The sequence below is a fragment of the Nelumbo nucifera genome, chromosome 4 (genome assembly GCF_055504915.1).
Source record: "Nelumbo nucifera cultivar China Antique chromosome 4, China Antique-T2T, whole genome shotgun sequence".
Classification (NCBI taxonomy): domain Eukaryota; kingdom Viridiplantae; phylum Streptophyta; class Magnoliopsida; order Proteales; family Nelumbonaceae; genus Nelumbo; species Nelumbo nucifera.
In genome coordinates this window covers 90,047,930-90,114,346 of record NC_142652.1, presented here as the reverse complement: position 1 = coordinate 90,114,346, position 66,417 = coordinate 90,047,930, and the positions used below count along the sequence as shown (strand labels likewise).

The 66,417-nt window shown below is 40.2% G+C and overlaps 3 protein-coding genes across 3 annotated transcripts; 1 reads left to right on the top strand and 2 right to left on the bottom strand.

Moving 5' to 3' along the window:
• Positions 1-15,354: 15,354 nt before the first annotated feature.
• Positions 15,355-21,784, bottom strand: LOC104611948 (ent-copalyl diphosphate synthase 1-like). Its single transcript, XM_010279256.3, has 15 exons — positions 21,550-21,784; positions 20,888-20,977; positions 20,640-20,725; positions 20,248-20,551; positions 19,961-20,144; positions 19,517-19,731; positions 19,267-19,387; positions 19,054-19,166; positions 18,710-18,936; positions 18,472-18,587; positions 18,280-18,378; positions 17,895-18,161; positions 17,329-17,452; positions 16,900-17,121; positions 15,355-15,690 (listed from the first exon to the last, which is right to left on the bottom strand). Exons 1-15 carry the CDS (start codon positions 21,638-21,640, stop codon positions 15,460-15,462), a joined length of 2,490 nt encoding a protein of 829 aa, XP_010277558.1. The 5' UTR covers positions 21,641-21,784; the 3' UTR covers positions 15,355-15,459.
• A 5,932-nt stretch (positions 21,785-27,716) lies between these two features.
• LOC104586702 (uncharacterized) lies at positions 27,717-28,886 on the top strand. The gene has a single exon (XM_010244016.1). It carries the CDS (start codon positions 27,717-27,719, stop codon positions 28,884-28,886), a length of 1,170 nt encoding a protein of 389 aa, XP_010242318.1.
• Positions 28,887-56,195: 27,309 nt separating this feature from the next.
• Positions 56,196-56,795, bottom strand: LOC148800828 (uncharacterized). The gene has a single exon (XM_088903850.1). It carries the CDS (start codon positions 56,793-56,795, stop codon positions 56,196-56,198), a length of 600 nt encoding a protein of 199 aa, XP_088759976.1.
• Between the last annotated feature and the right edge of the window lie 9,622 nt (positions 56,796-66,417).

Genomic DNA, 66,417 nt, shown 5'->3' with positions numbered 1-66,417 from the left:
TTTGGTTCTTAACTCTTAAGAGAGGAATATATAGATAGTCTTCATACAGACAATGGAGAGAGAGTATTTACGGTCAGGGTTGGGTTGAAAAATATTGCCCAGTAGAAAGCATTCAGATCTCGTGCAGGAACTTGAGGATGCTGGGCCAATCATGAGAGTAAAGATCTGTTCCTCAAAGAGTGCGCTTCACACTGACCTTACAGCACATTTAGCCATGCATCTGGAACATCTCCTTACTTGAAAATATTTATTCATAGGAAGATGTTTTCAATGCACTGTTGAAACATGCTGTGAAATCAGTAAGCAGATCTGAATTCCAATCATGATTGATTCCCCAGCATTCATAATGTGTTGGACGTGGACCCATGTGTTGCATTATGGTGGGTCCAGTATTACATTGACATCCCACCATGTATGGGGAACATCCTTTGTATTATTATTCATGGGAGATATTCCAATGCATGCAGGGTGAGATATTCCAATTCATGGGAGGTAGGCTCTGTATGGAGCAAATCCCAATTTGTAGAAATCAACCCGAATCCAGACTGTTGAAATTAGTCCCCCTGTTCCAGCCCCAAGGGAAGAGGATGAAGGGAGGGTTATAGAGTAGGTAGTTAAGAACTGAACCCTAACTACCTATCACAGCCCCGTTTATGTTGCTTTCAGGAGGTTTTTAATTGAAGGTGATTCACGTCACGATTACCAGTCATCAGTGCCCTAGAATCTAATCCGTCCAAATCATAGGTGAAATATTCACCAATATTTACTTGCTGTGGACCCGACCCACCCGAAATGACTACAGAGTACAACTAACATCACCCGCAAGAAAACTAATTGCTTGCTCATGGGGTGTTTGCCGACATAAACTTAAGAAAAATCTCTTCTTTCTCCGACGTATGATTTTGATGGGGCCATTAGGGATATATTTAAGCTGAGCCCCACAGTTGAATATCTGATTCTTTGAATTTGATTGGTAAAAAAAAAAAAAAAATTAAGATCCACTTCTTTCCATATCCAAATTCACTTCACAAATTCATTATTGAAGGTTTTGATACCTGTAACTGTAAGATCCCACTTCTTTCCATCATTCACTTTCTTTTGGTGATCTATCTCTTTCCATATCCAATCAAATTTTTGGTTTGCTGGGTGGTCTGGTTTTCAGGGCATCTCCACCCAGAATTGAAGGAAAAAGAAGAAACTATGGAAATACCAACAGCTCCAACTTCTGATACTTAGCTTTCAGAATCATTTAAAAATTGATGGTTGCATTGAATAAATTCTGACTGGATGAAATGGGATCAACGTGTTCTGTTGCTTTCCTCTTCAGATTCATTGTTGTAGAATAAAGGGAATCTTTCTCTGGCTGCCACCACAATGAAAGAATTCTGCACAATTGGGCGACGACTAACGTCAACGTGGCCCATCCACAGCGTCACGTATCCGACTGGATTAAGATACATAGATTAGACTGATGAGATCAATCTCAACTCCGAACTTTAGTTAGCACGTCCGATTGGTTTCCGTTCAGAGTCGAAATTAAGCTTAAGGGATAAGTTGACTGCACTCAATCTGCAGACCTAAATAATTCAAAATTATAAATACGTACCCTCACCTATAACACCTATACTGAATTGGTTTCAATTATAAGCTGGCACTAAGGGTATCCATGAAAAACCGAAAAATAGAGTCGAACCGAGAAAACTAAATCGCAAAATGCGGTTAACTGAACTGAAGGACTAGTTTGGTTTTCAGTTAACCTATAAAAAAATTGATAGTTAATTGAACCAACCGGTATATATATTTATATGTATATTTAATATATCACTTATTTTCTATGTATTTTTATAAATATATATTCATTATATATAAATATATACTTATATTATATTTATAATGATCTATTTACAAATATATTATATATTTTTAAAATATATATAATATATTATATATCATTTATTATTTATAATATAATATTATACATATATTTATATAATATATATTATAAATATAAAAAATCAAAAAACCAAAGAACCAAATCGGTCAAAAACCGAAACCGGCAGACCGATTAATCGGTGGTACCGGTTCAATTTCGGTTTAGCGAAATGAAAAAACCGATACCACCAGTTTGATTTATAAAAAGGGGCCATGGTTCAGTTAACCAAACCGTGAACACCCCTTACTGGCACCTACCCAATTGTACATATAAAAACCCCTACGCTTAATTAGCGTCGGTGACAATGATGGATGGTGAACATATCATTCATTATAGAATTAGCTGATGTTGATGTGTCTTTTCGTGCGTTTTTTAGTTTTCGGGAATCTCAGACACCAAAAAATGGTCATTTTTTTTTCATTTGGTATTGCATAAACTAAAAGACTCAAAAGAGTGTATAGAAATATAAAAAAAAGTAAAAAATCGGGAAGTTAAATTTCAAATAAAGCTTTTAGTCTTTCTGTGCTGAAAATAGCTTTTCTAACTGTTTTTAACAACCCGGTACACCACAATGTAAACCAAACAGTCTTGATTTTTAAAGGCAAGACTCGAAAAGTTCAATACATTTTTAAAGGAAAGACTTGCTAGGCAATACCTTACAAATTTTTTTGAGAAGATCTTTTGATAGTTCTGACAGGCAAAAAACGTATTGAACTTTTGCATTAACATCTGAGAGGCCTAAAGCTCGTTTAATTAAGATATGTTTTTCTATGTATCTTTCCACGTGAAAATGAATGAAAAAAAAAACGCAAAAATTCCATTTAAAGCTTTCTGAAAATTGCTCGTTTTGAGCTTCTCGAGTCTTTTCAGCACGTTGGCTAGATTTACTGCGAATCAAATGGAAAACTATCAAATCACAGTCTGACGAACTTGTAAATAACCAATAGATCGCACCACCAAACGGGGTTACACTTCCAACTGCTGTGAATGAGGAGAAAACAATTGGTTATTATGATAGCATTGTTACAAATGGTTATCACCGGTTACCAAAATCCAGGGTTGAAGGCTATTTGCTTGGTTTTTGATGGTGCGCAATTCGGCTGGTCCTAGTTGTCAATGACCTTGCCTCCGAACGGAGCTACAGGGAGCCTGAAACAGAGAAGATGAGAGAGCTCCGGGGGGAACCCGATATGAATGCTCCGAAGCTCAAGTTAGAATTCTCTCAAAGGCAAGATAAAACCAGATGGCGCAAAGTTCACATACCTTGTTCTTGGGGGGTAGGGAGCCTTTTATAACCACATCGTGCACTCACTTCTAAGCTTCTGTCAGGTCGGGTATGATTACCTCTGGGCTCCTGCCAGTTCGGGTGTCATCCCCTCTACTGGACAGAACCGCCACTGCTCTTTTTGTCGGAACCGTCTCTGCAACTGGCGATGACGGTGGCAGGTGGCCATTGAAGTGCGGCTGTCAAGCGTCAGATCCCAAGTCACTCAGGTGCGCCACCCTTGGATACGGACCTCCTCGGTGTCAGGTATGGTACGTTTGTTCAGTTCGGCGTCCTGGAGGCGAAGTGCTGGAGTGGTGAGCGAGGTGGTCTTGAGTTCGGATAGGGGAGTGTCCCGAACTGCCATGAGGCGGGCCAGTTCGGGTCATTGCCTTGTGTGAGGCTCGGGGCCTAAGGGAGAGTTCGGGCTCCTTGTAGGGAGTTTGGACTGCTGGTAGGGAGTTCGGACTGCTGGTTCCTCCCTTTGGTGCTCGCGCCCTGGGCGCGCTGTTGTGCCGAGCTGTTTGCCTTTGCCACGTGTTGAGTGATTATGAAGTCGAGACAAATCTTCCTTCATCAATTGCCCCCCACTCCTCGTGCTAAGGGTCTTGCCTTGGTGCGGGGAGTTCGCAAGGTGGCAGGTGGATTTGTCCTGTACTTTGAATCTCGGTTGACTGATAGCGCGAGGTGCGTTGTCAGGGTTCTTTGGGTTTCTTCGAGCGCCCAAAAGGCGGGAAACGCGCCGACTTGCCTACAAATGCCAACAGACGTGACAACGCGCGCTTTATTTCAAAAATTCAAAAAGCGCGCCGCTGGGAGACGTGATAGCAGGCGTCTTTTCAAAATTTGAAAATGTGCCGCTGCCGCCTTTAATGTAAGGAGACGTGCGCTGGTGTTCTGTCAGTTTCAGAAAGACGTGCGCCAACGCTCTGTCAGTTTCAGAAAGACGTGCGTCGGCGCTCTGTCAGTTTCAGAAAGACGTGCGCCAATCACGTCTCGGTCTTAGGGGACGTGCGGTCAGCGCGACTGCGGGCCGTCGGATTGGCTTTGATCTGTGCTGTTGCTTCTCGGTCACTGTGGGTATAAATAGTGTGGAACCCCAGTCGCTTTGTCACTTCTGTGCTTTGCCTCTTGAGCTCGCGTCCAGGCTTTTAGCTCGCGTTCAAGGTTTTTTGCTAGTTCAAGTTCCCGTAGTCTTGTTCAAGATTTTTTCCGGGTGAGTACCTTCCTGGAATCCACCTTCTTTCCTCGATGTCTAGCTCGGATAGCTCAGACGGTTCCTCAAGTGGGTCAGATGCAGGTTCCACGAACCGAGTTGCATCCCCTGATAGTCCTAGCGAGCCAGAGGTAGAGCTCGAGGAGGAGTTCAAACCCGTAGGTCGAGTCACCTCGGGTAGTTTAGCGTCCACCTCTCGTCAGGGTCGGACGTTAGACAAGTTTGGCCCCTCGACCATGACGCCTGAGGGGCTCCAATCCCTTATTACCTGTTACAATTTGCTTGGGGAGTACGCTTATTTCATACCTTCGGGTAGTTTTCCTTGGGAACACGGTCCTGATGAGATCGCAATATTCTGGGAGCAGCTCGCTGCGGGGCTGCGATTGCCTTTCTATCCCCTCCTTGTCGAGGTCTTGAATCACTTCGGCGTTACGGTTGGCCAGCTTCACTTGAACTCCATTCGTAATTTGGTGGGGACAATCTCCCTATTTTGCGAACAGGGCTTTCCTTTAGATTTGGAGATTTTCTCTTCCATCTTAATGCTTAAGAAGCAAGCGGGTCTCCTCCCCGGGCGTAGGCATGCGTATTACTTATCTCCTCGCTCGGGTTTTAAGCTTTTACATGAACTTCCTAACAAGGTCCCGGCGTGGAAGCGGGACTACTTCGGGGTGCGAAGTGTGCTGGGGTGGCCGTTTCAGACCGGGTGGGGGATGGCCGCCCCTGACTCCAGTGTTACGCTTGACAAAGAGACGGTGAAGGGCCTCTGGCAATGGGCACGGCTTGGGCTAAAGTGCCAACAGTATTTGACAGAGGCCAAGCTCATTACGGCCGGCCTGAGTTTGGGTAGGTTCCTTACTTAGAGGTTTTATTTTGCTCTGTCTCTTGCTTTTTTCTGATGCCGAACTCTTTTTTTTGCAGGTGTGATGGACTCAGGAAGGACTCGTGGTGGGCACTTGTTTCAAGGCATGAAGAGGAGGAAGCGAGTCGCCAAGCGAACTCGCACCGAGCTGCCCCAGGATGCGGAGCCCGAGGTACCGGACTACCCATCAGAGGATTCGCCCAGGGAGCCCGAGATGGCTCCTCCAATGCAAGAAGCGGCAGGGGCCCCGTATGCTGAGACTACTTACACGGGGGCTCCCACTTACTCTGGTGCTCTTGCTTACTCTGGGTCTGCTCATACGCGAGCTCCAGGAGAATTTAGGAGTGTGCTGTCGTCGACCTACGCTCTTTAGAAGAGTAAGGAGGCCATTTTCCCCGAGGAGGTCGCGGCGTGGACTGATCTCCCTCTGCACCAGGTGGCCTGTCGTGCTGTTACTCATGCCATGGTGGTAAGTCAGACTTTTTATCGAGCTCTTTTGCTTTTATCCTCCTTGCTGTCGTTCTTTCTTTTTGGTAGGTGAACTCTTCTATCCATGCCTTGGCGGCCCAGGTGGAAAGGAGCTCGAGGCAGGCGTGAGCTACTGAAGAGGCTCTTCGTGCTGCCGAGACGACTTCCCGAGCTGCTGAGGCGGCTGCTCGTGCTGCAGGGGCCTGGCAGGCGAGGTCTCAGAGAGATGCCAAGGCCATGGGAGTCGTAGTGAAGCACATGGCGGACTTGAGGCTGGATTTGCAGCATCAGGTAGAATACCTTCAGGAGGACATTAGGGAGAGGACGCAGATCTTTTCTCAAGGTATTGAAGATGCCAAAAAGAAGGTTGTTGATGAGTACATCGCCTCGCCGAGCTTTGACGACCTAATGGTGGACTCGTACTGAAGGGGTTTCAAGCTAAGCCGGTGGATGATCCGGAATACGTACCCCGAGCTCGATATGAGTGCCATATCCACTTCATGCATAACTCAGGAGATGGCCAATGCTGCTGATGGTGAGCCAGATTCCGAGGGCGAGGCAAGGCCCTTCGGGTATCGTTGAAGTGCATTCCGATAATGAAGAAGTAGCTCCGGGCCTGTGAAATTTTTTTTTCGAAATGTACTCCCTTATTTTGAAATGGAATGACTTTTCTTTTGGTTAAGTGTTGGTTGTTTTTTCTCCCAAACTGAATGTATGGTGTTCTGTCTCTAAGATGCCGATGTCCCTATTAGTTCGTTGTCTCCGTTTCGCCTTTAGCTTTCTTTGCTTGCCTATGCCGAGGTTCCTTCGTTAGCTCGGCATCCTAACCCTTAGGCTTTAGTGGCAATCTTATCCACTTCGCTTGGTGGTCTATAGGTAGTATCGCCTTAAGTTGACGATGTTCCATGCTCGGGGTACTTGCTTACCCTCTAAGGTTTCGAGCTCGTATGCCCCCCCGAGTGCTTTCTTTACTCTGTAGGGTCCTTCTCAATTTGGTCCGAGTTTTCCCACGCCGGGATCGGGTACCATGATCTTACGGAGAACCAGGTTGCCGACGCTGAAGCTCCGCTTCTTTACTCTGGCGTTGTAGTACCGAGCTACTTTTTGCTGGTAGGCCGCTGTTTGCGCGAGGTCTCTTACCTCATCCAGTAGGTCGAGGTTGGTGCGTAACTCGTCTCCGTTTGTTTGATCGTCATATGCTTCTAGTCGCAGTGTAGGTATTTCGATTTCCGCCGGGATTACCGCTTCGGTGCCGTAGGTGAGGTTAAAGGGGGTCTCTCCCGTGGCGGTTTTTTCTGTAGTTTGGTGAGCCCATAGAACACTTGGTAGCTCGTCCGCCCACAACCCTTTAACTCGGCCTAGTCATGCTTTCAGTCCGCGGAGGATGGCTCTGTTCATTACTTCTGTCTGACCGTTTGCCTGCGGGTGTGCGACCGATGTGAAGTTCTGACGAATTCCCATATCTTGGCACCATTCTTGGAACTTGATATCCTCGAACTGTTTGCCGTTGTCAGAGATCAGTACCCGAGGTAGCCTGAAGCGACATACTATGTTCTTCCAAAAGAAGTTCTGTATGTTTCGGGCTGTGACTGTTGCCAGAGGTTCAGCTTCTACAACCACCACTAGGAACTTTCTCCCACCTGTTGCTGGTGGGAATGGCCCTAGGAGGTCAATGCCCCATTGTGCAAAGGGCCATGGACTGGTGAGGTACTTGAGGTCGGCAACAGGCTGATGGTGGATATTGGCATTCTTCTGACACTTGTCGCATTTTCTGACGAGCTCGACGGTTTCTGCCTTCATCGTTGGCCAGTAGTATCCTTGTCGAAGTGCCTTTTGGGCGAGAGCTCTGCCCCCTAGGTGTCTGCCGCACAGACCTTCATGAGTGTCACGGAGTACGAGCTCGACTTCGGCAGGTCGCAAGCAACGCAGGTAGGGGAGCGTGTAGGATCGTTGGTACAACCGTTCGATTATGACGTATTTGGCTGCTGGCGCTGCACCCTCTTGGCTGCATTGCAATCCGCAAGGAGGGTTCCATCTAGCAAGAAGCTTGCGGGTGGGTCGATCCAGCTCGACTCTGCTTCAAGGACGGGAGCGACCTCCTCTACCCCACCGAGAATGCTGGGCCGAGGTAAGTCCTCTATGTACACGGTTCTCATGGTGTTGTGACTCGTGCTGGCTAACCTGGACAAGGCGTTGGCCCCAGTGTTCTTTGACCTCGGGATTTGCCTGATGAAGTGTGAATGGAAGTTGAGCAGAGCCTCCATTACTTTTGCCAAGTATGCAATCATAGTGAGCTCGCGTGCTTCGTATTCGCCCGTAACCTGGTTGACCACGAGCTGGGAATCACTGCAGATAACTACGTGCTTTGCTCTTACCTTGTGCTCTAGGTTCAGCCCGGCTATCAGTGCCTCAAACTCCGCCTCGTTGTTGGATGCCACGAACTCAAAGCGTAGTGCGTATTCCAATTTCGGGCCGCTTGGGCCGCGTAGCACTATTCCAGTCCCGCTGCCCTACTGGTTCGAGGAGCCATCTACGTGAAGGATCCAGGGCTCCTCATCCCAATTCGCGTTTGGCCTAACCAGGAGAGATGCTACACTGGGTGCTACTTCACGGGGTTCAGACTCTATTGGCTTGGGAGCTCCGGGCTCGCCCGAACTGGGGATCTCGGGCTCAACCGGCCCAAGTGCTTCGAGGCTAAATGTGCACTCGGCGATAAAATCTGCCAAGGCTTTGGCCTTAATAGCAGTTCATGGCTTGTACTGGAGGTCGTACTCGTTGAGTTCGATGGCCCATTTCGTCAGTCGACTGGAAACCTCGGGCTTGAGTAAAACTTGCCTCAGAGGTTTGTTAGTCAGGACGATGACAGTGTGAGCCTGGAAGTATGGGTGGAGTTTCCGAGCTGCTATCACCAGTGCGTATGCTAGCTTTTCTATCTGCGGGTACCTTGTCTCTGCTCCCTGCAAAATTTTACTAACATAATAGATGGGTCGTTGGACCGATCTACTTCTTTTATTAGTACCGAACTGACCACCTCGTCGCTTACCGAGAGGTACAGTTCTAAGACCTCGCCCTCCTCGGGCCGGGCTAAGGTTGGCACACTAGCGAGGTAGCTTTTTAGCTCATCGAACGCAAGCTGGCAGTCTCGGGTCCACTCGAACCCTTTGCCTTTGATTGCTTTGAAGAAAGGCAAGCAGCGGTCTGCTGATTTGGACATGAAGCAGCTCAGAGCGGCTATGCGGCCGTTTAGCCTCTGAACTTCTTTTACTTTCCGGGGTGGTCTCATATCTAGGATGGCCTTTATCTTGTCCGGGTTGGCCTCAATACTGCGCCGGTTGACAATGTACCCTAGGAACTTGCCCGAGGTGACACCAAAGACACAATTGTTAGGGTTCAGTTTCATGCTAAATTGATGCAGGATTTGGAAGACAGAAGCTAAGTCTTGTATTAATTCCTGTGAAAACTGTGTCTTGACGACCATGTCTTCTACATAACATTCTATTTTCGTGCCAATTAAGGGCCGAAACAGCCTATTTACAAGTCTTTGGAAGGTCACCCCGACATTTTTTAATCCGAAGGGCATGACCTTGTAGCAGTACAGGCCGAACTCGGTTATGAAGCTGGTTTTTTCCTCATCGGACGGGTCCATCCTGATTTGGTTGTAGCCCGAGTAAGCGTCCAGGAAGCTTAGCAACTCATGTCCCGAGGTCACGTCCACTAGGCGGTCAATTCTAGGGAGGGGGAAGCAATCTTTCGGGCAAGCTCGGTTCAGGTCGGTGTAGTCGACGCACATGCACCACTTGCCATTTGCCTTTTTCACTAGCACTGGGTTGGCTACCCAGCTCGGGTAATGAACTTCCCTTATGAAATCTGCTGCGAGGAGCTTTTCGACCTCGTCGTCGACCGCCCTCCAGCGCTCTGGGGCTAAGTTGCGTTTCTTCTGTCTAACAGGTCTAACTATAGGGTCAGTATTAAGTTTGTGAGTTATAAGGCTAGGGTCAATACCGGGCATGTTGGCCGCGGACCAGGCAAAAATATCTAAATTTTGAAGTAAAAAACTTACCAGTTCGGTTCGTAGTGGTTCCTCGACGGAAGCACCGATCTGTAGTGTGCGATCTGGGTCTGTAGCCGAAGTCGGGACTGCGACCGTTTCCTTTGTGGGCGAAGCTCATTCCTCGCCTTGCTCCATGGGCCGCTCCAGTTCAAGGTCGTCGGCCGCCTTGGTTTTTCCCTTCAAGGTGGCAACCTAACACTTGCGGGACTCAAGCTGGTCGCCCCGCGCTACCCCCACACCGAAGTCTATAGGGAACTTCATTGCCAAATAGTATGTGGAGACCACTGCCCGCAGGATATGCGTAATTGGCCGTTCTATTATGGCATTGTATGGGGAAGGGGTCGCGACCACCAAGAAAACATGGTTGAGTCTGATCGCACAAGGCCATGTGCCGACTTCCACAGGTACTGTTATTTTTCCGAGAGGCCTGACTTCCTCTCCGCTGAAACCCACCAGAGGAGTGTTCGCGGGCTTTATCTCGCTCTTCTACAACTGTAGCTGGTCAAATGTTGACTTGAAGAGGATGTCCGCCGAGCTGCCCGAATACATGAGTACGCGCCTGACGTCGAAGTCGCTGATCCTCAGTTTTATGACAAGCGCGTCATCGTGGGGGTAGTGGACCCTTGCGCATCGTCTTCCGTGAAGAAGATCGGCTCTTCAGTCTTCGGTCTCTTTGGGGGGTTCTGTTCCCCTTGGGCTGCTTCGCGAACTGATGTCAAGGCCACTGCCGAAGTACACCCTGCTACCACCGAACCTCCCACTATTACATGGATGGTTCCCTGAACTGGCCTCTCTTTCGGAGGCTGTCATTGCAACGGTTCGGCTGGTCTGCTGCTAGATTCGGGGGCATCCTTTCCGTGCTCCCCTTGCCGACCTGCCTTATTGTTATTATTATTATCATGCTGTACAAAATTCCTCAAGTATCCGCAACGGATGAGTCCCTCTATCTCGTCCCGGAGATTATTACACTGTTCGGTACTATGACCGTGGTCTCTATGGAAACTACAGTACAAATTTTTATTTCTCTCGTTTGGATTCCCCTTTAGGTGAGGTGGCCACTTTACGTATGGGGTGTCCTTGATCGTCATCAAGATCTCGGTCTGCCTCATGTTTAACGGCATGTAATCCGTTCGAACTGCTAAGGGAGCTCGGAACGACTGGTTCGGCTTTGGCTCCCAGGCCGGGTTTTTTCTGTTGACTGGGTTGGAGGGCTCGCCTTCCCTCTTTCTTTTCTCGTTCCCGCTTTTGGTCCGTTGGTTGATTTCTTCTTCTGTTCTCATGAACTTATCCACGAGCTTGAGGAATTCGGCCACGGTTGCGGGCTGGTTAGCTACCATGTGCCATTTGAACTCTTTGTGCGTTACTCCTATCTTAGCCGCCGTGAGCTGCACCGCGAGGTCTAATCGCGGTATCTGCAAGCACGCTTCATTAAACCGCTTGATGTAGCCTCGAATGGATTCTCCTTCTCTCTGGACTACTCCGAGGATGCGTTCCTCTGTTTTGGGGCACCGCTTGCTGGTGACAAAGTGTGCGGTGAAGACCTGCACGAACTAGGCCCAGCATCTTATCGACCCGGGGGCCAGGTTCTTGTACCAAGTGCGGGCTACCCCCCTGAAGGTGGTGGTGAAGGCCACGCACATGCACGATTCATTGGCCCTGGCGAGGTGCATTTGGGACTGGAAAGCATCAACATGGTCGTTGGGGTCGAAGGACCCATCATACTTGTCCAAAGGTGGGAGCTTGAAATCTCTGGGCATGGGGACTGCCAGGAGTTCTAATGCGAGGGGGGAGAGAACTGAGAGAATCGGGGCAGCTTTTACCTCGTCCAAACTCGTCTCTTCCTTATCTCTGAGCTCGGGCAGGACTCGGGTGGCAGTTCGGCGACTTCGCCGGCGCCTTTGTTGTTGAGTGGGCATGGTACTGGCGCTGCTGGCCTCTGTGTTGCCGAGCTCGATGGGCCCAGAATGCTGGTAGTCTGCTACCAGGGCGCTGAATCGGTTCTCCGTGAGCGGGAACTCGGGCCTGGAGCGCCGAGGTGCTGACCTTGCGGGCGAGGTTCCTGACCCGCCTGCGAGCTGTGAGGCGGGGGTGATTTTTCTTTCCCTTCGGCCTGGGGATGAGGCCTGGCTGTTAGGGGGGTTCTGGGGCTAGGAGGCTTTTCCCTAGTGGGGGCGTCCACCCTGAGGGGAGGCCGTAACCGGCTTCAGAGCAGGGTGCCGAGGTGGAAGTAGTACTTGGGGCTGCTGGAGCTGATGTTGCTGGAATTGTTGCATTTGGGATTGCATTGCCCGCATGCATTGCATTAGGTTGTCCAACTGGTTCTGGCTGGTTGCCAGGGGGACAACAGTTGGTTCAGTAAAGGTTGTTTCGATAGGGAGAGGAATGGGGATGCTCATCGCAGGAAGGTTTACAGACGCCACTGCTTGTGGCGCATTCAAGCTAGGGATCCCATCCACCGAAAGGGGGATGGTGAACTGTCCGACGCACACCACGGGGACTTGAAGTTGTTCTCCGGTGGTGTTTGTCTTCGTGCCATGTCCGACGTTGTTGGAAGAAGCCATGAGTGTTGGGGGTTTTGGAGAAAGGAGGTTATGAGAGTTTAGAGGGAGGCTTTTAGAAGTGTTTCCCACAGACGACGCCAATTGATGGTGCGCAATCCGGCTGGTCCTATCTGTCAACGACTTTGCCTCCGAACGGAGCTAAAGGGAGCCTGAAACAGAGAAGATGAGGAAGCTCCGGGGGGGGGGGTATGAATGCTTCGAAGCTCAAGTTAGAATTCTCTTAAAGGCAAGATAAAACCAGATGGCGCAAAGTTCACATACCTTGTTCTTGGGGGGTAGGGAGCCTTTTATAACCACCTCGTGCACTCACTTCTAAGCTTCTGTCAGGTCGGGTATGATTACCTCTGGGCTTCTGCCAGTTCGGGTGTCATCCCCTCTGCTGGACAGAACCGCCACTGCTCTTTTTGTCAGAGTCGTCTCTGCGACTGGCGATGACGGTGGCAGATGGTGGTGGCAGGTGGCCGTTGAAGTGTGGCTGTCAAGCGTCAGATCCCAAGTCACTCAGGTGCGCCGCCCTTGGATACGGACCTCCTCGGTGTCAGGTATGGTACATTTGTTCAGTTCGGCATCCTGTAGGCGAAGTGCTGGAGTGGTGAGCGAGGTGGTCTTGAGTTCGGATAGGGGAGTGTCCCGAACTGCCATGAGGCGGGCCAGTTCAGGTCATTGCCTTGTGTGAGGCTCGGGGCCTAAGGGAGAGTTCGGGCTCCTTGTAGGGAGTTCGGGCTCCTTGTAGGGAGTTTGGACTGGTGGTAGGGAGTTCGGACTGTTGGTTCCTCCCTTTGGTGCTCACGCCCTGAGCGTGCTGTTGTGCCGAGCTGTTTGCCTTTGCCACGTGTTGAGTGATTACGAGGTCGGGCCAAATCTTCTTTCATCAATTTCAAATCCCCATGAAGATCCCAAAAAGTTGGTTATGGAGAATTGAGCTGGGAATTCATTTCTTGTTGTTACAACAAAATTTAAAATTTTAATGATGAGTTCATTTTCAGGAACTGGGGATTCATCCATAAAATCACATTTGGGGTGTCAATTGGACCGGATTTGGTCTAACTCGATCTCAATCCAGTATGAACCCATTACAGAGGGATCGGGTTCAATCCAATCCGATGAATACTTTGGACCATTTTGGATTAATCCAATTCAATGTCTGAACCATTTGATCTGTTCAAATTGGTTTTAGTTTAGATTGGTCTCAATTCAAAACTGGTCCATTGACACCTGTATTCTTATCTTCTTTCGATGGACTGAATAATGATTCAATCCGAATGAAGTCCAACCCAATCCAATTTAATAAATATTTTGGACCATTAAGCTTGAATTAATTTCCTTCCAATCCGTACAAATTGATTTTGATATGGATGAGATCTAACCCAAAATCGGTTCATTGACACCCCTAACCATATCCAATTGATCATATCGGTTGGTTTAATGCTTATTGTTTGAACCTCTCATCTCTTTTCTGCTTTGCTGTTCATTCAAATAAAGAGAGACCGTAAGTAAATATTGTTTGAACCTCCCACTCGTGTCCTCCTACATCTGGCATAAGTCTGACCTAAAAAATAAAACAAGCGAGGTATCGATGGCTTTGTGTGCCATCACCATTGGAAAGAAGCGAATGAGAAAAAATATCAAGGTTGTTTCTGTCAATCCCAAAAAGATCAAGTTGCTACTCTCATCTCTTCCCCTTAGTTGTTGGGCACTAACATGCAAAAATAGTTGAAGTGGGTCATCTTGTATTAAGCATTAGTCCTTGTCTTTGTCTCTGTAATATCTAAATAGGCGAGTATCTCCACTTCTCTTCTTTTCTTTTCTTTTCTTTTCTTTATTTCACCTTATTCATGGTAATAATAGAAAGAAAGCAAAATATTTGCAATGTAGTCTTGTGCAGGGTATCTTGTCTGCCATTTCCAAACGTAAGGGCAGTTACAGTATAATTCCATCACTAAGGTTGTGACTGGAGCAGTGGCATTGCATTTCTTTTGCTTTTTGAGTTCATCATCAATACAATTTTGTGAGAAATATGTGTTGTCGGATAAGTCTATGATGCGGGAAAGATATGATATGAAAAGAGTTTTGACCAATCAAAATTCACCCATGAATTTTGATAAATAACACCTTATTTGCTATCACATTTATGATTCTACTTTATTGATCAGTTGTTTTCCAGATATCTTATCTTTTTCATATCATAGTTGCACCCATGTGTTGTCATATCATATACGCATGAATGTGTTTCAACAAAAAGAAATGCATATGTAATTAATCATTATAATTGATGGTTGAATCGTCAAATTTGACATTTTAGGTAGAAATAACAATTTATATTAATAAAATCAAATAACAAGGGAGAGGTTGAGAAGGATACCAGCTAAAGAATTAGAATAGGATGGGCAAAATGGAGCAGAGTGTTGGGCAATCAAGAAATAATATGTTTAGAAAATAAATGTGGCAAAAATGCAAATGAATAGAAAAACTAGAAAGGATAGGATATTAGGAATAAAGTTATCTCTAGAAACCTAAAAGTAATTACTCCAATAAGTGATAAAAATGAGAGAAAATAAACTAAAATGGCTTAGACATGTGCATAGAAGACCACCAATCATGTCAATTAGAAGAAGTGATTTGTTACACATTCAAGGAGTTAGAAGAGCTCGGGGTAGACTAAAATGGTCATGGGTAGTAATTAGAAATCATTTTAAACACCAATAATTAATTTGATGGTAGATATGACTTTAAATAGAATGGATAGGCAAAACATTATTTATGAGCCCACCCCATATAGTTGAGATAAGGCATGAATGACGACGACAGCAACGATGACATTGATCAAATCAAAACGTTTAAAAAAAAACTCTCACAAATTTATATTACACAACAGTCACTAACACAATACTACCATACCAAACACCCCCAAAAAGTTTTTAAAATCCCATGCATCTACAAACGTTTTTGTATGATTGAGATTTTAGCATAGTAAACAGTTGTTGTACTCAGAATCAGAAGTATTTTGGATTGAATTGAATCGATTTTGAGAATAATTATTTTTCAGGGATTTACACAAATACAACTGTATCTGTATGTAGGAAATTCAAGTTACACAACAAAAAAAATCAGTGTACACTCTCAAAGAGAACTTTGGCTATGTGGAGGTTGATCATGGCTGGCGGACAATGGGCGGTGTAGTAATAACTCTTGGCAACGGCAAGGAATGTTTGCTTGATCGCAGGATCGATGCCATCAGAGCTCCGGAGCACACATTGGACCAGCTCTTGCATGTCTGATTCGATTTCACAGGTGGTGATGCTGCTTGTATTTGGATCATCGCTGCTCCTTTCGTTTACCTGATTTAATACACCAAAAAAAATATATACATATATCTATCAAAATGGTAGTAAACAACATATAATAATCCCATAATGGATGGATAGAAAGAGAAGAAAAAACATGAGAATTGCTGCTGCATTCTCCACAGGAATTTGCTCCTGTTGGATGCCTCAGATGAAATGATCTATCTCCTTGTAGTTTTCATTTGTTTGTTTGTTTCAGAGCACAAGTTCACTGTCTGCCACAAATGGACCAGCCCCCTCCCCATTGACAATAGAGAGGCATCCATCAATCCTACTTCTCTCATCCATCACTTTTACACGTGTCCATGTCCCATGTAAGGTAGTGCAATTACCAAAACACCCTTGACATGAATATGCATGTAAAAGTGCTCACAATTAATGGGGTTTGTTAGTATTGATGAATTATTACAATGAGGGTTGCTTGAACATGAACTCACTTTGAAATGAATCCATTTAATTTCAATTGAGCAGTGGATGACTAGAAGTGGGTTTGAACTTCAAAGTTCAAATTCCATGAAATGATTCCATTCTTGGTGGCATCCAAAACTTAGCATGTAGAGGTAATTATACCCTGGAGTCCCTGACCCGGAAGTGGCTGACTACTGAACTGACTCCTGACCCTGAAATGAAAGGGCAGAAGCTGTACTGGCCCCTGGGGCAAGAGGGTTTGTGACTTTGTGTCAATGGAAAGAGATCCTTAATTACAAAACTACCTCCACAACTTATGGTTGAAAGTTGAAACACTATTGAAATACCCCCTTCAGAACTTGTATAGTTCTATATTGTGATGGGAGCGAGACACATCAGGTGGAGGGCTCCAGTAGGGAGCCGATAATACATTGGCATCTCTCTCTTTGAAATAACAATTCTACTGGTTCAAGACATGAATGCATCAAACTATCAACTCTTTCTGGTTGTAGTTTCGATGGCAACACAGTCCCACAGTGGGGATTTTGTTTGGTTTTGCTGGTTTTTATTTCTGCCCAACCCATTTCAACCCGACAGCAACAGCGAGTGCTTTTTCATTCTTGCAGAGAATTCGACCAGAGAGAGTAAAATCCAAGATAAAATTCAAACAAAATGACGCCTCACTCGTGCACCCACAGATGAGAAGATGATAGGTAGGGATTCCCAATAAGTGGATTTGTGTTTCTCTCTCTCTCTCTCTCTCTCTCTCTCTCTCTCTCTCTCTCCTGTTCTCACCTTCCATTCTCGGAAACGACGAAGGTGGTGACAGACTCTGTTGGTGAGTTGGACGAGGCGACGATAGTGGGGATGGCACAAGAGCTCCTCCGAGAGGGGACGACCGGCGCAGAGATTTATGGTGCGCACAAGGAGCTCTGCCTCTCTTCCTGTCTGTTGCTTGTCTTCTTCTTCTTCTTCTTCCTCTGCTTCATCAAGCGATATCAGTAGCCACGTGGCCCACTGCATCCATTAGGATTTTTGTTTATTACAAGTTGAAACCATGAAGGTGAAAGAAACGAATCAATTGAAAAACTTGGTTGGAATCATGAGTACTTGGGTAGTTTGTACGATACTTTGTTTTCAGAATTTTTGTTATTCTATTCTATTTCTTGTTTTTATGGATTGGGTGGCGTGGTGGTAACTAGGTTGTATTGTAATTGTACTCACAGCGCGTCGTAAGTGGAGGAGTACGTCTTGGCCGTGCGCCAGCAGTGAGTCCAACGATAGTCGGTTGAGGGTCCCCAGTAGGGCCTCAACGAGTCTCTCCGCTGTCCTCTTCGATCCCCACCTCCTGCATAAAATCAAACAAATATTACTTTTTCCTTCCTCTGTTTCCCGCTACAAATCAAACCCATCTTTGAAAAGTTTACACCAACAAAAAATTGCAATAATATATCTAAATTCTAATGGTCCTTATATACTGCTCTCTCTCTCTCTCTCTTACATCAGAGAATGTACATGTACGTATGTTATGTATGGGTGGGTTTGGCAACTTAGAACAGATGAAGACGGATTCAAAGACAACGAACAAAACAAAACGCCGGCAAACGGCGCCGGGAGGAAAATATTGAATAGAACGCCTTGGAATTTTGTGTAGTCATCATCAGTACATATTCCTACCAGTTACTGTCTACTAGTGTCAAGTATCAACGGTGGATTCTTTGATTCTTTCATAATAAAGAAATACGGTATTCGGTATACCAACCAAACTTGCATAGTATCTCAGTATATACCTCTTATCAAGCTTGTTTTTGTTGTCACTGCTGAAGATGCTGCTGCCGCCAATGTTGCTGAAGAAATCATGGACGAAGGCTCCCCTCTGTGGGTCTTCCTTCTCCAAGTACAAGGAGACCGCCTCGACAAGGACTGCCGTTCGGGCCCATGCTAGCCGCTCAGTCCATCTCTCGGGCTCGAATATGCTCGCTGCTGCTACGTAGTAGGCCTGGAGAAGTGTCCCCCTGTTCACCCCAAACTCTCCAAGGTTGCAGTCTGTGTACCATCTGCATATATAGAATATATAGTACAGTATGTGATAGTTATTAAAGGGATATCGTATCTCATATCTGGGCGTTGGAAGAGGAAGGAGTACAGTTCTGCACTGAATGTTTGGCTACTTACTTTTGAAGATTGACCCATTCATGCTGATGCAATGCTTGGCAATTGTTGAAGTCTAACTTTGCAAGCTCAAGATAGACGTTGTTGTTAACTAAAGGCATCCTGAATGTATAGATGAATAAACCCTTTATATCGAGAGACAGAGCAAAAAAAGAAAGGTCTGATATTGAGTAGAAGAAATATATACAGATGAACCTGTAAAGTGTTTTCCCGATCCATACGTCGTCTTCTCCACCATACTGTTCTAGATAATATCTGGCCTCCAGCCGGGGGAGACTGGCGTACCATGGAATGTCAAGAGCATATCTCACCTAATCAAGTTAAATTGATTGAACCCTTTTTAGTTTTGATTCATTTTTTGAAATGGGTATGTATAGATTTGAAACTTTGATATGATGATCAGTTGAGTTGATTCTTAATTTGATAACTATACCTCCCCAGGCAAGTCCTTGGTTATTATCCATTTATCTAGTAGTTGATTGGAAGCCTGTTTTTCACTTAGAAACCTGGATGAAAATGTCTTTGCTTCTTCAAGGATCTTCTCTCCGGGGAACAATACCTGAGATGCCCTGTAGAGATTGAACATTCCGGTAATTGCCTGGTTTGATTGTCCTGCGAAACAAAAGAATTCGCCACCTTTCTCGAAATGCCGAAATGCATCTGTTACAAACATTAGATCATATATACATTTGCTGTAACTAACTTGGAAAGTAATTTATTTGTTCATCATCAAATAGAAGAATGGTATATAGTTTCTACTATTTTGTCATGAATTACCTGGGGAAACATCGTGGCCATGTAACCTTAGGAGCCTGAAAGCCATAGCTGTGTCATCAATGTCATGTACTGTTGAGTTTCTAGCCCAACAAATTCCATCTTCAGTCCAATACCTGAAATTTTTATCGAGATTTTACTGTTAAATTTTTATATTACCATAAAAAAGGGGTCTGACCAGTAACATAATCTAGACTACTGAACCAACAATGGGACCTGTAGACATAATCGAGACATTCTTTAATTTCTGATTGGAAGTATCGAGAAATGCCAAGGCGTTCCAAGCGATCCACAGCCCAAATGTGTTCGAATAAATCAACAGGGTAGACGTTGGGTACTGTGAACAAACACATTATAAAAAAAAGAAAACTATTTTAAGTTAGTAAAGTTATAAAATAGAAAAAAAAAGGAACTTTTGATTTGAAACAGTTAAAAGTGACAAAAGGTAACTCTACGCTAGATCTACCTCCTCCATTGAATCTTTCAACAACTCTTTTGAGATATTTTAAGCAGTTTTCATCTTTAGTCTGCATGAGGGCAAAGGCTGTGGAGGATGGAGAAAACAGGAAGGACCCATCTGGGCTCTGCAGCTTGAGAAGCTTTTCCCAGTCCAAACCAGGCATTCCTTCCAAGCTATGGAGGAGCGTTGTGGGCACTATGTGCATCATTTCCTTGGGTATCCTGTATCACATATATAATTATTACATAAATCCAACAACACAAAATCCCCTAATAAAGTTCACAAAGCTATTGTGGCAGACCACTACTTCAGTCCTTTTCTAATCTTTCTGAGATATTGTACTAGCCATTACTAGAAATAATTAGATTTCCATTGCCAAAAGTATAGAAAAATAATTGAATTACTATAAGAAAAAGAAAAGAATGACGGAAGATTTTGTTGAGGAATCACCTAGTAAGCTTTAGATTTCTCTTGGCACTTATCATTTGCATGACAGTAGAATCAACAGGAACCTGCAAATGCAGCTTTCGAGCAATTTCGATGAGAGAAGGGAAAGCAACTTCAAAACCTATGGACATGTGCTCTGGGTTTTCGCTTTCGAGCCTACTCATGTTCTCCCGAATAAATACCACTCCTATATTATTAACACACACAAAACAAAACACCCCAAGTCAGCTACTAGTTACCACATTCATTTGAACTGATGAAGCTAGCTAGCTACAGAGCTTTTGTTCTACCTTTATCGCACTTCCTCGGACAGATATTCCATGATTTCAATGCAATCACACAGGCCAAAGTGCTAATGATCCGATCGTGAGCAGAAAATATACGATGATCGCCCCAGGAACCATCAGGGAGTTGATTGTCGACGATCCACAGAAGGCTAGAAGGGAACTGGGGAGCACCACCTCCAAGAATATCTTGAACCAGAGATACCCATGCGGTGTCATAAGCTGAGATGCTAATTTCTCCATCTTCCATAGAACTCAACATAGCTTTAATGGAATCCACCCTCTCTACTATCTCCTTAGAGATGGAAACCTTTGATATCACATCAACAAATAAATTAGCATTTCACGCTAAGAGTTGATATTTGAAAATCAACAGAGAAAAAAAAAGATTTATCAACCTTAGGAGCTTCCCCTTCTCTGTCATTCTTCAGAGTCTCCAGCCATTCTGCCGTTGGTAGGCCATTCTGAAGGATCTCCGTGTAGACTGCACAAACAATCATCCGAACATATCATGTACGTATATATGTATGTGTTTATGTACGTATACGTCTCTATATACGTATATAAGTATATACGTATACGTCTCTATATACGTATATAAGTATATACGTATACGTCTCTGTGTATGTAATGAAATTTGCTATACCGTGAGCAGAAATCCTGGGTATTGCGTTACGTCTGGAGCGCAGAAGACCAAAGCCGGACCTTTTATTTTCAGTCGCAAAAGAACAAACACCTGCAACAGATAAATAGGATTCAATTTTCATGTGGAAAATGACGATGCTGCCACTCATTAAAACTTACTATATTGGGGAAACTTCTCGTTTCACGAGGAGATTTCTCCCACATACCCAGAAAAAGTAACACGCTCTTGGGTGAATTCTGTAAACTTCTGTGTTCTGTCGTCTGTATCACTTTCACTACTCACTGTACAGTACAGTAGTCATTATAGGAAAAACCGAGCTATAAGCAAAGCAACGAGCTGGAACAGCTAAACGTTGATCTCTTTGCTAGAAAGAAGATCATGGAATAAAGAAATGAGGAAATCCAAAACCAAAGGAGACTTTATCAGCAAATAGATTCCTCATGATATATCTCTTGATTCCAACCGTTCAAAACTTCAAACATAGCAATATTTCAGTGGAAATTTACGTTTCTATTTTCCTAAATGGTAATTTTGATCGATCCAAAAGGGAAAAAATTAGAGTCTATAGACTCTATTGCTTTGTGGGTAGCTGCTGGTAGAACTCTATTGCTTTTACCAACTGGGTTAGCTAGTGTGGATTGAAAAAACCAATGGAGACTCACCGGAGAGAACCGCCCCTGGATCTGACGATGGATATGTGCGTGAGACGGGAACCGGCGGAAGGAGGCGGAGGAAAGCGGTGGTGTTAGGCATTTTTTATTTCAGGGTGTGAGAGAGGAAGAGAGCCGAGAGGGAGGGGGTGTTTGGAAAGTGACGCGAAGAGCAGAGAAGGGAAGTAATTTAAAGGGGAGGAGAGGAGGCAGTTGGTTGGAAACTGAAGTGAAAACCGAAAAGCAGAGTGAGTTGTGGAATAATTTAAACTTTTATAGCAGAGAGAGAGAGAGACGATGGAATTGAAAGTCGGCCGGGGGCGTTTACGTCCTTTTACCTTGATTTTATAACCCATGAGAGAGAAGGGATTAGAGTGTAATATGTGATGAATTGCATGTGGTGTCAAGTATATTACTGTAGAGTGTAGAATGAGAATGATTGGACCACGTAATACGGTCTCAGTGTACAGTTGTCAGATGACGTGGAAGAGGGAAAAACTTTGGCTGTTGGGGGCTGTCTGGGCTGTTGGGAATTGGGATGGTTTCAGGCATGACACGTTACAATTGATGTATGGGTAAAAGAGTCATTGCGTTTAATAAAAGGAGTCGGTTTTCAAAACGACCCCTAAAAGTTAAAAAGAAGCTTTTTTGTTCATAAATATAGAATTTATTACAGAATTCAAGGTTGTTTTTGTTGAGTTTCTTGCTGATTGCAAATAGATATATTCATGGGCCAGGCTCGGGTTTGGGTTTTGCCAAATTTTGAATGAAACCCGGCTTGAAGCTCGAGCTCGATACAATGTAAATCAGGCTCAAAACCTGGCTCGTGAGCTCGATACATGTGGCCGATTTACATTCAGGTGCTAGTTTAAGAATAGAACCCAGTAGGCATGTTAAATTTTGATTAGTGGTAGTTTAAGAAAACAGTCCACTAACATACAGAGTGGAATCCATCACCATGCAGAGTTGTAAGAAGTGGGAAGCTTCCACTTTCAATCATTTTCTAAAAAAAAAGTAAGTTGTGCTATTAATTACTATTAACTACTAAATTAATTAATTAATTTCAGCTACTAATTACTAATAATAATTATTATTAACTACTTTTAATGAATTAATTGAAATTATTAATTATTGTTAACTACATCTAATTAATTAATTTCAAATATTAATTACTAATAATAACTACTCACTGATAATAATTAATTATTGAAAACAATTCTTATAATAATATTGCTATAACTTAATTGCTGATAATAATTAATTAGTGATAATATTGCTCATTATTAATTTTAAATGATAATTAAGAAATATTTTCATAATGGTAATTAATAATTCAGAAATAATCTTTTTATATTTATATTAACTCATATTAATTATTTTGAAAATAAATATTTAATGGTAATTATTTATACTATAATTATTATCAGAAATTATAATTCATACATTTATATGGAATAATTAATTATAATATTATAAGTAATTATAATTAATAATATTTTATTAATGAATATAATTATATTATTATTATAATTAATTATTACTAATACTAATGATGATAATTATTACTTCGGAATGTTAATTATGGTAATTAATAAGTATTTTAATAATGTTAATTATTAATTGGGATATAATCATTCTATATAAATATTAATTCATATTAATTATTTTATAAATATATAATTAGTTTTATTTATTTATATTATTATTATTACAAGTAATTATAATTAATACTATTATTATTCTCCAATAAATATTTCATTTAGTGAAAGTTAAATTATAAAACTTTCAAGTATTCAATATTTTTAAATTTAAAGAATTATAAAAGCAAATATTATTTTATGAATTAACTAAAAATTGTAATTATAACAAATTAATTATTTAATAAAAATAAAAATAAAATAACAATAATAGTTGTAATAATAATAATAATAATATACTTATAATTATTATTATTATTGATTTCACAATTATTAATATATTATTAATATGATAATAATACTGATTATTATTAAAAAATGTTAATAGCAAAATTTAATTACTTAAAATTATTTGTTGACTTGAAATTACCCGTTTTAATTCAGAAAAATATTAATGATTAATTTCTTAAAATTATTATTTACAGAATAATTTTAATTACTCTTTCATTAACGACCTTATTTTTGAGTAATTGGTTTTTTATGTTCAATAATTTTTTTTTCTTTTTGAAAAAATCCAAATAACTTTTCATTTACAATGCTAACCATTTTAGTTTTCTCTTATTCAGTTTTCCAAAAGATAAAAAAAATTAAAGATATTTACCTATTTTTATCAAATTATGTATTTATCAAGTTGTTGTCATCGATGATGATGATGATGATGATGATGAGTCAACTTTTTGAAGGAGAGGGGTACTAATAATAATTAATGACTTCTAATTAATTAATTACTAATAATAATAATATCTCACTGATAATAATTAATTACTGATAATAATTTCTTATAATAATTATTGCTAATACTTAACTACTGATATTAACTAATTACTGATAATATTTCTCATTATTGATTCGGAATGATAATTAATAATGATTTTCATAATGGTAATTAATAATTCAGAAATAATAATTTTATATTTATATTAACTCATATTAATTATTTTGAAAATAAATATTGAATGTTAATTATTTATATTTATATGAAATAATTAATTATAGTATTATTATTAATTATAATTAATACTTATATTAATTAGTATAATTATATTATTATTATCATCCACTATTATAATTAATTATTACTAATAATAATGATTTCTGATAAAAAATAACTATTGATTATAATTACTTACTGATAATTAATTCCTTAATTATAAAAATGATAATTATTACTTTGGAATGTTAGTTATTAATGATAATTAATATGTATTTTAATAATGTTAATTATTAATTGGGATATAATCATTTTATATTTATATTAATTCATATTAATTTTTTTATAAATATATAATTAGTGTTAGTTATTTATATTATTATTATAAGTAATTATAATTAATACTTTTATTATTCTCCAATAAATATTTCATTTAGTGAAAGTTAAATTATAAACTTTCAATTATTCATTATTGTTAAACTAAAAGATTTAGAAAAACAATTATTATTTCATGAATTAACTAAAAATCATAATTATAACAAATTAATTACTTCATAATAATAATAATAATAATAATTTTAATATTACTGATTTCAAAATCAATACACACATAATAAGAATATATTATTAGTAAATAATAGTAATAATAGTATACTTATACTAATTTCATAATTATTAATATATTATGAATCTATATTACTCAATAAAGATATGAAAAAAATATATTCAAATTACCACTAAATGAATGAACTAAAAATCTATGAGTATTCTAATTGACTTGAATTTGACACATCAACATGCTCAAAATTATAATTTCAACCTACATTTTCTTTTTCTATCTCTTAATTCCCATAATTCAAACATACCATTAGTTTATGTACATGTTTCCCTATCTTTTCCTAATGATAAATTGTAGCCAGTCTATGTGCATTGTGGGGAGCTTAGACTTAAAATCCATAACCATGATCGACCAAAAGAAGTGTTGCCACCTAACTTGGAGGTGACTTTCATACTTAGGATTGTCTCATTATTCTCATTTTTTTCATGTTTCCTCTATTGGATGGGTTTTGAACTCCTAATTATATTATCAATTGATTGTAGCCATACATAATGATGATTTGATTGTAGTCATATATTTTTCATCTCTTACTTTAGAGGATGGATGCATCTACAAATGTTGTTTGGCATGGATTGTTTTTCTTAGCAGCTCTTTGAATGATTTTCTTCATTCTTTGCCTCTTTGAATGGATATCATAAATGTTGTTTATCCATTCATATGTCCCTAAATATTAAGCAGTATTTGTGATATTGTTGTAAACATCGATCTAAGTTTACTATTTTATAGATAGATTAATGATTTCAAAGTTATTGATACTTTTTTGGGGGTGGGTTGTTCAGCATGACATTGATTTTTTATTGTTAAATAGTAAATTTCAAATTAAATGATATTGTAGTTGCCCCTTAGTATGGGGTCATTGTCTAGATAAAAACATGGTAAGTCTCTTAAATCAAATAAAGAGCCTACCCTAAATGTCTATTATAAATAATTAAAAAAATGAAATAATTCAGATTAAATAAAATAATTACTGAATTAAGTAAATAATAATAACAATCAATTATTTATAGAAGTAATTAAGAATAATAACAATCATCAAGTACTTATTTAAGTAAATAATAAAAAACGAAATAACAATCATCAGTTACCATTAATAGTAATAATAATGGTTAAATTAAAGTAATAAATGTTTCAAGTTGAATTTAATGACCCGTATAATTTTACGGGTTTGACATATAAGGGTCAATTTATGTGGACCCGTAGATTGTACGAGTGTCTTAAAAAATGGTAGTTTATAAACAGTAATAAAAATCATTAATGTTTATTCATATATATATATAACTTCCCAGTACTTAGTACGAGGTCATTCACTAATTGCAAATAATAAGAAACAAAAAAACTCATATCTAATCATCCACAGATTCCAGATATTGATTCAAAGCCTGTTTTTGGTATTGATTAAAAGCCTCGAGAGAAGCTCATGTTTTAACGCTTCATAGGAGTTTGTTCAAGTGGTTTAGTTTGTTTTTCTGCTACCTGGTCTATAGGAGAATACATAGCTTTAGGAGTAAGTTGCATGTTTTTAGGAATTGGTGGTTGCACTTCCTACTTTCAAGCACTTATCCGTTTGGTTTTAGCTCTATAAATAGAACAGTTTCTTGTTGTGAAAATATCAGATTTTGAGAAGACACATGATTTTTTCTTTTTAATTAGGTAGTTTGAGGTTGACTAAGGCTGCATTTAGCATTCCTTATTTTAAGGATTTATTTCCTTTTTGCAATTAAAAACTCAATGTTTATAGGGGCATTTTAACTGCAAAAATGAAATAAGTCCTTAAAATAAGGAATGTCAAGTGCAGCCTAATTGGTTTAATCTTATAATTGCTAAGTGGGTCTAATCTGAAACCCATATTAGAAGCAAGAAAAAAAAGTAGAACACCTATCCAATGAATTAAAGAGAAAATGTTCTTTTCTTTATTTTTTCTGCTCTAAGGTCGTCTAATATAAAGTGAGAGCCTTGACGATTGGATCAATGGAATCATTGAGAACTAAATTGGATCATGATTAATCGGATAGCCATGAAAGCCTGCATGCAGCTTTAGTGGAGAGCTGGTAAATCTGCATCAACAATACATCAATAGACATGAAGCAAATTCTTAGAAGTGTAGAGAAAAAAAGAGGATACGAATTCCAATTGATTTTTCACCCCTTGCATGTATTGATTGATTATGAAAAATGGGATCATAGAAGGATCATATTGGGTTGGTGCTCGTTGCTAGAAGGGTGGATGGGTTGCTAGAAGTGGGGAGGTTGTTATAGTTTTCAGGATTTTCTCCTTTGAAAAGATGGAGAAGAGTAGAAAGGTTGTGTTCAAATGTTTCATTTTGAAGGTTTAAAGAAGAATGATGGATAAAATAGTCTTTTCAATCTTTTCCTTAAAAGATGCTAATGGAAGAGGAGGATTTAGTCAATTGTTAAGGGTATTTTAAGACTATGTAAATAGTAGGGAGTAGATCTAGTCAATTTCCTAAAATTTAGGGGTACTTTATGAAATTTACCCTTTTTCTTTGGGTAGATTGCATATTTGTATTTTATATTCTATGGAGTTTGGATAATATCACTTTAGTATCTGAACTAAAATGTGCAATTGCAATACTTGAACTCCCAAAAACTACCAATTTAGTACCCGCGACCACCATTAGTAGTATGTCAATTATCTATATCACATGACAACAAGTACAGCTTAAATTTTTTAAAAGAAACCAAAGCTACCCTTTTTAATATTTTTGAGACCATTTTACCTTGATTGTCTTTTCCAATAGTGACAAGAATTACTCATCTTCTCCAACAACAATGGTGATATAAACACCCTTTCTTATGAATTGAGTAATTGGAAAGAAAAGGATTACAAAAAAGGGAGAGTATAGCAATAGCTTTCTTCCTGTCTTTTGTATTGCAGAGAGAAAAGTGTGGAAGTGTCGCAAAATTCATCCCGTATGGCTACTGATAACTTCGTTCAACCTGCCATCCCGCGTTTTGATGGTCACTATGACCATTGGAGTATGTTGATGGAGAACTTCTTAAGGTCCAAAGAATATTGGCAGGTCGTCTCCAATGGAATAGCAGAACCAGCAGCAGGCACAGCAGTGACAGATGCACAGAAAACAGAATTAGAAGGACAATGCTTGAAGGATCTCAAAGCGAAAAATTATCTTTTCCAAGCCATTGATCGTTCAATCTTGGAAACCATTCCTTGTAAGGATACGTCCAAACACATCTGGGATTCCATGAAGAAGAAGTATCAAGGTTCGGCAAGGGCAAAGAGGCAGCAGCTTCAAGCACTTCGTTCGAAGTTCGAAACACTACGAATGAATTCAGGAGAGTCGGTCACAGATTACTTTTCACGGACAATGGCAATCGTCAATAAGATGTGGATCCACGACGACAAGACGGAGGACGTCACCATAGTAGAGAAGATCCTTCGGTCCATGAAACCAAAATTTAATTTTGTTGTTTGTTCCATAGAAGAATCTCATGATATTGATGAACTTTCAATTGACGAATTACAAAGTTCTTTGTTGATTCAAGAGCATAAAATCAACCAGCAGGAGAAAGAGGAGCAAGCTTTGAAGGCCTCCACAGAAAATCATCCGGCATCAAGGAGAGATAGAGAACGAGGTAGAGGTAGTGGTAGAGGCAGAGAAAGCAATGATCGTGGAAACCAACAACAACATCAACATCAAGACAACCAAGTTCAAGGAAGAGGAAGAGGAAGAGGAAGAGGAAGAGGAAGAGGAGACCACCACTCGACTACATATAGACCAAGGTTAGCAGACAAGTCCAATGTCGAGTGCTACAGATGTCACAGGTATGGCCAATATAAGTCTGAATGCCGAACTAATTTAAATAGACAACATGGAGAAATGTCTAATCTTGCAGAGAAGGAAGAAGAAGTATCCTTGTTAATGGTTTGTCATGTAAAGGAGGAAACCAACAAGAATTTGTGGTACTTAGACACAGGCTGCAGCAATCATATGTGTAGAGACAAGTCGGCATTCTCTTATTTGGATGAGTCATTTCGTGATAATGTGAAGTTTGGTGACAATTCTATAGTCTCAGTTTGTTATGGTCACACCAACCGGCAGCGCACTGCGGCACAGTCATAGGCACCAACATGCACAGCAGGCCGCACAGCAGCAGGCACCGCCTGGTAGCGCCGCACAGCAGCACGCACCGCCGACAGCACGCAGCACGCACCGCCTGGCAGCACGCAGCACGCACCGCCCAGCAGCGCGCAGCACGCACCACCCGACAGCGCGCAGCACGCACCGCCTGGCAGCACGCAGCACGCACCGCACGGCAGCAACACTAGGCAGCAGCATGCACTGCATGGCAGCAGCATGCGCCTCACGACAGCAGCATGCACCGCACGACAGCAACACCGCGAGGCGCGTGCACCAGCCGGCAGCAGCAGTAGGGCGGGGCCCACATGATAGCTCATTAGGTCGGGCCCACACTTATCTCACCACATCATTTCTGCCCGCCAACTCACCGCCAGCTTACCTTATCCCTTATCTTATTTTATCTTCTTATGTAAGAGTTATGAGTTTTAGTTTAAGTAGGAAATTAGGAGTTTTAGTTTGAGTTGGATTACCCTAGCCTAGCCGAATCCAACAAGGAATTCTCTTCTGTAATCTCCTATTTAAGGAGCCACAAATTGAAATAAAGCATTCAGTTTCCACAGTCAAGAAAGAGAGTGAGGAGATTCGGGTGATCTCTTGGACAAATCACCCCAAGGGAGAGTTCGGGTGGTCTCTTGGACAAATCACCCATTCAGTTTCCACAATAGGGTCTGCACGCAAGGGAAGGCGCAAGGGGAGCAGGGCTTTCGCACCATGGACCGACCCGTGACGGGATCCTACGCGCGGGCCCATAACAATTGGTATCAGAGCCAAATGTCACGGGCGATATGGAGCAACTATCAGTCAAGGTCAACGAACTGGAACATAGGCTAGCAAAAACCAGCATGGAGGTTCGTGAAGTCAGGGAAGACGTCTGGAAGATGCGACGCCTGCTGGAAGCATTCCTCTCCAATAAAGAAATGAGTTCTGAGGGAATCGCCAACACCAACAGACGTCGTCCGGACGGGGCAGAGGCATCCAGCGAACAACAGACCACTACCCCTACAGCTGTAGTTATTTCCAAGGATCAGCGCACAGAGGATGAAACGGTAAAGTCTCCTCCTTTGGCCGGGGACAATGTCACGTACATTATAGTAGAACCTTCAGAATGCGCTCCAAGAGTTATGGTTGCGGCACCACAGTATGGTAACTATGCAGAAATCCAAGAAACAGGAGTGCACAAGAGATGTAAGGTGGAGGGGTAGGATATAGAGGTAACTTTCTCTCAAGCTTATACTGATGGCATGGATTTTGTGTTCATAGACAACCCTATATTTTGCAATATTGAGGAAAATATATATGGGGGAGGCCGAGAGGATATTTTAAAACGCATGGGTCTCTTCGGTAAGGCTGCTCTTGAGGTTCCTTTCTGTAAGGATACCCGGTGCATTTCGGTGATCCACAACATAGCACATCGGGGCCGTGGTCTAGTACGCGATTTTTGTTATGTGGATCTTCCACAAAACTACTTCAAACTATATGACCCAGGAGGTGGGGAACACTTCAATGTCCTTGCGGCTGGCCTGAGTGCAGCAGATCGTGTAGTCACTATAAGCCTTGGTTACGCCTGGGAGTTGGAAACTAAAGAAGGGGGTTGGGGTCTGCATCAAATAATCCAGCTTTATGCACTGAGCTATGGGGCAGTCCCTATTGTTCATGCTGTTGGGGGACTGAGAGATAGTGTGCAGCCATTTGATCCATTGGCAGAGTTCCAAGTCCCGTATTCGGAATTCGAGCTTGAGGGCAAGCTTGTTGTCCAGGAGGGGTGTAATGTTATGGTCAGACCAACCGGCAGCGCACTGCAACGCAGTCATAGGCACCAGCATGCACAGCTGGCAGCACAGCAGCAGGCACCGCCTGGCAGCGCCGCACGGCAACACGCAACACGCACCGCCCGGTAGCGCCACACGGCAGCACGCACTGCCCGACAGCGCGCAGCACGCACCGCCTGGCAGCACGCAGCACGCACCGCACGGCAGCAACACTAGGCAGCAACACGCACCGTGAGGCGCGTGCTCCAGCCGGTAGCAGCAGTAGGGCGGGGCCCACATGACAGCTCATCGGGCCGGGCCCACACTTATCTCACCACATCAGTTCTGCCTGCCAACTCACCGCCAGCTTACCTTATCCCTTATCCCTTATCTTCTCTTATCCTTATCTTATTTTATCTTCTTAAGTAAAAGTTATGAGTTTAAGTTTAAGTAGGAAATTAGGAGTTTTAGTTTGAGTTGGATTACCCTAGCCTAGGCGAATCCAACAAGGAATTTTCTTCTGTAATCTCCTATTTAAGGAGCCACAAATTGAAATAAAGCATTCAGTTTTCGCAGTCAAGAAAGAGAGTGAGGAGAGTTCGGGTGATCTCTTGGACAAATCACCCCAAGGGAGAGTTTGGGTGGTCTCTTGGACAAATCACCCATTCAGTTTCCGCAATAGGGTCTGCACGCAAGGGAAGGTGCAAGGGGAGCAGGGCTTTCGCATCGTGGACCGACCCGTGATGGGATCCTACGCGCGGGCCCATAATACAGTTATGGGAAAAGGAAGGGTGACAATCCAAACCAAGGGGAATTCTACTCAAACAATCTCCAATGTGCTCTTCGTTCCAAACTTGAAGACCAATCTGCTTAGTGTGGGTCAGCTGCAAGAAATGTGATACGAGGTTTCGATCAAAGATGGAGTTTGTCGAATTCAAGATGCAAAGTTAGGCTTAATTGCTCAAGTTAACATGACAGTGAATCGTATGTTTCCGTTTTATCTCCACAACATCACTCATTCATGCTTCTCAGCCAAATTGAAGGATGCAGCATGGCTATGGCATTTTCGCTATGGTCACCTAAACTTTGGTGGACTGAAGGCTCTTACAATAGAAAAATATGGTGACTGGTCTTCCTCATATTACAGCTCCATTTGAAGTTTGTGAAGAATGTGTTGTTAGCAAACAGTACCGTAATCAATTTCCGAAAGGAAAATCATGGGGAGCGAAAAAGGCGTTGGAGCTGGTTCATTCCGATCTTTGCGGGCCAATTGATCCATCTTCCAACGGAGGTAAGAGGTACATAATTACCTTCATTGATGATTATAGTCGAAAAGTATGGGTCTATTTTTTGCAAGAAAAATCTGAAGCTTTTGCAGCATTTAAAAATTATAAAGTGCTTGTTGAGAAAGAAGTTGGCAGCCCAATAAAGGTTCTTCGCACTGATCGTGGTGGAGAATACAACTCACTTGAATTTGCAAAATTTTGTGAGACCCATGGAATCAAGAGGCAACTTACGGCAGCTTACACGCCTCAACAAAATGGAGTTTGTGAGCAGAAAAATCGCACTATTTTGAATATGTGTGAAGTCTGTTGCAGAGGAGCGGCATTCCAAAAACCTTCTGGCCCGAAGCAGTTAACTGGAGCATTCATATTTTGAATAGGTGTCCCACACTTGCTGTTCAAAATATGACTTCAGAGGAAGCATGGAGCGGAAGGAAACCGGGAGTAGATCATTTCAGAATTTTTGGGTGTGTTGGCTATGCTCATATTTCAGACCAAAAGAGAACAAAGCTAGATGACAAGGGAGAAAAATGCATTTTTATTGGTGTTAGTGATCAATCAAAAGCCTATAAGATTTACAATCCTATCACTAAGAAAATTGTTATCAGTCGTGATGTCGTTTTTTATGAAGAAAGATTTTGGCCATGGAACAACAATGTTGTCAAACAGCAAATACCCGTCAACTTTGATGGAGACAACGAAGAGGAGAGGCAGCAGCCAATAGAAAATGATCAAAAAATTCCACCAGATGGTCCGACAGATGTTCCAAGCTCGCCAACAGCAATAGAACGACCTCAACATGTTAGAAGAAGGCCTGCATGGATGACTGATTATGAGGTAACCGAAATTGACCAATCTGAGGACCCACTTACATATTTTGCTCTATTTTCGGATTGTGATCCTACAGTTATCGAAGAGGCTATCAAAGAATCCAAATGACAGAAGGCAATGGATGAAGAAATTGCAACCATTGAACGGAACAACACTTGGGAGTTGATTGATCTTCCAAGAGGGCACAAGACAATTGGTGTCAAGTGGGTGTACAAGACAAAATTGAAGGATAATGGAGAAGTTGACAAATACTAGGCACGCCTAGTAGCTAAAGGCTATAAGCAAGAACTTGGAGTGGATTATAGAGAAGTCTTTGCTCCTATCGCAAGACATGATACAATCAGATTGGTGATTGCATTGGCAACTCAACATTCATGGCCTATCTTCCAATTGGATGTGAAATCAGTATTCTTGCATGGTGAATTGCAGAAACAGGTATTTATTGATCAACCTCCTGGTTATGTGAAACTTGGAAGTGAAAATATGGCTTATAAACTCAAAAAGGCATTATACGGGCTAAAACAAGCACTACGCGCTTGGTCTAGTCGTATAGACGCTTATTTTTCTAAAGAGGGATTTAAGAAATGTCCATATGAGCACACACTTTTTACAAAGATTGAAGATGGAGGAAAATTGCTCATTGTTTGCTTATATGTTGACGATCTTATTTTCACTAGAAATGATAGTGCCATATTTAAAAGTTTTAAGAAGTCCATGATGATTGAGTTTGATATGTCTGACCTTGGAAAGATGCATATTTTTTGGGTATTGAAGTGGTGCAATCTGCAACTGGAATTTTTATTTCACAAAGGAAGTATGTGCAAGAAATGTTGGATAGGTTTCAAATGAAAAATTGCAATTCTGTTAGCATGCCAACTGAAGTGGGTCTGAAGCTTGTTTGAAATCCTGAAGGAAGGAAGATTGATAGCACTCTTTACAAGCAAATTGTAGGGAGTCTAATGTATTTAACGGCTATAGGACCTGACATAATGCATGTTGTGAGTCTCATAAGCAGGTTCATGGAGTGTCCGAAAGAGATTCATCTCTTAGCTGCAAAAAGAATCTTTTGATACTTGCAAGGGACTGCTAGTTATGGGTTGTTCTACAAGAAAGGTGAAAAGTCAGATTTGTTCGGTTTCCCTGACAGTGATTATGCCGGAGATTTAGATGATCGGAAAAGCACTTCAGGATATATTTTCATGCTTGGTTCTGGAGTTGTTTCGTGGTCTTCAAAAAAGCAATCAATTGTCACTTTGTCAACAACTAAAGCAGAGTTTGTAGCTGCAACAGGCTGCGCCTATCAAGCTATTTGGCTGAAGAAAATTCTAGAAGAGCTAAACTTTGAACGACAAGGGCCTATAACAATTTTTTGTGACAACAGTTCTTCCATCAAACTCTCCAAAAATCATGTTTTACATGGAAGAAGTAAGCATATAGATGTAAAGTTTCACTTCCTAAGGAACCTGACAAATAAAGGAGTCATTGATATCGTCTACTGCAAGAGTGAAGACCAGATTGCTGATATAATGACCAAACCTCTCAAATTGGTGTCGTTTGTGAAGTTTAGAAAACTGCTAGGTGTCTCCACTTTGGACGGCCCAGCTTGAAGAGAGTTTGTTGTTTTTTCTAAACTGAATGTTTGAAAACTTTCAGTTTAAGGGAGGGATAATTGTTGAAATATTTACTAAGTCTCCTAGTTGTCCTCGTCAATAGGAGTTTGCTTAAGTGGTTGTAGTTTGTTTTTCTGTTAAGTTGTCCTTGTCAATAGGAGTTCGTTTAAGTCGTTTAGTTTGTTTTTCTGTTACCTAGTCTATAGGAGAATACATAGCTTTAGGAGTAAGTTGCATGTTTTTAGGAGTTGGTGGTTGCACTTTCTACTTTCAAGCACTTATCCATTTGGTTTTAGCTCTATAAATAGAGCAACTTCTTGTTGTGAAAAATATCAGATTTTGAGAAATAACAAAGTTCAGTCATTGTCTCTATTATTTTGTCCTTTTTCTTCCAAGATATTTATTTATCAATAAGAATGAGTACATATCAAAATTGAAACTTTAGAGAGAAAGACACATGATTTTTTCCTTTTAATTAGGTAATTTGAGGTTGACTAAGGCTGCATTTGGCATTCCTTATTTTAAGGATTTATTTCTTTTTTGCAATTAAAAACTCAATGTTTATAGGGGCATTTTAACTGCAAAATAAGTCCTTAAAATAAGGAATGCCAAGTGCAGCCTAATTGGTTTAATCTTATAATTGCTAAGTGGGTCTAATCTGAAACCCATATTTGAAGCAAGAAAAAAAAGTAGAACACCTATCCAATGAATTAAAGAGAAAATGTTCTTTTCTTTATTTTTTCTGCTCTAAGGTCGTCTAATATAAAATGAGAGCCTTGATGGTTGGATCAATGGAATCATTGAGAACTAAATTGGATCATGATTCAATCGGATAGCCATGAAAGCCTGCATGCAGCTTTAGTGGAGAGCTGGTAAATCTGCATCAACAATACATCAATAGACATGAAGCAAATTCTTAGAAGTGTAGAGAAAAAAAGAGGATACGAATTCCAATTGATTTTTCACCCCTTGCATGTATTGATTGATTATGAAAAATGGGATCATAGAAGGATCATATTGGGTTGGTGCTCGTTGCTAGAAGGGTGGATGGGTTGCTAGAAGTGGGGAGGTTGTTATAGTTTTCAGGATTTTCTCCTTTGAAAAGATGGAGAAGAGTAGAAAGGTTGTGTTCAAATGTTTCATTTTGAAGGTTTAAAGAAGAATGATGGGTAAAATAGTCTTTTCAATCTTTTCCTTAAAAGATGCTAATGGAAGAGGAGGATTTAGTCAATTGTTAAGGGTATTTTAAGACTATGTAAATAGTAGGGGGTAGATCTAGTCAATTTCCTAAAATTTAGGGGTACTTTATGAAATTTACCCTTTTTCTTTGGGTAAATTGCAGTGGCATGTTTTGAATTTCGGGTACTAGAATGAGAATAGCCCTAAAGTACAGGGTACTAATATACAATTTACCCTTTTCTTTTAGTATTAGGCAATACATTTTCACATAGTTGGTGTTGAGGTGTTGATTATATGGATAGTTTTCAAGGCGCCAAGGCGAACCTAGACGACAGGGGAGCACTTAGTCATCTAGTTGCCTAGGCATTGCTTAATGTCTCAAAAAATACAGGACAAAAAGGGGATCAACCCTTATTTTTGTCATACAAACACAGGAAAAAGAAGGGCCAAAGCCTCTGTTCTTGTCTTAAAAAAAAAAGAAAAAAACAAAAGAAAATTCTCAAAAATGATGGAGAAGAATTTGTTCCAAGAGCCTCTGTTTTTTCTTTTTCAAAAAAAAATGAAAAAGAAAGGGCAGAGCCCTTGTTTTTATTCCAAAAAAAAAAAGAAAAAAAAAGGGGGCGGAACCCTTATTTTTTGTTCTAGTCCACCCCTATTTTAAGGGGTGGAGCCCCGAGGAGGAGGAGAATAAGAAGAAAACAAATACACATCTTATGTGATTTGTTTATTTTCCTTGATTCTTCAAATACATAAAACTTCTATCACTCAAGCCCTCACAAGAATATCTATCAAATTCGTTTAGAGCTTCAAATATTTAACAGAACCCTAATAAAATAAGAATGTAATAAAAAAGTATTATTTGATAAAAGCATAACAAACGTATGGAACTTTGGCAAGGTTTTATATAATTCATATGGCGTTTATGGTTTCAATCGGGTTTTTTGAATTTTAAAAACCAGTCTAAACCATAAACCAATATAAGTATTCATTTGACATTTAAACATATTATATATCCAACTCTTTATAGATTTGACCTCGGATTAACTATCGGACACCTAATCAAAATTAGGTGGCACTTGTTAACATTTCTATTTATTATTTATGCAGGTATATATGTTAGTTGAGATTTTTTAATTGGGTTAAGCCCAATAAAATGTCCCAAGCCATATCAGAAACCAGATTAGACCATAATAAAATGATCTGGTTTGGACCTATTTCTATACTAAAATGGTTTGGTTTGATGTGAGAATTTCTCATACTATAATTTCTTGGTTTTGTCTAAGATTTTCTTTAAGTTAGATTAGACTTGACCATGGACACCCTTAACCAAGTGCATATGAGCCACAGTTACATGCTCCCACATCTCCTATTTTGGTGGGATATGGAGTAACAATGTCAACCACAAGTAGCCAGAGAACTTACCAATTGAGCAACCTTCAATTGGTATTTTGTAATGAGAGAGAGAGAGCAAAGCAAGTCGGTGATTTAGAGCTAACTTTTTCATTGGTAATTATTTTTCATTTTCTCCCCCTAAATTTGAGCTTTATACCTCTTTCCTTTATGAAGGTTTGAGCCTTTGAGGGAAGGGAGTTGCTTCCTCTTTAGTCTTCAAGCAAATTAAAAATTTATTATTAGAAATCAATTTGTTACGAAATAAACTCTCCTCCTTGGAATCAAATCCTAGTGTTCTTCAAATATTATACATCCCTTTGATTCCTATTAGAAAGGGGAAATATCATTGGATTTCTTGACATCCTCTACTTTCAACTTCAAGTTAAACATGGATGATAGGGTTGTCAATAATATTCGAAAATCCAATTTCAAATTCGAGATTCAACATAATCGAATTGAATTTGGATATGACTTGATTTGATTTGAGAAGTATTCGAATTCGATCGATTATTTAATTATTTCATATAATATATAAAATATTTAAATATTTTATATATTATATAATAATTAAATTATATAAATAATTTATATATTTATATAAATAAAATATTTATTTTATATATTCACTAATTACCTAAAATAATTAAATGGTTGAATTTGAGTCAAATCAAATATTTGAATATTTAATCAAATCTGAACTTAAATATTATCTGATTCGATTCGAATTAGATCCATTTACACCCCTAGCGGATGGTGCTTGCAAAGGGAACCAGGGGAGAATATTGGTGGGAGGTATTCTCAGAGATGGTAATGGAATTTTCACTATGCTTTCTCTAATTATTATTTTGATGTTTCTTCTCTTTTACTAAAATGTAAAATGCTTCATGATTAGCTTTATTTATGCTATAAGAATGGTGTGACGGAGATGGAAGTGGAGGAAAACTATAACTCGCCTTGATCCATCATATTTTGAGAGACGGAAATTGATTGATTGCATGAGGATTAATTTCAAATATACACTTGGCGAAGGGAATAGATGTGCAGATTGGCTAGCCAATACGGCTTTTTCCCACCAGAGATTCCATGTTTTCAACTCCTTTCATAACCTATCGCAGGAGGTGAAGAACCTTTTGAAGGAGGATTATATGAGATTCCATGTCTTACGTATTGATTAATCAATGATCAAAATTTTGTCACGTATCGGAGCCTTTTTAATACACTCGTATAGAGGGTGTTTTGGATCGGCGAGTGGTTCAGAGGATAGATTGGCCTTAAACCGATGTATCGGCCTGTATCAATATTTTTGAACCTTGTGACTAATATCTTGGCTAATTTATTTATTTATTTTGTAACTTTGAGCAGGGTTGAGTGAGAAAGGTTGTCTGATCTTTGTTTGGGTGTTGGGGCAAGGCAAGGTACATCCTCCCCTCCTTCCATGTACCTTATTTTCCTTTTGATATGCAATGATTAATAAAATACTTAGGCTATGTTTGGTTTGAAGGAAAATGTAAGGAAATGAAGAGAAAGGTAGGGACACCTTTACAAACCTTGTATTGGTTTTCTTGTCTTTCCCTTCTTTTCCCTACTTTTTCCTTCAAATCAAATATAGCCAGGTGTCCACCCCTTCACTTACGGGCCCGTTTGTTTTTTTTCGATTTTGAGAGGGGGAAGTTGGTCAATGGGATTTTGGCCCATTGACCAAGATACCCATATTCTTTTCTCAGATTTATATGGATTCCATGGAAAATAATGTATTTTCCTGGTAAGTGATACCCATCTCCCAGCCTACCATGTGGATAAATAACTTTCTCACATCAGGGAAAGTTGACAACACTTGGATGGGACAAAAATTACCCCTTTTAACAAAGACTTTTAAATCTTTTATGGCCAAAATAGTCATTATCTTAATTATTTGGAAAATAAAAGAACATGGGTAAATGCAATTACGTACGTAAGTAACTTCTTGAAAAGCGAACTAGGACTTAAAATAAATTTTGGGTTAAATAAAAATGGTAGTGTTATAGAAAACTGCAACTAGGGATGAAACTTGGGCAAAGTTAGACTGGATTGAGGCCAACCTAGGGTATCGAACTCCTAACCCTAACCCAACCAGGCCTTTACACCAGTGTTTTAAAAACTGACCTGGAACTAGAACCTCTTTGGCCATTGATTTTTGGGTCAGTGATTTGACCATCCAATTTGAATGAACGACCCGTTTCAATTAAAATTTAAAAAATAAAAAATAATTAATTAAAAATGACAAAAAATCATTATCCAAAGAAACAGGTCAATCGCCTGGGTCAACAACTTACTGACCAATCAATGGATTTTGGCCTAGAAACAAAAGGTGAAATGGATCAAGTTGCCTGAACGGTTTCCGGCCAAATGATCCAACCACCCGAGTAAACTGTATTCGATCGAAAACACTGCTTTACAAGCCAACGCGACCATTGGATTCGTGGTCCCAAAAAGGGATGTAGGTGGCGCCACTTTGTTTAAGGCAGTCCCCTGATGGGTCAGATCTCAGACCTAAATGGGTTCCTATATATACACAATAAAAAATTGTATATATAAAAGAAAAAAAATGTAACAATGTGTGGAATCACATCAACTTGATCACTCTTGCCCAAAAAAAAAAGAATAAATAATAAAAATGTGAAAGTGTTTGTTTTAGGCTATCGAGATATGAGGCAATAGACCTCGAATCATCACCTTGAGCAATATCTTGTATACCTAATAGACACCTACTTAGCCTCCCGAGGCCTAAAAATCTGGCCAGTGTCCACTCTCTCCCTTGTCAACAAGTGGACACTTGAGATAGACAGATGCCCTAAAGTGATTTCTTTCCCACTTCCCGTGAAATAATTGAAGCTAATTTGGGATATATAAATTGGCTATTCCTATTAAAAATACTGAACGTTTGTCCACTACTTGTTAACTGGGCCTTTCTTCATGAGGTGGACCTGAATCTTAACAGTCTCATGGACCCAACTTGGATTCCTTTCTGATCAGGTCCAAAGTTTTTGGACCTACATTGAGATCTAGGTATCCCTTATTATGTATGTTAGGTGCCTGGGTAATCGACTACCCATTTTACTACTACTATTCAAGAAAACAGTCATTCGGGTCATGCTTATCAAATTCTCTAGACCCACCCATGAGCAATGAATTGGTTCACCTAAAATCAGTTCTATGTTCTTTGTCAATGGTTCACCAACTGGACTGAATTGACACTCCATAAGAGAAGATTTTTTGGCGCATATTATCCTTTGGATCTTTTGTTTTCTCCTTTCAAAAGAATCCAACTCTTTCTTTACAAGAAGAAGATTATGATTGATATTGACTTATAAAACTTAAAATTTATTTTGGGTCTGTTCGGTTCACAATCGGAATAGCTATTCCCCTCACATGTTTGGTTTAGATTGGAATTGAATCAAAATTAGTTGGAATGGATTTTCATTGCTAGAGGGGGAGGGAATAGGGCTGTCAATGGGTCAGGTCGGACTCGATGGACCCAATATATATATATATATATAATATACATATAATGTTTAATATTTAATATATATTAAATATATTTATTTATTTATTATAATCGGGTATGTCGGGTCAGACCCGATTATCCCAAGAACCGGTCAGTACGGTTCTGGATCTAAAAATTATAGACCAATCAGGTTTGGTTCAGTTCCGGGTCTTTAATAATTCCTATGAAATCGATTCCAGTTCTAGTTGGTTCCAACCCAGACCCGACCCGTTGACAGCCCTAGGAGGGAATGGTCATTTCATCAAGAATGAAAATAGGATTCTGATTCTAGTCCCGCAAACCAAATGGTCCCTTTGTGTTTATTTGATTTTTCTAAGGCTGTGTTTGTTTCTGGTGTAAATGTAAATCGATGTTAAAAAATCCAACATTCGCATTTATACATATTTGTTTACGGTGTAAAAGCAGACCGGTATAAAACTCTACACCCCATCCACTTTTTCAGGCATTTATTTTCAATATAAAATTTATATCAAAAATCGATGTAAACCATCTAATCGACCAACTTTTTCATCATAAATCAATATTAATATATATTGACGATTCTCACATAAAAAATCCCCCACCACGATTTCGACGGATTTTTTCATATGGAGAATGTTTCCACCACAATCAAACGCAGCCTAAAGGGTGAACAGGTGAGTGAGAAAGTACTAACTCTACACGGTCAACAAACCATTGTTAAAATATGGGTGTCTCCACACTGTCGTTTCTACGAAGAATAATGATGTGGGCCCCAAATCTGATTTACTTCCTCCTTGGCCCTGATAACGAGGAATAATGCGTGTGTGGGTGCGGCCACATGACAAGAGCCCATACACAGTAGAGAGTAATGCTACCCATATGGGTTGGCCCATGCTATGGGCCTCTATGTTTGGTTTCAGGGCCCACACAATGTACCAGGTGCATAGTATTCATTTCAAGTATGGTTTGACTAACTTGTATAAAGAGCATTCTTCTTCTCTTCCATTGTGAATTTGTGATTCAAGATGGTGACAGGAAATAACAACGTCCTGTGAAATTCCACTTCAAAATCAAATTGAAAGCCCATCTCCCTTCTTAAGAGCCCACCATGGATATCCATGCCCTGACCCACTAAGATACCTTTTGGCATTGTAATTACTGTAGCAATTTGCTAGAGGAAAAAAATGAAGAGTAATAGATAAAAAAAAATAACATCGTTTTATGGAAAAAGTAATGTTGTAAATTAATGGGGTTAAGAATAAATAAAAAAAAAATACACGAATCGAAGTAGTAAAAAATTATTTAAGCAGTCTGCATTCATAATTTAATAAAAGGTAAAAAAAATTACAAAGAACAGAATGAAAAAAAAAAAAAAAAAAACAGGATCGATATAGCTGACCCATATATGGATAATGGATGATGATGGGTTATTGAAAATTTGTGTTGCAAATCACATAAGTTGTTTGTTTTATAAAGTAAGCTGTTGGGTTGACGTTTTTTTTTTTTTTAAAGGAAGAATGACGGTTCAGCCTAGGGTCAGAATCTTTAGGCCTAAAGTATGGGGTGGGTGTCAGCTCGGAATTGATGCCAATTCAGGGCAAGCATTGGTGTAAAGTGAGAATTTTTGATATTTTGAATGTTTATAGATTTGCAGTGGAATTCGGAAATCTACATTAAGCTTGTCCATACTTTTTCGTACAAATAAACAAGAATTTTGTTGACAAAAGCATTGATGCGACTATTTGTTTCAATGCAATGGACCAATGGTACATCACTATAATCACGATAATAAAAAAAAAAATTCCCCCCATGCCACCATTTGTATTCCCATTTTTGCATGAATAGCAATAACAATAAGTTTTGTTTGTTTATGTTAATTTGGACTAAATACACTGCAACCCAATGCAGAGTTCTGAATTACAGCCCCCATAATCTATTAGTAACCCCCCCCCCCCCTCCTACTCATCAATTTGGCATCAATTTACAGTCAGGATTCATCTCCAGTACAATGATACTAGAAAATTCTGACCTGAACTGTAGAGTCATTCTCCCAACATTTTTTAAGCATTTTAGGCTGTTTGGAAAGCACAGCACTCCAATATTTTATTTTTAAGAAAATAGTTTTCTGCAATTAAGATGTGACAATTCATATTTTACTTTTCCACTTTTTATTGTGCCACATAATGGATGTTTCCATAGTCACCCTGCACCAAATTATAGGAAGATACATTGTTTGGCACTTTTTCTCTTTCAGGTGCTAATGTCATAAATTATTTAAACCCAATATATATAAAAATTTAATAAGAAAAACCCAAAAGTGCACGTCCTTGTTAAATCATAAAAATACAACCTAAAACTCAATGTTCCATTGTATCTGCACGAAAAATTTGTTTAAGTTTTGATTCCTTGTGATTTAAGGTCTCCATGATCGACAGACCACACTGTATTATTTGTCTCCGATTGACCAATTCCATCTTGATCTATAATTTATTAAATGAGTTACTAAGATTAGTATTTTTACTGAAAAAAAAAAACAGAAAAATAGATTGGAATTAAGCAATCCTTTGTATATATATGTATGTATTTCTTTATCTTATAAACAGGTCTTTATCGATTATTCAATTTGGCCTCAATGGCCATTCTGACAGTCAAATGGCCATTTCTATTCTCCACAAACGAGTATTATTTGTTTTAATCAAACAGTGGAATTCCTTTTTTTCTCTTACTGTAGAATTTTCTTGGATTCTCTTCTTAGAGATGGACAAATCCTTATTCCTTTCCCATATCTTTTTTCCTTCCAAATACAGTTAATCTATTTGGTTCAAGGGCCATTTCCATGTTTTGTTTTAATCAAACAGCTAGATTCCCTTCTCCAACCAGTTGTGCCCATAATTTTTTAGACATGTCAATTGTTGTCAGTAAGACTCTCTCTTTCTCTCTCAACTTAATACAGATGACTTGATGCAATGAAAACATAGTGAAATGACATAATCGTGGATAGTGATGATGAGTCATGATCTCGACTGCTTAGTTACTTGACCTTTTCCCCAAATCCCAACTCCATTAGTTTCCCGAAAGGGCTGCATTAATTGAATGGGAGGTTCCATTCCCACAATGCCTTGCATTGGCATCAGACAAGATTTATGACAATACAAGCTGGTTAGATATACAAATGAATTTCAATCCAATATGAATTTATGAACAAGGGTCTCCTCCCACCCCGGCCCCACCACATTAAATGTGTTATATGAATGTTTTAATTTGTTTTAATTTTCTATCTAATATTGATTAATACAAGGTTCAAAATTTGATATGATACGTCCAAGGCATATCATTTCGAATTGGTGGTGGGTGTCTGATATTCAAAATATAGGAGCTTGGGCATTTTGATCCATTATAGGAGGTAGGCAGGCCTAAAACCTACCCCTGACCTATTTTTAAAAATAAAAAAATCAAGTCATATTGACCACTTTTTGTACTTTTATTTTATAAAGGGGAGAAGTTGGTCAATGAGATTGTGGTTCCCATTGATCACTTTTTGCATATTCATTTTTTAAAGTGAATATCACTTATTCGTGTAAGTGATACTCATTTCCCAAGTGGGTAAATAATTTTCCCACTTAAGGAAATGAAACAATTTTGTCAATTCCAACAATGGTTTTTTTTTATGGATAAAAGAGTCATTGTATAATTTACTTGGGAATCAAAGAAACATCAATAAGTTTACTTACTTAATACACCCCTTCTGATGTATCAAGGTATATTGATACTTTGAACCTTGGATTAATACACCTCTCATTTAATCTAGTTTCATAGACAATATCCCTTGTATAGGGCCTTTCCGAACCCTAGCTAATTAATTAAATGTAGCAATCATTCCTATGTAGATTATGTTGGAAAGGTTTTCTTCTTATGGATTCTTTTAAGTTGAACCGTTCATTGGTAGACTCATAAGATTGTAACAATATTGTTCTATTACAGGCATCTATTTGCACATCATGTGTCGGATGGTAATACTATGACATCATGGGCTTGACCCATTTTGATATGGTCGATTGGATTACTTGCCTACCACCTGTAAGGAATAAGGATTTTTGTTTTGGGTCAGTTTTAAGAAACATGGGTTTATATTGTTAAAAGTATTGGATATAGATTAAAACTCAGGGTATTTTATAGATTCCTCCACCTCATAAATTTTTATAGGTTTGTATAATTAAAACAAGTGGGGGAATCTATTACAATACAAAGGAGGGGGATACTATAGCATAGGTGGGGGTTTGGGACAATACATTCAAAAAAAACAATAAAATGAGGGGGAGAAAACCATAAATTTCCATTAAATTTAATAGAATTTATTGGTGAAAAGATACCTTAAATAAATGATTTAAATAGAGAGGATGTGAATTAATAACTTAACAAGACTTAATGAGAGTGCATTTAATAAGGTGGAAAATAGTAGTTCAAATTACATTTTTTTGTTCTCATAATTAAAGATGGACCAAATTCAAAGGTATGGGTATTTTAGTCTAGAAAAAAAAAAGTTTCTTAGTAGAAATTATTGGTGAAAAAAAATATCTACAAAATTATGTGTTAATGAGACATAATGATAGCTAATACCTTAAACACAAGATTTAATGTGAAAGAAATGAATGAATCAAAAATAATAGTTCAAATTACATTTTCTGCCCTCACTATTAGAGATGATTAACAAAAAAAAAAAAAAACATAAAATTCAATTCAATTTCCCTTTCTTTCAATATCAAACTCTCGCCTGCCCTCAGGCTTGATTAGGTCTTAAGCATTTTTCTCTAGTAAAGTTGAAAGTGAACCAAGTCGGCATTTCCCTTGCTATAACGGTCCATTTTGAGAAGTGGGAGGTTTTGTCAGCTATCCAAGTAGAAACAATAGCTATTTTCAGCTTTGAAGGGCATAAAAATTGGGTTTCATCCCTTTGTGCCAGTCATATTTGTGTTAAAAGTGGCTGTTTGAACCCGATCTAAGCAGTGGAGAGAGGAAATTATTAGATGGCTAAGGATGCTTTTTTTTTTTTCGGAATGCAAATTAGCTGAATGTTTTAGCTGTGAAGCAGGCTGTGGAATCAATGATAATGCTCCACACCAGTGATAAAATGCATGGGAGGCATACAGCAATATTGAATGAATGTGGATTCCATATATTTTATGACTGATGTGAAGTGTTATTATTGGTCCTATATATAGCAAAACGTTCATTTTTTTTTTGTTGAGATAGTTAAAAGTGAAAGAAAAAAAAACTAACAATCAATCAACCTGAATCATAAAAGTAGTAACTAATCAAGTGAGTATTCTATAAATTTCATGGAGGGTTGTGATAGGTCAAAGCCTTTCTGCTCCTATCCTTTTTTTCTGAAATAGATTGTAGATTTTCTCAATTATATTTAATTTTATTGATGTGACGTTTTTTGTTTTCAAAAACAAAACCAATTATATTGTGGAACACCCCCTAAGTTGTGTTTTGTAAACACATCAGTTAATATGGTAGCCTACGAACTTGGCAAAAGAGGGCTGGTGGAGTCTGGCTTCTTTATTCACTCCTGCCCATGGTTTTTAAAAACGAACTGGTCAGGGATTCGGTTATCAGTTCGAACGGTCCGACCACTCGACCTGAATGGTTGGCTTATTCTAACAAAAAATAAATAAAAAATAAAAAATTTGGAAAATGATCAAAACTGTTCGAACGGTTAACTGGCCGGTTCAGCGGTTTGTTGACCAAAATCAATGGTTTTGGGGGAAAAAGTGGTTTTGGAGGAAAATGGAACCAGTCAGGTGACCGGTTCCCAGTTTTTCTAATCCGACTGTCTGGTCCGATCTAATTTTGAAAACAGTGCTGCCCGAATGGGTGGAGAATCTAGTTAGTCATGACTTGAATTGTAAGTAGTTGTTTGTTTCTCTTTGTTTTTTGTTGTTCTTTGTTGTTGTTGATTATCCTTTACCAAAAAGAGTCGGCATTTCCCTTCAAAGAATAAAAAGTCGGCATTTCCTTATAGGCCTAATAAGATAGGCCTACCAAATTTGTGAGATCTTTCGAACTAATTAGTTACATGAACGTGTATGAAAGGATATCATTCATTTAATAGTCATGTATCTGAGGTTCATATTTGGAAGGAGTATCTGAGGTTCATATCATTCATTTAATAGTTACAACAATGCTCAGTTTGGAAGGAGTACAAGTACAAATTACAAATATGTAGTCCAAAACTTTATATTTTGTATTATTTTGTATGTATTTTCATGGTATACATTTGTATTTGTATTTAAATTGAGCCTAATGTATGAATGCAGTAATGCATACATACTCTTTCCTCGCACAAGTAAGTGAGAAAACTACTATACAACAAGCAATGAATTGAATGCTAGTGCAACGCTAACACTCAGCTACCACAATGGCAGCATGTCAATGGGCAATGTTTTTTCACCTCCGTTGACTTATACGGTTGGACCGTTTATCCCGGAACCATTCAAGCAACTAGTTCCGTTTTACCCCAAGCCTGGTCCCTGGTCAAAAACCGTTGAAATGGTCAATGACCTATTGACCTGGGTGGTTGAACCGCCGATCCGTTCAATAATTTTTGGCCATCTTTATTTTAATTTATTAATTATTTGTCTGAACAAGCTGTCCATTCAAACTGAATGGTTGAACCATGAACCTGAAAACTAGTAACCAAAACAGTTCCAGTTCCAAATCGATTTTTAAAACATTACTAGAAGGTACAACCCTTTTAAATCTTGCTGGAACAGCAAAGCACGTTCTGCGTCCTCAACTTTGCTGCCATAGCTTGCTGGAGCCGCTCGATCTACTGTCTTCCACAAGCTGGAACAGGTTGGGCTTGGGCTAAACTGAACTCACCATAGGCCACTAGCCCACTGAGAACATAGGCCATTCCAACTAATATACACTCAAATGCACGAATCTATAAAAATATAATATAAACACAATATTTTATATATTTACATAAAAATGTACTTGTTCATCATTTAAGTGTAGATTCATGTTCATACAAAATTTTTAATTATATATAGATGATAAAATAAATTAAATCAGTGATTGTATCTCAAATAAATACAAGATAAGTATTTCAGTGTTCACTACAAATTTGAATGAGACCCAATTTCAGTGAGCCTGTTCTCTTGGGATAAATGTGAAACAGGCCTAAGCCATTGCATGAACAAATTGTAACTCTATTGGGGAGGCATTGGCCACTGGGTTGGCCTCAGCCTGGTCCAGCCCGAACCAATGTGCAGCTCCAGTTAGAATTAGGGGCTATCCAGACAATCAGACATAGATAGCCTAAGGCCTATCTTACAAGGCTGCATTTGGCATTCTTTTTACATTAAAATGTTCTTATAAATATTAAATTTTTAACAGCAAAAAGAAGACAAATCCTTAAAATACGGAATTCCAGATGCAGCTAAGTTGAGCTTGACGATGGATCTGCTTTTAGATGTCTCATTTGAAAATTACATCACACCATTCAATCCATTGGTTAATATCAAATCACAACCTAACACAATCCCATTGAATTCATTTTTATTTCAACATAGATGAATTTGAAAAGTTGACATCTAGTTAGGTAGCTGTTGGCATTCTTGTAAATTCTTATAGACTTTATACACCAACGAGGTTTTGATAAGTTTCTAAGGTTTTGCTTTATTACCATCACACGGATCTGCTGGTTACCTATTAGTAGGATCCATATAAGAATAGTATAAACAGCCCATGATATTATGGGCATGAGGATGCATTCCTATTAATGCCAAATCTTTTTGTGTATATAAACAGTATAAATTAACTTAGTTGGTAAGGTTTTTGGCTGGTTTTAATAGAGGTTGAGATTAAATACTTCTGTCACCGGTGTTGAGGGGTTATGGGTAGGCCAATAGGCTATTTCCCGTTGTGTAGCCCCATGAAGTATTGGGTCCTTTCTTTTTTTTTACTTCATGGGGCTACACAATGCAGTCCAGATTAGCTGGAGGCAAAATCATGTATACTACACAATGCAGTCCAGATTGTTGGTGTGTTAGTTAGCTGGTTTGTTTCAGCGTTGACGTAGAATCAAGTCCTGTTACCAGCACTTGGGGGGAAAAAGGGGCGATGGGCTACGTCTCATGGTGTAGCCCTATAAAGCCAAAAAAAAGTGCTTCGCATGAGATTAATAACCATGTTAAAAAAAAAAATTTCAAAATTGAACTAATAAAGATAACCAAAGACTTGCATTAAGTTTTTTCTTATTATATTTTATTTTTGAACCAAAACAATCTATGCAACAAATTTATATTATATTAAATTAATAAAAACAGAGTGAAAAACTTGAACCTAAGGAGAGGAGCAATGATTTGTTTAGATTGGTTCACCTTGTACTAGTGGGCAAATTTGGGTTTTTGACATTAATTTGGGTCCAAGCTAAGGTTCATGATGATACACGATCTAGAAGCTCCTAGCTAGAGGGTTGTCTGGACGTGCTTCGTGTGGCGAGTTGGATCAATCTACGAGACAGAGATCAAAGAGACCGGGGTGGAAGACCTGGCGAGGTCGCTCTGATGCTTAAGTTAGTAATATGTTGTGGTTGCGAGCTAAAGTTTTGGATACTAAAGAGCTTGGATGTAAACAATCGCGCATACCTGGGCCCTGGTAGGGTTGTTGCCCTTATATAGCTGTGCTGTCGTGGGTCTCACGAAACGGTCCCGGGATCTTCGGCTTGAGTAGATGAGATCCGTTTCCGCTTTAGTCGTGGGGTAACATATCAGTTAAGGAAGTCTATTTTCTCCGCCCGATCCGGGCGGGGAGAGGATAAGGCTTGTCGTTATGCAGCGTGATCTCGTGAGGTTCGGAGTTCGCTGAGCAGCTTCTGGAATCGATGACGTGTCACTCCGGGTCTTGAGCCTCGAACTGGATTAGGTGCCGAGATGCCTTTACGTCGAGGTGGTTTTGTGCCGAGGTGGCCGAACATCCGAGCTCTAACTACTGCTAACTAGGATCTTTTCGCTGAGTTGTCATCATTCGGGCAGATCGCGTCCATGTGACCTCTACTTACTAGGTCGTGCCAAATCACCCTCCATCAATTGCCCCCCACTCCTCGTGCTAGGGGTCCTGACCCGGCGCGGGGAGTTCATTACGAGCCCAAGTGGATTTGGCACGAAGTCTAGGTGATATGGAGGGCGGACCGTTGGTTGGACCTGTTTAACCATTTGACTCAACCAGGAAGTGACCCAGGTCGCATATCAGGTGCGCGCAGACATCAAGCCAATTATAGTCTCCGCGAACGTCAAAACACACGCTAAACTGATTTTGACATCGAGAAGCATGCAACCGATTTTCCTAGGAGTCATTGGATCGTGCAGATCTCGACCGTTGATTCCCGGATATACTGGTTATAAATAAGGGCCGAAGGGCCCATTTTCTCCGCTTCAGAATTGCGAATCCAAAGTCTTTGAGCTCGCGTTCAAGTCTTTCAGCTTGGTGTCAGGTATTCTTGGGTCCGAGGTCATCCTGCTTTCTTCGGTCTTCTTTTGGTGAATTCGTCTCCCTTTGCTTTCGGTTCTGTTTGTCCTTTCTGTTAGTATGTCTAGCCTTAGCTTAGATAGTCTTCTAGGTTTTAGCGACGAGTCCGCTGGGGTTGAGGTGGGGACCTCAGCACAGACCGCAGAGCCTCATCTTGCTGAGGTAGGCACTTTGGCATAGGATGTGGATTCCAATCCATCCGAGGTGGACTCACCTCGACAAGAGCGAGAAGCCTCTGGCAAGTCAGCCTCCACCTCACAACGAGGTCGCCTGTCGGACAGCTTTGGGTCGTCTACTATGATGACGGATAGACTCCTGTCTTTAGTAGCTCAGTACAGGCTTCCCAATGATCTTGTTTATAGTATTCCCTTAGGCAACTTTCCTTGGGATCATGGTCATGACGAGATCGTGGTCTTCGAGCAGCAACTCGTAGTCGGGCTACGTCTTCCACTCCATCCTTTCATAATCAAAATCATCAAGTTCTTTGACATTGCCCTAGACCAACTACATCCGAACTCCATCCGTAACATCGTAGGTACTATTGCCCTTTTCCATAATTACAACTGACCTCTAGACCTCGACATATTCTCTTCGATCCTTTCCATAAAAAAGAACTCGTCTTGTGTTCTACCCGAGCACAGGCGAAGTTACTATATGTATCCCCGCCCCGGGTACAAGTTGTTGCACAAGCTCCCTAACAAGGTCCCGGCCTAGAAGAGATGCTACTTCGTGGTACGTAACACCGAGGGGTGGCCTTTCCCAACTCACTAGAGGGCAGCCATCCAAGACCCCAACATCAAACTGGACCCGAAGACAAGGGAAGAGGTCTAATCTTGGGTGAAGCTCGGCCTGAAGTTCGTAAGCTTCATGACTGAGGAGAAGCTCGTGCAAGCTGGTCTGAGCCCTCCTGGTAGGTCGCTAACTGTTGTACCTTTTTCCTGTTTGTTTTACTTTGGTGTCATATCTAACTTGGCTCGTCACTTATTGCAACTGTCATGGACGACATCCCTGCCAATGAACTCTTCGGGAGCGTGCAAAAGGGGAAGAAGAAGAAGAGGGCCTCCAAGAAGGCTCGCCTTCACACCGAAACCACCACTTTTGACGCCGCTGCCTTTGCTCTCGAACATCCACCCGTCACCGAACATCCTCCCGTGATTGACCTGGTCGAGTAAGAACTAGACAAGGCCACCCCACCCCACGTGCCCGAGGAGACCATCTCTTCAGAACCTCAGCCCATACCAACGACCGCCACCTCTTCGGGCAACGATACTTTAGTCCATAGCATTCTGACTCCAAAGTTTGGCCTTCTCAAGAGCAAGGATGCGGTGTTTGTTGAGGAGGTTGCTCGTTGGGTTAACCAGTCGGTTGCCCAGCTCGGGGCCTGAGCGGCCACGCACTGCATGGCGGTACGTATTTTGCCTTCAGATTGTTTCATACTTACATTTTTCTTCATAGTTATGCTTGTTCTCTTCTTTTGGCAGGTGAACTCTTCTATCCCTGCCTTGGCTTACCAATCCGAGCTGAACTTTAAGCGAGCTCTCAAAGCCGAGGAGTCCTCTCGAAATGCCCACTCCGAGCTCAACTTAGCTCGCTGCGAGATCAATCAGCTAAAAAAAGATGCGTGAGCTAAGAAGGAACTATTAAGTCTGCTGATGACGGAGAAGGAGGAGCTCGAAGCGGAGAAGAAGCAATTTGAGAAGCACGAGGTGGCCCTGAAGAGAGAACGAGAACCTCGAGGCGCTTGTGAAGGAGCGAACTGAAATTCTGCTTCAGGCTATAGAGGATGCCAAGGCCAAGGCTGTAGAGGAGTATAAGTCTTCAGCGGAGTACCGTGAGAAGATGGTCGAGGTCGGGACAGCGGGCTATCGCAAGGGATTTAAGCATAGCAGGTGGTTGACTCGGCGTGAATTTCCCCACCTCGACCTTAGTGCCATCACGACACTTAAAGTCATGAAGGAGATGGCCGTCGAAGCCGCAAAGGACTCCGATTCCGAGGAGGAGAGCGGCGACGACCTTCTCGATGATGATACAGCGGGAGAGGGAGAGAGAGCTGATGCCGTCGAGGACCGCATGGAGACAGATCCGCCCACTAATGCTTCAGCTGGGGACGAGGAGCCCCGAACTGACTGATGCCTCTTTTCTTGGACCCCCCTTTGTAAATACTTGATGAGCCGAGCCTCCGAGCTCGGCTAAATAGTTGTAATCTTTCTCTGTTTTTTTTTTTTTGCCATGTACTCGAAGCATTTTATCAATGGAATACAAGTATTTTGCAAAGCCCCGAACTTGCGAGCTAGACCATATAGGAGCAAAATTTTTCCAAGTATAGATCACTCTCCGAACTCGAGGTTATTCCCAAACTCAAATAGGAACAATCATTATTGTATGCCGGGGGGGCAGACACTGTAGGGTATACATGCCCGACCTGTTTGTACCTTAGCCCTTATGTGGTGCCGAAGTCTTTTATCAACTCGGCACCTTAGCCCTTAGGCTTCTGGGAGTGACTTAAGGTCCACTCTCTTTATCCTTGATCTTGCCCATGCCGAAGAGGCAACTGGGTCTCATGTGGTGCCGAGGTCTTTTGTCAACTCGGCACTATAGCCCTTAGGCTTCTGGGAGTGACTTAAGGTCCTCTCTCCAGTTCGTTGTCCATAGGATCAGCTCGGTGATCTAAGGACTTAGCCATTTTTTTCTTGCGTTGAGATTTACAAGTAGTATCTCTTGAAGTTGTCATTGTTCCAAGCTCAAGGTACCTATTTTCCTTCCATGGTCTCGAGCTCATAAGTTCCTTCTTCGAACACCCGTCTCACCCGGTAAGGACCTTCCCAATTTGGACCAAACTTTCCCACGTCGGGCTCAGGTACTGTTATCTTGCGAAGGACCAGGTCACCGACTCAGAATAGTCACTTCCTAACCCGGGCGTTATAGTATCGAGCTACTCTCTACTGGTAAGTCGTTGTCCGAATGTAGGCCAAGTCTCGTACCTCTTCTATCAAGTCTAGGTTGGTACGGAGCTCGCCATTGTTTGCTTCCTCGTTGTAAGCCTCGAGTCGCAACGTTGGCACTTCGATCTCTACTAGGATCACTGCCTCTGTACCATACGTAAGGTTGAAGGGTGTTTCACCCATGGCGGTCTTTATGGTGGTTCAATATGCCCAAAGAACACTAGGCAACTCCTCCACCCATAGTCCCGTACTCGGGCCAGACGAGCTTTCAGTCCGTGGAGGATCGCCTTGTTTGTTACTTCAGCTTGTCCGTTCGCTTGTGGGTGTGCTACCGAGGTGAAATTTTGCTGGATTCTCATCTTGGCACACCAGTTCTGGAACTTGATGTCTTCGAACTGCTTGCTGTTATCGAATATTAGCATGTGAGTTAGTCTGAAACGACACACTATGTTTTTCCAAAAGAAGTTTTGCATGTTGCGGGCTATAATGGTTACCAAGGGCTTGGCCTTTACTCACTTCATGAAGTAACCTACTACCACGACCAGGAACCTCCTCTGCCCGGATGTTGGGGGTAAAGGTCCGAGAATGTCTATCCCCCATTGAGCAAAAGGCCACGAGCTGGTGAGGTATTTCAGATCGACAGTAGGTAGTCGGGGGATGTTGGCATGCCTTTGGCAGTTGTTTCACTTCTTGACGAGCTCAAGGGCATCTATCTTCATGGTAGGCCAATAATATCCTTGCCTCAATGTCTTCTGGGCAAGTGCCCTGCCCATCAGGTGTCCTCTGCAGAGTCTCTCGTGGATGTCGCGCAGAACTTGATCTGCTTTTGAAGGCCGCAAGCAACGTAGGTAGGGGAGCGTGAAGGATCTCCTATACAGCCGCTCATCGATCAGAACATCTTGGGATGACTGTCGCTCTACCCTCTGAGCTGCATTGCGTTTTGCTGGCAGGGTCCTGTGGAGCAGATAATAGACGAGTGGGTTGATTCAAGTTGGTTCTGCTACTGACGTGGGAGCGACCTCTTTTGCCCCCCGAGAATGCTCGGGTGAGGCAAGTCTTCGATATATATTGCCCGCTTCGTGGTGTCACTGGTACTGGCCAATCGAGATAGTGCATCGGCCTCAACATTCTTGGATCTCGGTATCTACCTAAGGAAGCAAGAGTGGAAGTTCGGCAGAATCGTTCTGACCGTAAGCACCGCTAACCTGGTTGACCACCAATTGGGAATCGCTGCATACAATGAGGTGTTTGGCTCCCATCTCCTTCGCTAGGTTGAGTCCGGCGATTAGTGCCTCGTACTTTGCCTCGTTGTTCGATGTTTCGAATCCGAACTGAAGGGTGTACTCCAGCTTTACCTCGCTCGGCCCGTACAGTATCAGTCCGACACCACTTCCTCGTAAATTCGATAAGCCATCTACGTGGAGGATCTAGGGCTCCTCGTTCCATGTCGGCCTAACCCTGGAAAGGACCGGTGCCGCATTGGTCGATTCCTCCGACATATTGGCAGGCTCGGTTAGTTCCAGGGTCAGCGTTCTGAGCGTGCATTCTACGACAAAATCCACTAAGACTTGGGCATTGATCATTGGGCAGGGCTCAAACCGGATGTCGTATTTGCTCAGTTCAATGGACCATTTTGTTAATCTTCCAGACACCTCGGGCTTGAGCAAAATCTGCCCCAGAGGTCAATTGGTGAGGATGACAATAGTGTGAACCTGGAAGTATGGGCGTAGTTTCCGGGCTGCTATGACCAACGCGTACGCTAGTTTCTCGATTTCGGGGTACTTGGTCTCGGCATCCTGCAAAACTTTGCTAACATAGTAGACGGGTCGTTGGACTCGGTCTACTTCTCTTATCAGTACCGAGATGACTACCTCGTCACTCGCGGCGAGGTACAACTTTAACTCATCTCCCTCTCCAGGTCGAGTTAGAACCGGAGCAGTACTTAAATATTTTTTCAGCTCATCAAATGCGAGCTGGCACTCCTCAGTCCATTCGAAGTGCTCGTTCTTTTTTATTGCCTTAAAAAAGGGCAGGAATCGACCCACCGATTTAGACATGAACTGGCTCAGGGCTGCTACTCGACTGGTCAGTCTCTGGACTTCCTTTATTTTCTGAGGTGGTTTCATATCCAGGATAGCCTTAATTTTTTTCGGGGTTGGCTTCTATGCCACGTTGGTTCACTATGTAACCTAGGAATTTACCTGACGTGACCCCGAAGACACTCTTGTTCGAGTTTAATTTCATATTATACATCCTTAAGACTTGAAAGACATCATTTAAATCATTTAATAAAGAGTTCAAAAATTGGGTCTTCACGACCTTGTCATCAACATAACACTCAATTTTATTGCCAATTAATGGTTCAAAAACTTTATTTACAAGGCGCTGGAAAGTTGCCCCAACGTTTTTCAACCCAAAGAGCATAACCTTATAATAGTATAGCCCGAGCTCAGTTACAAATGCAGTCTTGTCCTAGTCAGCAGGGTCCATCCTAATCTGGTTGTAACCGGAGTAGGTGTCCAGAAAACTCAGCAACTCGTGCCCCGAAGTCACATCTACTAGGCGGTCAATCTTGGGCAGTGGGAAGCAGTCTTTCGGGTTAGGCTCTATTCAGGTCGGTGTAGTCGACGCACATGCGTCACTTGGCGTTGGCCTTCTTCACCAGAACCAGGTTGGCAACCCAACTTGGGTAATGGACTTCCCTGATGAAGTCTGCCACGAGGAGCTTCTCGACCTCCTCATCGACTACCCTCCATTGTTCCGGGGTGAGGTTGTGTTTCTTTTGTCTTACTGGCTTGACTAAAGGGTCGACATTAAGCTTGTAAGTTATTGTTTTAGGGTCATCCCTGGGCATCTCTGTCGCGGACCAAGCAAAAATATTTAAATTTTTAAGTAAAAAACTTACTAGTTGAGTTCGGAGCGGTTCGCTGATCAAGGCACCGATCTGAAGAGTTTTGGTCGGCTCGGTCTCAAAAACCGGTATGTGGACTGTTTCTTCTATCAAGTAGTCCGCTCTTCTATATGTTCCGCTGGTTGTTCAAGCACGATATCCTCCACCAGTGTTACCTTTCCTTTCAGGGCAGACACGTAACATTTACAGGATTTGAGCTGGTCACCTCGCACGACCCCCACACCATAATCAGTTGGGAACTTCATCGCTAAGTAATAGGTGGACACTATCGCACGTAGAACGTGTGTGATAGGCCGACCTATAATCACATTGTAGGGGGATGGAATCCCGACTACCAAGAAAGTGTGCTCGAATCATATGACATTCAGCCACATGCCTGCCTCCACTGGTATTGTGACCCGACCAAGGGGCCTGGCCTCTTCTCCACTAAACCCTACCAAGGGTGCGTCTATTGGCTTTAGGTCACTCCGTTGTAACTGTAGCCTATCAAAGGCCTCTTTGAAGAGGATATCCGCCGAGCTACCCGAGTCCACTAGGATCCGCTTCACTTCGAAGTCGTTGATTCTGAGCTTCACGACTAAGGCATCATCACGCGGAAAATGAATCCCGCGCATGTCGTCTTCGATGAAATAGATAGGTTCTTTGATCCGAGGTCGCTTTGGCGAGTTTTCACCTTCGTTCTCCAATTCATGGACCGATGTCCTTCCTGTTGCCGAGGTGCACCCCACAATAATGGGTTCGCCGATGATCATATTGATCACACCGTGGATTGGTCTCTCCTCTGGTAACTGCCAAGGTGGCTGCTCATTCTGTTTACTGCTTTCTGGGGCATCTTTTTTCCGATCTCCCTGTCGGTCCCCCTGTCCTTTTTCCTCATGCAAAATGTACTTCTTCAAGTATCCATGGCAGATTAATTCCTTGATCTCATCGCAGAGATTTCTACAGCTTTCCATGTTGTGACCATGGTCCCGATGAAAGAGACAATAGACATTCGGGTTCCTGGTCGTTGGGTCTCCCCTTAGCTTGGGTGGCCATCTGACAATGGAGGAGTCTTTGATGACCATTAGGATCTCTCCCCTCTTTGCGTTCAGGGGAGTATAGTTAGTTCTCTCCACAGGCAGGGTCCTAGAACACCGACCCGACCTATAGCTTCGTGAGGGGGATTTACCCCTCAAGCTCGGGGATTTGCTTCTTCGCTTAGGGGACTTGCTCATTTTTCTTTCTTTGGTTTATCTCTTCTTCTGTACTGATAAACTAATAGGCCAACTTGAGGAACTCGGTGATGTTCTTCGGCTTGTTGGCCACGATGTGCCACTTGAACTCTTTGTGGGTGATTCCTTTTTGCGTTGCAGTGAGACGTACTGTTGGGTCAAGGTCTGGTATCTATAGGCATGTCTCGTTGAAGCGCTTGGTGTAGCTTCGATTTGACTATCCTTCCCTCTGAACCACGTTCAAAAGGCTCTCCTATGACTTCGAGCACTTTTTACTAGTGACGAAGTGGGTCGTAAACATGTCCGTGAACTACACCCAACGCAAGGTTTTTATACCAGGTCCGAACTACTCCTCTGAATGTGGTGGAGAAAGCCACGCACATACAAGCTTCGTCGGCCCCGGTGAGATGCATCTGGGACTGGAATGCGTCCATGTAATCGTTAGGATCAAAGGATTCATCATACTTGTTTAGCGGTGGTACCTTGAAATCTTTCGGCATTGGGGCCGCTAGGAGCTCAGGTGATAGGGGGGATGGCTGACTCAAGAGAGCAGGTGTTGTTCTTGTGGCCACCAAGCTCACCTCCTCTCTTTCTCGACCTTGATCCGCAGGATGGCTGGGCTTCGTTGGTGGATCGTTCTTTGCTGATAAGCGGCGAGTCTTGCGGCATCGCTGCTGCTGCTTCTTTGGTGGTGCCTCATTTGTACTGCCAGCCTCAGTATTGTCAGGTACTTTGATCTTACTCCGAATGGTAAGGCGAGGTGGTTTAGGGGTTTTCCTCACCGCCTCTTCTTCGTCGCGCGTTCGGTGCTGGCTATCTCAGGGAATCGAGGGGTCTCTTCTCGAGCCCGCACCTCAGGCTCCGGGCTGACAATCCATATGTGGATTTTGCTAACTGAGCCTCTCAGGATGGCTGGGCTCAGGCCTATCTCTCAAGCTTTCTCTTCGGGAAGCAGGGGTGTATGCCGGTCGCCTGTTGTGCCCCGCGGCAGGGTCTGTCCCGAGGGAGGGACCAGTACCTGCGAAGTTCTCTCACCGCGGGGGGAGACTGGCGGTCGCTCTAGTGAATCTGGTGTTGACTTTGGTTCTGGAATTACCCTTGACGATGGTTTACTGACTATCTTGGTTGTAGTGGTGGAAACTACTACTGATATTGTTGATAAAAGTAGTACTGCTAAAACTGTTGAAACTGGTGGATCTGCATTGTTCGAATGCTCTGGGCGAGATCGTTGAACTGGGAGTGCCGATCCCCGGGGAATCACGGAAGGCTCTGAGAATGTGGTGCTCATTTAGGAGAGTAATACACTCACCTGTTGGGTAGTGTGCGGTATGAACGACAGGACCCCGGAGGCAGTCAAGGGGATGGTGAACTAGCCGATAGTCACCGAGGGTCCTTGGGGAACGACTGTTTGCTACTCTTGCCCCCCAGTAACTAGGATTGGGATGACTGTTGTGGCTGGATGATGCCATTGAGGTTGAAACTGAGACTGGGACTGTAACTAAGATTGGGATGACCTTTCGATCGGTTCCCACAGATGGCGCCAATTGATGATGCGCGATCTAGAAGCTCCTAGTTGGAGGATCGTCTGGACGTGCTTCACGTGGCGAACTGGATAAACCAGCGAGACAGAGATCAGAGAGACCGGGGTGGAAGACCCGACGAGGTCGCTCCGGTGCTTAGGTTAGTAATATGTTGTGGTTGCGAGCTAAAGTTTTGGATACTAAAGAGCTTGGATGTAAATAATTGCGCATACCTGGGCCCTAGTAGGGTTGTTGCCCTTATATAGCTGTGCTACCGTGGGTCTCATGAAACGGTCCCGGGATCTTCGGCTTGAGTAGATGAGATCCGATTCCGCTTTAGTCGGGGAGTAACATATCAGTTAAGGAAGTCTATCATCTCCGCCCGATCAGGGCGAGGAGAGGTTTAGGCTTGCCGTTATGCAGCGTGATCCCGTGAGGTTTGGAGTTTGCTAGGCAGCTTCTGGAGTCGATGACGTGTCACTCCAGGTCTTGAGCCTCGAACTGGATTAGGTGTCGAGATGCCTTTATGCCGAGGTGACTCTATGCCGAGATGGTTTTGTGTTGAGGTGACCGAACACCCGAGCTCTAACTACTACTGACTAGGCTCTTTTCGTTGAGTTGTCATCCTTCGGGCAGATCGCGTCCACGTGACCTCTACTTACTAGGTCGTGCCAAATCACCCTCCATCAGTTCATATTTAGGTTGACCCTTAACCTAACCCAACCCATATAATTTGCACCATACTTTATTAAAGAGAGAGAGAGAGAGATTTAAGAATGGTCATATTAGAGAGTAAATATGGATTTTATGAGAGGCAGTAAAAAACCATGAGGTTTTAATGATTTAATTTAAAAATAAATATGCACATGTGTGAGAAAGGAGAGGAGGAAGAGGTATGTGTGAACTATGTGGTAAAAGGACCCTCACATCCCTTCTTTCCTCTCTCTCTCTCTCTCTCTCTCTCTCTCTCTCTATATATATATATATATATGGGCTGTTCCATTTCCAATTCCAAACCCTTATTTTTGAAAATCAATGGACCCTAATATCAAATTTAGTAATTTACATGTCAAGAAGACAAGAAAGATGAAGAATCAATACCATAGATTGCAATTTATGTCTTAAAAATTTCATATATATATATATATATATATATATATATATATATATATATATATATATATATATATACACACACATTAGTAATAATATTTTCATCAAGTTGGGCCTTGACCCCCACCAGTTTGGTTTGGACACCCACATTCCTTCTTAGCTATATTTGTGTTTAGAAGGAAGAATCTATGCTGCGGAAAAGACATGATACCGGAAGAACTTTGACTAATCAAAACCCCATTGAATTTGATAAATAATTAGGGGTGAGCAAAAAAAAAACCGAAAAACCGACTGAAACCGAACTAAAAAATCGGTTAACCAAACTGGTCAGTTCAGTGTTTTTAAAAAACCAAAGGTACCGGTTCGATTTCAATTAACCAATTTAAAAAACTGGTATACATGTTTAAAAAACCAAACCGACCGGTATACATGTTTTTCTATATATTTTCTATATATTTATGTATATTATATATATTATATTATAAATTAATAAATACACATTATATATAAATATATATTTATAATATATTATATATTATTTAAAATATAATATTTTATATATATATATATATAATTTTTTATTATATTTACATATTTTTATAATAAATATTAAAGTCAAAAAAACCGAAAAACCGACAAACCGACAAACCGAACTGATCAATTGGTTAACCGACTGATTTCGATTCAATTTCGATTACTGATTTTCTAAAAACCAGTACTACTGATTCGGTTCACAAAAAAGCTCATGATTCGGGTAAATAATCATTAGATTGGTTACCACTTTTGTGATACCGATTGTTTCGATATCATAGTCATGGCATTGACTTTTTTCAGAGAAAATAGGCATTCATTAATCTCAGGTTAAATCTCAAAACATACAATGGTTGTCCCTAAATCTAGACAGACTGGTCAGGTTTTTGTAGAATTACAATTGCGAACAACTTGAACACTTCATGTGCAGTTATGTTAGATTGTCGTTTAACATGAGAAACTGAGAATTACAATTACTGTCCCCATTTTATTTACATGATCAAAACAAATTTTGCAATACTTAAAATGTGTCAGCATGAATTTGATCTATTCATGAGTGATCTTTTCTAGAAACCATTAAGCTTCTCTATAATCTCTCAATGGGAGAAAAAAAAATAGAAAATAATATTTGAATTTCATTTTAACTGTAGTACTTAAAATCATCCCAATTAATAATCGGGAGAAGTGAGTCTGATCAGATTAGACCCGATTACACCTGTTGACCTGAGATTTATAATTACCCATCATAATAATATAATAACTTGGAACATTTTTTTATAATATAGCTTAAAAAATTGATGGTAAAATAGTAAACTGGTGTCGATACAACAAAATTATAATAAAACCAGGAAACCTTTATATGAAATTTGATTTGATTCTCACAAAACCATCAAACCATCTTTAAGGAGATATTTTTAATACACGACTGTAAGGGATTATGGGGTTGATTTTGTGAGGATTAAATCCGAACTCCCTTTACATATTATTTAAGGTTCAAATTATCGATACGATACGCATTTCGGTCGTATCGTATTAGTACTTAGAAACGGCCAAAACATCTTTTTGTTTTTTTTCAAAGTTTGGTATTTTAAGAAATTTGAACATTTTTTTTATTATTAAAAAAAAGTTGGGGGTCCAAAACACCTGAAAATAGATGTTTCGGACCGTATCTTTTTCAAAAGATATGATACGATACACCCGATACGGGGCATATCATATCGATACTTTAAACCATGATATTATCAACCATGTAGGCGTTTGGCATCTCTATTAAATATGATTTTTTTAATTTGTGATTTTTAAAAATACAGGTGAAATGAAACAATTGTAAAACACTATGGTGTCGTGCAAACACCCATTATATAATCAATTGAAGTCTAACCACAAGAGCCAGTCCGGGTTCAATTATTAATCCGTTCTGTGGATAGACCGCGCGTAGACCTGACACCGCAACTCACTCCAGATCCAGTGCATTTGAATTTGGAGGAATTTTCCCTTCAAGTCCACTTAATTCGTGGCATGTCAAAAGTAAACTAGAGTATGTTCTAAGGGGCGCCTATCTGAATTTGAATTGGTTATCAGAACAAAGCCTTCTTTTCCCCTCCAAACAAATATCTTTTTATTACCAAAGACAAACACATTAATGAATAAGAACATGAAAATTGAGAAACCCATTTTCATCAACTCTAGTGAGTAGACATTTCTCTAGCTAGCAAGAAGCTCTCTTGAACGGAAAACCATTTGTCTAAGAAGACAATTTTGCTCATCCACTCCGGTGACCTTTCATCTGTTTGGCATCGATGTCGTTGTTTTAGAAAATGGTGATACATCAGCACCATGTTGGAAAAAACGGTGTTTAAGACAATTTTTCTCATCCACTCCGGTGACCTCGCATCTGTTTGGAATCGATGCCATTGCTCTAGAAGATGGTGACACATCAGTGCCATGTCGAAAAAAATGGTGTTCCAGGAAACGCCTGTTTGTTTGGAACCATTTTTCTATAAAAAAACGGTGCTCCAAGCCACACCTTGGAAATTAAGAAGGCGTGGTTTGGAGCAACGCCAAATTTGGTGTTTTCTCAAATTGCAGCTCGTTGCTGCCAACGAGGACGTGATGTGGCAGTGACATGGACTTCCTATAATGGGTTCCAATGCTGAAAACAGACATGGAGCACTGATACCAAACAGAAAGTATTGTTGTTGCTCCAAGAAATGTCCTACTTGGCAGCAACATTTCCAAAGAAAAAAAAATACCGTTTTCTCAAAAAACGGTGCTTTCAACCCACACATCAGTAGCACTGTTTTCAAACGGTGCTATATCTATAGCATCGATGCCAAACATATACCTAGAGTCTCTTATCCAGCAAATTCTGCTCAATTTTTTTTTTCTTTTTTCAACAACTATAGCAAGATAACCATTTGCCGATGAAGGCGCTTTTCTTTTGCTAACAATCTTTGTTAATGACCTTAATATCTTTGTTAATGTCTTCTCCAAAAAGCTCCGTTAGGCAATATTTAAAGTTTAAACACCTGGGTATTATAAATTTTTTGTGAAGTTCAACAATAGACTAAGGGTCCGTTTGGTTTGCAGTCAGAATTGGAATAAGAATGGTCTATTCCCATAATCTGTTTGGTTCAAACATAAATAAGAATGGGAATTGGAATAAGCAAGAATGAGATTTCATTCTCAAGGGAGGGGTAGGGAATGGCCATTCCCTCAAATGGGGGAATGCCATTCCAGCAAGAATGAGAATGAGATTTCGATTATGCCCAACCAAACAACTGGAATTGGAATAGATCATTCTGATTCTGATTTCGATTCCGATTCCAATTCCAGACCCCTATTCCTGCAAACCAAATGGGGCTTTATAAGCATATCGATTTTGATCAAAAGGAATAACGGGTTAAAGGTTTGGCCAACATCAAATTTTATCGACAATGTAGCGTTTGATAAATCTGAAATCTGAAAAGTTAAAAAGATATTATTTCATTATTTGTGTTTTAAATCTGAAAAGAAGTATAAATGCTTTTCTACTTTTTAGAGACTCTAAATAGATACTTTTTTGTTTTGGATCAATTATCCCACATCTGAAATTGCTTGGTTTTACTATTTTGCCCCTATAATAGACTATTTGGTAGTTTTGAATTCAGTTGGCACTATTTCATACATTATCATTCAAAAAATCATTAACCAATAAATAATATTAAAAGCATTAAAATGTTAAAAATTATAAAAAAATAATAATTAAAAATACATTACTAAAAATTAAAATAATATTAAAAATAGGAATAAATTCCATGAAGTAATGAAAAATATTTAATAAGTAGAAAAATAATATCTTAAAAGGTAATAAAATATATAATAATTAATAAATAATAAATTATTTAATAATTAACATGAATAAAAATTATAAAAAATTAAATTTAAAAATAAGTTATTAAAAAATAAAATAATATTAAAAATATGAATAAATTAATAAATAATAAAAATATTAATAAATAAAAAATAATATCTGAAAATTCAATAAAATGTTTATAATAAAAATAAAATATTTCATAATTAATACAAATAAAAAATTAAAAATAAATTATTAAAAAATAAAAATAATATGGACATACTGATAAATTCCATGAAGCAATGAAAAATATTTAATAATTAGCAAAAACAATTTATTAAAAAGTTATAAAATATTTAATAATTAATTTAAAAAACAAGATATTTAATAATTATTATGAATAAAAATTATAAAAATAAAATAAAATTTATAATTATATTCAAACTTGCCCATTTATTATTTGTCACTGTTACGAAGATAAGCCATGCAAATAAGCATGGAAACAACACATTTGGACTCTACCAGAGTGAGATATTGCAATGGACTATTTTCACCCAAGTCCTTTTTATGCACTCTTAACAACTGGAATGTGCATTATTGTCTTTCCCATGGAGATGGATATGGTCCTTGCATATATACGTCTCCATGAATGTCTTGTAGGCCATTCTTTAGGCTGAGTTTGGAAGGAGTACAAATGCAAATATGTAGAATGCAAAACCTTATATTTTGTATGTATTTACGCTGTACATATTTACATTTCTACTGCTTCCAAACTGAGCCTTAGAAGGTGTTTTGCTTTCCAAGTGGGCAAAGCATTAGCTAAAGGAATATATGTAGAAGCCCATTTGTTTAATCCACCTTCTATTTCACTAGTTATGAGTTTGAGAAGTATTGGAGAGAAAGCCAGGTCTGCACATAATTCTGCTGTTTTCTCTTTTCAAATTTTGCTTGGCTATTCCTATTTTATAGTGGTATTAATTAGCAAACCAATCAAGAGAAGCACAGGAAATATTACCACACCATCTCAGTTTAACATTAATATAGTTGTTTCACAAACTTAAGAATAGTTACTACATCAGGCTTGACAACATTCTAGTTTAAATGAAAATTACATAAATACTATTACAAAGTGCCATCATTTTCCCAACCCTGCTCCAACTATTCCAATGGACTTACAAAAACCAGCCAACACCAAAAGGTCTTCCTTCAGCTATTGCATAAACTTCAATAAAATCAAAACAATATTAGAACCTGAAAGGTCACATGCAAGAGAGAGAGAGAGATAAAAGATGGATTATTTTGAGCACTAGGATTGCATCTAATTTATTATGCTCATATGGCTGTGTACAATGTTATAGACAACTTCATCCTATGTTTTTCCATCTTAAGTTATACCATATATATTTGACTTAATTTTGTTTTATTTTTTGTTACTACTTGTTTTGCATAATCAAACTTTAAAGATTACAATAAAATCATATGACAAGATATCTCTAACCGAAGGGAAGGTATTATTACTACAAGAAATATAACCTTCAGCCATGGACAAAATAACCGTAGCTATAAATCTATAGCTACAGACAGAAAACCGTAACTTATGTTTGCGTGGCTATAACTCATCTATAGCTACGGTTTTTGTCTGTAGCTAAAGGATGGATTTAAACCATACAAACCTTTAGCCACAGACTGAACCATAGCTAAAAAGATGCATATTGCTACGGTTTGTAACTACAGTTTTTATTTATAGCCATGGTTCATTATAAAACTGTAGTTAAATGTAGCAACCAATAACTACAGTATTTTGTCAAAACCGTGGCTAAAAGAAGCAATCTATAGCCACGGTTTTTGTAAAACCGTAGCTATATGTACAAACCTTTTTAACTACGGTTTTATACGAAACTGAAACTATATACATCATATTATAACTACGGTTTGGACAAACTGTGGCTAAAACCTGACTATGGCCACGGTTCATTCCAAAAATGTAGTTAATTGTTTCAATCTAACAATGGTTTTTTTTTTAAATAACGATAAAATACCTGTTCCATTCATACATTCCGTAACTAATTATTCAAATTAAAATAGTAAAATAGCAATAATCGATACTACCACCTTAAAGCAATGTCTATTTCATTCATACATCAAATGAAAATTATATATTGTAATAAGAAACTACATGCCATGTATAATTTGATACATCCATTGTGCTACCAACAAAAATATATTACAAATGTCAAATTTTCCTCGCTACATATTAAAGACAAGATGACCTTCAAATAAACAAAATCTAAATATAAAAGAAATATTCATTGTCTCCAACCATGCTTTGAGTCACTCATTGAATGAAAACCTACAAAGAAAAACAAAAAAGAAAGGTTAAAACAAGGACTAATTTGATGATCTAATTAAATATACAACATACAATGAAAAAATAAGTGAAAGAAGCTAGGTAACTAAAATCAATAGTATGTCAATGCAAGATAAATATTAAATTTCTAATTAAATGTGTTTGGTGCACTTGTTTGACTACTTTCTCATGAGAAAAGATGAAAAATATATTGCTTGTAAGTTATGCCCCGCATCAGCTTGGCATTAGAGTAGTCTTAGATTAAGGTGAGGTATTTGGTTATATGAGCAGTGGTTCTTTGGGCCTTTAGTCGGTGGACAACGTTAGTAATAAAATCTCTTTCCTAGATTTTCCATTGAACAACTCAATTAGATGGATCCTAAGGTTGACTGGCCCGTTAGCTTAATGGGTAGGAGAAAGGAGGAAAATTTTGAATTTTATTTGATTTATTTTTTTCTCCATTTTGTGAATTTGTTGCTTGTAGTTTCCGTAGTTTTTGACATTAATATTATCTATTAT

What these genes read in the sequence shown, in the direction of transcription:
- LOC148800828 (XM_088903850.1), bottom strand. Translation starts at nt 56,795, where the DNA reads ATGGAAAGCTGTAGAAATCTCTGCGATGAGATCAAGGAATTAATCTGC.
- LOC104586702 (XM_010244016.1), top strand. Translation starts at nt 27,717, where the DNA reads ATGGCTACTGATAACTTCGTTCAACCTGCCATCCCGCGTTTTGATGGT.
- LOC104611948 (XM_010279256.3), bottom strand. Translation starts at nt 21,640, where the DNA reads ATGCCTAACACCACCGCTTTCCTCCGCCTCCTTCCGCCGGTTCCCGTC. An exon ending in GAATGGGTCAATCTTCAAAA is followed by an intron (nt 18,162 to 18,279) that starts GTAAGTAGCCAA and finishes CTATATATGCAG; the next exon opens with ATGGTACACAGACTGCAACC. An exon ending in AAAAACAAGCTTGATAAGAG is followed by an intron (nt 17,453 to 17,894) that starts GTATATACTGAG and finishes GATTTTATGCAG; the next exon opens with GAGGTGGGGATCGAAGAGGA.